At 52.8% G+C, this 70,430-nt stretch overlaps 1 protein-coding gene across 2 annotated transcripts; it reads right to left on the bottom strand.

Annotated features, from left to right (window-relative positions):
* Positions 1-42,622: 42,622 nt before the first annotated feature.
* Positions 42,623-69,198, bottom strand: PCDH1 (protocadherin 1). 2 transcript variants are annotated; one of them, XM_038006726.2, is made up of 6 exons: positions 69,001-69,198; positions 59,303-60,165; positions 53,998-56,193; positions 47,696-47,915; positions 46,681-46,719; positions 44,796-44,901 (listed from the first exon to the last, which is right to left on the bottom strand). In XM_038006726.2, the coding sequence occupies exons 1-5, from the start codon at positions 69,038-69,040 to the stop codon at positions 46,694-46,696; spliced, it is 3,345 nt and encodes a 1,114-aa protein (XP_037862654.1). In that variant the 5' UTR covers positions 69,041-69,198; the 3' UTR covers positions 44,796-44,901; positions 46,681-46,693. The 2 variants fall into 2 exon arrangements, with proteins under 2 accessions (XP_008012957.1, XP_037862654.1); XM_008014766.3 differs by lacking the exon at positions 46,681-46,719 and having other exon boundaries at positions 42,623-44,901.
* Between the last annotated feature and the right edge of the window lie 1,232 nt (positions 69,199-70,430).

Below are 70,430 nucleotides of genomic sequence, written 5' to 3'. Positions count from 1 at the left end.
GACAAACACACACTTGCTGAGCACTTGTGCTGGGCATAGAGGTGAGCTAGTCAGAGGCTGTGCCTATCTCCCAGACACTCTCTCCCTCATCGCACCCTTCTTAACAACCCTCTCCATCCCTCTCCCACCCCACCCTTCTTCATCTCACTCAATCTTAGCTCCCATCCTAATCTCTCATCTCCACCTTCTTCCTGCATCCCACGCCCGTCTCCACCTTGCACCTTCCACCAGCTCCCTCCCTCTCCCCATCCCAGCCTCTTCTCCACGCGCAGGTTTCTACCCTCCATTTTTCTCCAACTCATCCCTTCCTCCCCGTGGCCTCATTCCCATCTCCTACCTCATTCCCCTTTTCATTTCTCCATCCCCAACCTGGACTCCACTCCCACCCATCCCCATCTCACCCCAGTCTCCGCCCGATTCCCATTCTAGTCTTTCCCTGCCATTTTTCTTCTTTACCCCATCTCCATCTCTCCCTTTCCCCAGCCCCAGCCCCACAACTCCAACCCTTCTGATTAGACGGGCCCAGTGGAACCTATGGGGGAGGGGACACTGCCCCCAGAGGCCACTATGGGAAGGTGCATTCCAGGAGACAAACCCCAATTCCCCGAGAGCTGGTGCAGCCCCAGAACCTGCAGTTGACAGAGTCGGGGAGGGCGGCGACTGGGCAGCGAGCAAGCTCCTCGCTCCCTGCCCCCATCCGTCCCCCTCTCCTCCGGGCGGGCCACCACGCTGGGACCTCGGCCCACAGCCCGGCTCCTCACGCGGCTCCTGTTTTATTAACCTGCCTGTCGCTGCTCTCGCCACTGAATAGGGCCTGTCGCGGGGGCTAAGGGGGTGGGGGGCCCTGGGCTTTGCCAGAGATCACCATGGAAACGGCAGCCTCGGCCAATCAGTGGACAGGCAGCACCGAGTGCAGCAGGCAGCTCGGTCTCCGAAGCCTCGTGCAGCCGCAGGCTGACTTCTGCCTGACAGGCCTTCCACGGTGGGAAGGTGGGAGAGGATAAGAGCGGGGACAAGACCCTAGGAGAGGGGGCAGAGGCGCAGGAGTGGTGGGTAGTATGAGGCCAGGGGACACTGAGGGCTGGACTAGAAGATGGGAAGAGACTGGGGAAGGGGATTAGAGACTCTTGGGGTGGGGTTTTGGAGGAGCCTGGGGCAGGGGGCTGCATTTCTCCCCAGCTGCCGTTCTCTACCTAAGCCAAGGTTTCTCAGCCTCAGCACTATTGATATTTGGGACCAGGTGCTTCTTTGTTGTGCGGGCTGTCCTGTGCACTGTAGGATGTTTAGTTGTATCCCTGGCCTCTACCCACTAGAAGCTAGCAGCTAGCAGCATCCCCCCATCCCCAGTTGTGACAACCAATGTCCCCAGACACTGCCAAATGTCCCGTGGGGAGCAAAACCACCCCTGGGTGAGAGCTACTGGTCCAGACACTCATAGGGCAGTGGTCACTGTTTATGAAACGTGCTCTGAGCTGGCTTTTCTAGGGGAAGAAGGAAGGAGGAAGAAGATGAATAGGAGTGGGAGTGAAAGAGAAAGGAAGAGAAGGAGGAGCAGGAGGAGGGAGCCCAAGGCAGGGTTCCAGGTGGGTGGGAGAGCCTCTGGAAATAGGGATGTAGGAGAGAGATGCCCCAGGGGGGAGACGTAGGGCTGCCATTTTGTGCTGCAAGGATGAAATAAAGATTCCTAAATGCCTTTCCTCCTGGAGTTCCTTCTACCTGCTACAGCCCTTACCAACCCTGCTATAGAAATATTGTCTTTCCTTCAGGCCCATATCAGGCACCACATCCAAGAAGCCCTCCCTGATAATCTCAACACATTGAATTTTCTTAATTTTCTTTCTTTTTCTTTTTCTTTTCTTTTCTTTTTCTTTTTTCTTTCTTTCTTTTTTTTTTTTTTTTTGAGATGGAGTCTCACCCTGTCGCCAGGCTGGAGTGCAGTGGCGCAATCTCGGCTCACTGCAACCTCTGCCTCCTGGGTTCAAGTGATTCTCCCACCTCAGCCTCCCCAAGTGGCTGGGATTACAGGCACCCGCCATTATGCCTGGCTAATTTTTGTACTTTCAGTTGAGACAGGGTTTCACCATGTTGGCCAGGCTGGTCTCAAATTCCTGACCTCAGGTGATAACACCCGCCTCGACCTCCCAAAGTGCTGGGATTACAGGCGTGAGCCACCGAGTCCAGTTCTCCTTTTTTTTTCTTTTTTTTTTTTGACAGGGTCTCACTCCATCGCCCTGGCTGGAGTGCAGAGGCATGATCATGGCCTACTGCAGCCTCAACCTCTTGGGCTCAAGTGATCCTCCCACCTCAGCCTCCCAAGCAGCTGGGACCACAGGCACATGCCATCATGCCCAGCTAATTTTTAGTTTTTTTTTTTTTTTGTAGAGACGGGATCTCTCTATGTCACCCAGGCTGGTCTTGAATTCTTGGGCTCAAACGATCCTCCTGCCTTGGCATCCCAAAGTTCTAGGAGGTGTGAGCCACCATGCCCAGCCCAGATTGAATTTTTTTTTCTCCAGGACTGCTCATTGCTTTGCTTCTACCTCCATGCTAGTACTCAGCACCCTGGTTCACCTACCAACAATAGTTACCTTTACTGAGGGTTTCCTGTGTGCCAGATGCTACAGCAAAGGCTTTAAACATGCTTTCTCATTTAATCCTCTTCACAGCTCCCTGCATCTCCAGTACTATTATCATTTTGCAGATAAGGAAATTGAGACACAAATTAAGTAACTTGCCCAAGGTCACTCACCCAGTTAGAAATAGTACAGTGAGGATTCAAGCCCAGGTTTTCCTGACTTTGGTGTATGTGTTTTAAGCCTCTGTTAGTGTCCATCTCTCATATTAGATTCAAACTCACTGGCAATGCCTAGCACAGTGCTGGCGAGTAGTAGGCACTTGAGAGCTGTTTTGAATTGGCTGGTGGTCTCTGGAAAGGTCTGCCTGGGCAGCTGAGAAGGCGGGACTGAATTGGCAGCACCAGGGTGTTGAGTGCCCTCTAAAGGCCCTCAGGTTTTGCTGGGGCCTGGATGAGCTGGGCCAACCTCGTGAAAGGCAAATGCCACTGAGGCTACATCTCAGCCACAGTGCCCCACTGGGCCACCTTGGGTCTCTGGACTGACCTGTCCCTCAACCCCATGGATGCTGGGCCATGGCCCCCCCTAGTGGCCAGAGGGTCATGGTGGCGGTGGTGTGAGATGGGAGTGAGGGCAGCTGGAGATCTCACAAACAGCCCAGTGGGCTTCCTTCCCTCTGAGCCCTATTCCTAGGTTCCAAGCTTTCTGAGGATTTGGAGCCAGAGGCCTCAGGAAACTGTCATTGTGGAGCCTGGCCCCTAACCGAGGCCTAGAGGATGAAGCAAACCCCCTTTTTCCCCATTCCTCTCTGCCCACAGTAAGATCCCCTTTCCCTCCTGCCCCATTTGAAATGAAGGGGGTAGTGTTGGCAGACAACTTCCATCACAGCCCGCCTCCCCCCAGGGTTGATTTAACCCCCATCCCTGCCTTACATTCCACAGAAAAGGGTTTGAGGCTGAGGGGTGTCTGCCAGGAAGCATCACATGATGCTGCTTCCCACCCAGGTTAAGGTTTTGATCTGGAATCCAGGAGCTGGAGTCCCAGGGGGCTTACATCAGAGCTGCTTCCCCACCCCAGACACGCATACACCACCCGCCTCCCCCAGGAACCTGCAACACACGCACCTCAGCTTTGAAGGCAGGGCTCCTGACAGGCTGCCGTTCCCATGGCAACCCCATCCCCAGCTGCCCTACCCAGCGCTTCCTTCCACCCCCCTTCCTCCACCCTGAACCCACATCACCTTCATTCACAGAACAAGAACTGCTTCACATTGGCAAAGTGGACACCCCTTCCCCCAGTTCTCTCCTTTTTTTTCTTCCTCTTCTCATTCAATGGAGAACCCAAGACCAGAGAGAGTGAAATGAATGGAAAGAGTAGGACTACGGTGGATGAGGGCTAGGACAGGAATGGGAAGAAGCCATGGCTCAGTGCCTTCTGCCAACCTGTGGACCCCCCAACCCCAAGGCTCCAGCCTCTACTCTCAATCCCAGCTCTGTCTCAGTTCATGGATCTGTGCCTCTCCCAGCTCTATCTCTGTAGAGATCCAAGACCTAGCCAGGCTGTCTGATGGCCTTATGGCTCCAAGCATAGCAGGGCCAGGTCCCAGCCTCCAGGCCCATGTCTCCAGCCACCAGCCAAACTGTAGCTCAGAGGCCAGGTGCAACAACTGGGCTCTGGAACTCAGCCCAGGAGTACTGAGGCTGCTCCTGTCCCTAACTCTGGTGCCCCTCCAGCATAAGACACTACCTTGCAGAGGTCACTGGGGAGTGAAGGGACTCTGATTTACAGTAGGATTGTGGGAAGGGCTAGAGGGGATTCTCAGACCCCAGCCCTGGTTAAACAATGCAACTCCTCCTGCTGGGAGAAGGAAACTTGGCTTTTGGACCATTGGCAGGTGCTGTCGGAAAGTCAGGACAGGCATCAGTCCCATCTCTGCAGGAGGTGCTGAGCAATGGTCAGCAACTCAGTTTCACAATCAACCAGCCTGGATTTGAATTATCTGCCCTAATTTATTCACTGTATGATGCCTACCTTCTCCAAGACTTGCTTTCCATATCTGAAAAATGGAGATAGTAATTATATATAGGTATATGACCAACATTTATGAACTCTACCACCTTTCCAGAGATAGTGCTTGAGATGTTATATCTCATTTAATCCTCAAAACAGCCCAGTGAGGTAGATATTATTATTATTATTATTATATCTAGTTTATCCTACAGAGAGGAAACTGAGGCTCAGAGATGTTAAGGTGGTTAAGGTGACCCAGCTATGGGTTTTGTTTTTTTTTTAACATACGGGGTCTTGCTATGTTGCCCAGGCTGTTCTCAAACTCCTGGGCTCAATTGATCCTCCCGCCTCAGCCTCCTGAGAACCTGGGACTACAGGTGTGCAGCACCCTGCACTGGCTAGGAGCAGGGCTTTTAATTCAGGCCCTATAAGAGAATGTATGCACAGTGTCCAACAGCTGCTAACTAACCAGTAAGTGGGGATTTTCTCATTAGTGAGGTTCTAGGCCCTACATTGGCCTCATCTCTCATTTCCCTTCACTCTGGGGATACACAGCCTCCACTGGCAACCAAGACTGTGAACTTACTGGGTGAGAGTCAGGAAGGAGCCCAGGCTTGGTGAGATTGAGGATGTGGTACAGAGGGGACCTAATTTTGTGGCTGTGAGAGACCACCTCTAGCTGGCTCCAACTGTGGAAACAGAGCAAGAGGGTGAGGGCTCCAGGCCTCCGGGAGGCAGTGGCTTGTCCAAGGTTACCTGGTGAACAGACAGCTCCACTCCCCCATCAGCCTCCCAACCCAACCCTTTGGACAACACATCAAAGTCAGAAGCCTCTGAGGATTAGAATCTCTAGAGAAGGGTGGAGAGGTGTAGGGAGGAAGCAATATTTCTACTAAAGGGAGCTGTCCTGGAGCTCAAACCCACACAACCATACTTGCAATCCTCACTTCCCTTAAGGCTCACACCCAGTTCCTCCAGCTTCCATCCACCCCTTCCCTGAGCAGCCCCGCCCCTCCAAGAACCTCAGAACATTGGGGCCTAACCATCTCCCCCCACCCCCCATCTTGAGTGAATATGCCGAACAAACAGCATTGTTCTGCACACAATGGACACAAAGAACTTGGGAATTCACAGAATGGTCCTGAATTTCTGCTTCCTTCCCCTCCAAGCCCTAGAGAGATCCATTGTCTGTAAACTCCACTTAAAATATGCACCATAGCTCCAGCTGGGGAGCCACTTAAGACGTGCGGAAGCTCCTCCTCCCACCCCTACCCACTGCTTTCCCTCCTTCCTAGCCCTTTCAGAGCTAAGCAGAAAGGAGGGGGAGCAGCAGCCACCTAGAGTGCCTGATCGAGTCTGAAGCTGGGAATGACCCTACCCACCACCAAGTTCCTTAAGTCAGACGCTTATCTCCCTGGGTCAGACCCAGCACCACTCAGCACCTGGGGCTCCCATGTTCACAGCTGCGTTGGGGTTGAAGGACCTGATCAGCTGGTGGACTACTAATCACAGAACCTTGATGCTGACATGAAGACTCCCTGGGGCCCCTCCCTATATTCTCCTGTCTGCTTACAGACCCCCAAGGACAGGGAACTCACTACCTCCTAAGGCACCTGTTCTACCCCTGAAACTTCTCATTCTTGTAAGACCTTCCTTAGAAGGAACCCCACCCACTTCTCCTTAACAACCCACTGGCCGGGCGGTGGCTCAAGCCTGTAATCCCAGCACTTTGGGAGGCCAAGACGGGCCAATCATGAGGTCAGGAGATCGAGACCATCCTGGCTAACACAGTGAAACCCCGTCTCTACTAAAAAATACAAAAAGCTAGCCAGGCGAGGTGGCGGGCGCCTGTAGTCCCAGCTACTCCAGAGGCTGAGACAGGAGAATGGCATGAACCCGGGAGGCAGAGCTTGCAGTGAGCTGAGATCCGGCCACTGCACTCCAGCCTGGGTGACAGAGCGAGACTCCGTCTCAAAAAAAAAAAAAAAAAAAAAACCCACTTCTTCACCTCCCCACTCCTATGTTAACATGGTCTTCCTCTGCTATGTGAGGGAATATATTGGATATTTTGAATATACTGAATATATTGAATATATTGAACATAGAATATATTTGGAGGCTGCCAATGTATTCCCCCGAGGGAATATATTGAATATTTTGAATATACTGAATATATTGAATATATTGAACATAGAATATATTTGAAGGCTATCAATATATTCCCCTGTATACAGGGGATACAGATAAGTTATACAGATAAGATAACCAGCCCTCAGGCCAGGAATGTGACTCATGCCTGTAATCTCAGCACTTTGGGAGGCCAAGGCAGGTGGATGACTTGAGGCCAGGAGTTCAAGGACAGCCTGGCCAACATGGCGAGACTCCGTCTCTACTAAAAATACAAAAATTAGCTGGGCGTGGTGGCGGGCGCCTCTAGTCCCAACTACTCTGGAGGCTAAAACATGAGAAGTGCTTGAACCTGGGAGGCAGAGGTTCCAGTGAGCCAAGATCAGGCCACTGTACTTCAGCCTGGGAAACAGAGTGAGACTGTCTCAAAAAACAAACAAAAAAACCTCAGATAACCAGCTTTCTCAGAGGGTTGTAATTCTGGTGGGAAGTCAGATGCTAATATCAGATAAGATAATGCATAATCAGTAAGTAAGATAAGAAGTTGACTACAGGAACTTGGTAATATGAAAGCATCTAACAAAGGAAACTGATCTAGTGTGGAAGGTAGAAGGGTGGCCCACCGTAGGCTTCCTGAGAGCTAAAGAAAGTAGGATTTGGCCAGGCACAGTGGCTCATGCCAACACTTTGGGAGGCTGAGGCGGGTGGATCACCTAAGGTCATGGGTTCAAGACCACTCTGGCCAACATGGTGAAACCCCATCTCTACTAAAATACAAAAATTAGCCAGGCGTGGTGGCACATACCTGTAGTCCCGGCCACTCAAGAGGCTGAGGCAGAAGAATCACTTGAACCTGGGAGGTGGAGATTGTAGCGAATAGAGATTGTGCCACTGGACTCCAGCCTGGGTGACAGAGTGAGACTCCATCTCAAAAAAAAAAGGGGGGGCCTGGCACAGTGGCTCACACCTGTAATCCCAGCACTTTGGGAGGCCGACATGGGCGGATCACCTGAGGTCGGGAGTTTGAGACCAGCCTGACCAACATGGAGAAACCCCGTCTCCACTAAAAATGCAAAATTAGCCAAGTGTGGTGGCGCATGCCTGTAGTCCCAGCTATTCAGGAGGCTGAGGCAGGAGAATTACTTGAACCCGGGAGGCAGAGGTTGCAGTCAGCCGAGATTGTGCCATTGCACTCCAGCCTGGGCAACAAGAGAAGAGAGAGGAAAGTAAAGAGAGGAGAGGAGAGGGGAGTGGAGGGGAGGGAAGAGGAGAGGAAGGAAAGAGAGAAAAGAAAGGAGGAAGGAAAGAAGGAAGGAAGGGAGGGAGGGAGGGAGGGAGGAAGGAAAGAAAGAAAGAAAGGAAGGAAGAAAGAAAGAAAGGGAGGGAGGGAGGGAGGAAGGATTTAACTCCCAAAACGGGAGGAAACAATATGCAGGGTGATGGGATCAGATTGTGCAAAGATCCTGTGGCAGGAGGGAGCCAGTCTTATTTAAGGACCGGAAGAGGCCAGTGGGATTGGAGGCCAGTGGGTGGGGTTGTAAGACTGTAGGTCTCAGTGAGGAATTTGGCATGATTCTAACAGCAATGGAAAGATACAAATGTGTACGTGCAATAAAAGCTGATTGACATTTGCCTCAGAATGACACAGATCTCTAGAGTCACTGGCCCAAAGCAATTCTTCCGAGTTTTTGCACTTGCTGTGCCCTCTGCCTGGAAAGCTCTGTTTCCAGATTTTTTCTGAGGCTGATTTGTTCTCATCATTTAGGTCTTGACCCAAACCACCCATCCTAAAGGAGCTCCGTCTACATGCACTGTTGCTCTCTATCCCTTTATCTTGTTTCATTATTTTTACAGCACTTTCACAATCTAAAACTAAATTGTTAATTTATTTGCTTGTTTACTGTTACTCTTTCCACTCGCTAGAAAAAAAGCTCAGTATGGGCAGGAATTTTGTCCTAGCAACTACCACATTCTAGCATCAGCATTGTGCTAGCCCACAGTAGGGCCTCAGTAAATAAATGAACAGGCCAGGCGCGGTGGCTCACACCTGTAATCCCAGCACTTTGGGAGGCCGAGGCGGGTGGATCACCTGAGGTCAGAAGTTTGAGACCAGTCTGGCCAACATGGTGAAACCCCTATCTCTACTAAAAATACAAAAATTAGCTAGGCATGGTGACAGGCACCTGTAATCCCAGCTACTTAGGAAGCTGAGGCAGGAGAATTGCTTGAACCTGGGAGGTGGAGGTTGCAGTGAGCCGAGATCATGCCATTGCACTCCAGCCTGGGGGATAAGGGCAAGACTTCATCTAAAAATAATAATAATAATAAATGAAGAAATGAATGAATTACTGAATACACACTAAGATAAAATGGCCAGTATTTACCCACAAACATACACATATAAATGTATGGCTATTCATGGGCAAGTGCATGAGTACTCACGGTGACTCAGAGACCGCCCTCACCTACAAGGACCACCTCTCAAGGAGCTTCTTAGGCAATCCAGAGCCTGTACAGTTCATTGCCCTAGTCTAGCTAATCAATATCCACCTCCTCTGGCTGGATGAGGACCTGCATAAGCAGATATGTCTCAGGTCAGCCATTGGTTAATCAAAGACGAGGGTGGAATTTAAAGTGCCCTATGGAAGAGCGGTGGAAACAGATTGATCCATGTGGCCTGGACACAGTAAAACCCCTTACAGGCTCCATTTATTTCCCACCTCTCATCTCCCCTCTCCTCCTGGGGCCCCAGCCCATCTTCCACTGCTCCCCATTTTCCACTCCACTGGAAGTGGCTGAACCAGGCATTGTGTGGGACACAGGACAAAGAGATTAGAATTTAGTGGGATTTTACAGGGTTTGAGAATTTGACTAGTTGGGCAACATTTTAAACAAGCATTTATTGTCTTAGCAAGCACCTACTAAGTGCAAAGCATGGCTAGGGACTGCCAGATTCATTACATAATAGTTGGTTCAGGGGAGATTGTGAAAAATGATTTAGTCGGAAACCTTAAGGTGGAATCCCTGTGTTCCCAAGGTACATGTCAGAGTGGGACACAGTTAATTCCCAGTTGGGGAGCTCTGGGATAGCTTACTAGAGTATCATTCTCAATAACTACCACTTTAATAGAGCACTTACTGTGTAAGCACATTTTACATGTGACCTTTCTGATTTAATCCTCATTCTAAGCCTCTGCGTATGTGTGATCGCTATTATTATCCCATTTATAGATGGGGAGAGTAAGGCTCAGGGAGGATTAAGCGACTTGCCCAAATTTTCCACAGTTATTAAGTGGCAGAGTAGACTTTTTGAAGCTCAAGAGGAGACACCAGAGTCCCTGCTCTGGGACCCCACCATGATGCTGGTCATAGCTGTGCCTCAACGCAAAGGTAGGACTTAGGTGGGAAGATAGGAGAAGTCCATTCTAGGAAGAGGACACAGTTTGAGAAAAAGCTGATAGGCAGTGGTGCCAGATGTTTGTGTGTGTATTTTTTTTTTTTTTTTTTTTTTTTTGAGATGGAGTTTCGCTCTGTGGCCCAGGTTAGAGTGCAGTGGCACGATCTCAGCTCACTGCAACCTCCACCTCCCGGGTTCAAACGATTCTCCTGCCTCAGCCTCCCGAGTAGCTGGGATTACAGGCACATCCCATCATGCCCAGCTCATTTTTTGTATTTTTAATAGAGACAGGGTTTCACCATGTTGGCCAGGCTTGTCTCCAACTCTTGACCTCAAATGATCTGTCCGCCTCGGCCTCCCAAAGTGCTGGGATTACAGGTGTGAGCCACCTCGCCCAGCCTAGATGTTTTTTAAAACTCTCTGGTAGCAGGACGGGTATGGATCTCCGGTAGCCTGAGGTCCTAGGAGATTTAAAACAACAACAAAAATAACAAAAACAAACAAGCAAAAAACAACTATTGCTGACTTCTTCCTCCATCTGGTCTTTAGGATATTAGCCTCAGGATGGATTCCTTGCCCTGGGTGTGTCTTTATCTAGTTCCCAAACAGAACTTTATCCAAGTTCTGTTGAGGGTGCACTATTTTTGGTGAATTTGTCTCCTCCTTACCCTGGCTGGGATGGGGGCCACTTGGGGACACTTTCCAGGCTCAGCTGGTCCTCTGCCCATCTGCATCCCTGCCTCCTGACTCATTTCATTTCAACCAATAGAGTCTTGGCATGCAAATGTAATGAATAGGCAAATAAATGATTGGCTCATTTTTCCCTGATGTAATAATGCCACTATTCAAGTAACTCCTATGAACCCTACCCCCACCCCAATTCAGGGCATTTGATCATGTTCTGGCAAGAATCCCCAACTCCTCTGTTTTCCCTTTTCTTCCCCATTCTGAGTTAGTGAATCACTTCAAAATGCCCGACTCATCTCTCCAGGGATGGGATGTCTGGAGGACCAGGAAGCCACCCTTAGGCCTGAACCGCTGCCATCTTTCTGGGAGGTCCCTTATGCCTCTGCTGACTGTGGGTAGCATCAAATCCAGGATAACGGAGCCCATTTACTAAGATGTTTTGCGAGAATCCGTGTCCAAAGCCTGACTGAACCAAACCCCAGCACGTCGGCTGTTCCTTTCAGCCCCTAATTCAGTAATTCTATTGAGAAAAAGAGATTGTGGGTTTTTTTATTTGATGTGATTTATTCTTTATCATATAAATAATAATAATTTACACAAAGCTCATCCCCAAACAGAAGAGAATCTGTACATAAAAATAAACAAAAATTAAACTGAGCTGGGCCTGGTGCCCAGAAAACCAGCCAATTCCAAGTACAACCAGGGGGAAAAAATTCTCCAGGTCCTGGGAGCCCTGGGGCCTTGGCTGGAATTCTGGGTGGAGACTCTGGTCCGGGAAGCCATTGCCCTCTTTCCTGTAGATCCTGTGCCGGATGATGGCACCTCTGGCAGCCAACATTCATGGACAGCCAACAAGCAAGCTCATTGGGTTGGGAGGTGGGTGGGATTTGGGCTCAAGGGAAGAATCAGTTTTAAAACTCCTGGGCAGTGTTGCTTGCTGCTGGCTTCCAGGGGCTGTGAGAGATACTGTGGCTGGGGAGATGGGTGTCAGCCACCACCCAAAGGGGTAGAAGCTACCTATGGCTCCATCTTTCTCCTGCAGCTCCTTAGAGGCATGAGTTGGGCAGAGTACCCACTGATCTTCTGTTCCCTTGGAGCTCTAGCCCCCTCTCTGGAGGCTCGTTATTTCTTATAGATATTGAAAGATGACAAGCAATCTTCTTGGCCATTGATTAATTTCCCTCAGCAGGCACTCTTTGGCCGTTTGAAACTTCTCCTTCACCACCTCCATCTTATTGCAGAAAAGTCTCTAAGAAGGAGACTGCCTTCCACATTCTGGTTTTGTACCTTTATTTACAAAGGGAGGGAGTATATGTGGCTTAAACTGCTGTTTGGCTTTACTGTAAGCCCCATCCTCCCATCCCAAGGCAGGGGTTAGATCTGCATTGGTCTATAGGCACACAGTCATTTGCAATTAGAGACTTTATAAATGGTGATGTTGATCATGATAGTGAATGTGATAAGGCTAAGATGGTGATGGAGAAGATAAAAGGAAAAGGGATTTTGCTGGCAGTGCTGCACCTGCACTTGTGTCTGGGCTGATTATCTGGCTTAGCCTGAAATGAGAAATTGTGAAGGTGGTGGTGAAAGCTAAGGACAGAAGAAGAGGAAAGTGAAGGTAAATGTGTCCAGGTACAGGTGAAGTTTCCAGAGAAGAGCATTAGCACAGCACAGCAGTTAGGAGTCTAGATTCTGGGGCAGGACATTCTGGTTTCAAATTCTAGCTTGACCACATACTAGCTTAGGGAAGTATTTAATCTCTCTGAGCCTCAGCCTCCCCAGCTGCAAAATGGGAATCGTAATAGTACCTGCCTCGGAGGGTGGCTAGGAACACAGAGCAAGTGCCTGGCCCATGGTAAGTGCTGTGTGAGCACGTGCAACCTAAGGTATAGGTGGGGTTACAGTTACAGCCAGAGGAAGGGCCACAAAGCACAGCAAGCAGCACTGAGAAGATTCAGGAGATCTTGATCAGCTTCCATCACAGTCCTGTGTAACTTTCCCCATCTGGGCCTCGGGTGCCTTGTCAAAGGAGAGTTGAAGTAAATAATATTCAGCCCTCAGAAAGTCCCTTTGGGCAGCAAAGCTCTGTATGCATGACTGATAATGGTCCTGTGGGAACATCCAGACCCAGACTCTACAAGTCTATAGGTCCAGGTGTAGATTCAGCAGGCATGCTTGTGTCAGGGGTCAAACCGAGGGAGTTGCTGAGCCCGTTGAAACAGCCTCCTTTTAGGGGTAATAGAAAGATGAGAGGTGAGTTGTTGCCTGAGAGAGAAGGCTCCAGCTGTCCCTCTCTCCAAGGAAGCTGCTGGGCTCCAAAGTACAGCCTGATGGGGCCAAGCCGCCGATCCTGGTTGTACTGTGACTGTAGCCATGTTGGCATCTGCTCCCAAGTTTGGGTACATGAGGGGTTTCACTACCAGAACCAGCCTTTTCCAGTTCTGCCCCTTGTTTGCATTCTTGAGTTTTTTCCTACCCCCAAGGGTTGAAGGACAAGAGGGATAGAAAGGGCACTCATGCCCTGTGCCAAATTAAATCTTTATAGACCCCCTTCTCTAGGCCTTGTCTAAGGATGTCAGAGCCCTCTAAAGTCCCCCAAACCAACAGAAGGCTATCAGAGGCTGCAGGGCAGGAATTGGCCACAGGATGTTTTCCCTTTATTCTGCCCTAGAGGAAACCCAGCTTCAGGTTCATGGCTCCCTGAAAATCAGGGGTGAGGAAGGGAGTTTGGCCTTCAGTACCCCAGGACCTTCATCAGTCCCTCACCTCTTCTCCTGACAAGCCCCAGCCACTCTTCCACCTGAAGGAGGGAGAAGAGCCCTGCTGTGTCCTGAATTCCAATCGCAGGAACTGTCACTCACATCATGGTCTCTAGTCCCAGCCTGAATTTCATCCAAGAGCGGAGGCCTGTCTGGTCCCCATCAACCTAGGTACAGGGGATCATGGGCTAGGTGTGTGCATTTGGTTAGTGCTTAGAAGCTATAATACAAATATTAGCAATCCACTTGAACTCTCACTCTGTCAGGCTTTACACTAGATGTTCCACATGCATCACTTTACTGAATCCTTATTTCAGAGTAGGAAACAGGCTCAGAGAAGTTAGGTCACTTATTCAAGGTCACACAGTTAGAAAGCTTCAGAGTCTAGATTTGTGCATCTCTCTAATTCCAAAGGCTGTGCTCTTATTCACCGAGCTTTGCAACATGTACCTGGATGAACATGAGGTCTCCCGCCTGACACTCAGTTTACTAACAAAGTGTGCTGAGGACAGTGTAGTGGGCCAAGGGGGGCCACCCTCAGGCCTCAGATCCACCTGCCCACCCATGATCTCCTGTCAAGACTGTCCAGGGAGCCTCCCAGAAAAGCTGGAGCAGAGCCCAGAGCCATCCCGATGCCTTAAGGAGGCAGCCAAGTCTTTGCTGAATCTGCAAACCCTCATCTACAGGCCCCCCATGAGCTCATTTTAAGAACCCCCCTCTCCCCAACCCCTGCTCCCTCCATCAAAGTGGCCCTCCAACCCCTCTTTCTGTTTTCTCTCCTACCTGCAAAGCATTCCCTGCAGCACCCCCAGGTTCCCTTCGTGCTGAAACCCAGACCTGTAGGGTTAGACTGGTCCAGCCTGCAAATCTCCCAGTTGGGCTTCTTTTGGGGGTCACAGCTTCAGAAGCATCTCTGCATCTTGCCTGTACTTCGATAAATCATATGAAAACCTGAATCTCTTCCCTTCCCTCTGAAACCCCCTCCTCCCTGCAACTTCTCTCTGCTTACCAGCTGCACAATGCAGTCAGAGGGAAGGGGGTGGACTGGCAGAAACCAGCTTGTTTCTGAGGCTGGAAAACAGAACTGTAGGAAATTAACAGGCTGAGAAATGTCTGCTCGGCTCCGTGTTTGTTTTGCACCCTCAGTCTTTCTCTCTGCAGCTCTCTCCTCCTGCCCCTGCCCCTCTCCCACTCTCCGCCGCTCAGCATGGGCACCTGGGGCTTGGCGGCTGTGTCTGGGCCTTGCAGGAAGGTGCATCTTGGTGTGTGTGCAGGAGTGTGCGTGTGTGTGTTTCTCTGTGTGTGTTTAGGGATGGCAGACCTGCCCCTCCTTCAGAGGCAGCTTAGCCAGAAACGCCAGCGGCAGAGACAATTGTGCGGGTGGGGATGCTGAGCGCAGAGCCGGCAGAGCCCGCGGGCAGGCAGAGAAGCACCACACAAGAAATTGATTCCATTAAAAAGTAATCTTAAATTTAATAAAAGTTATGATTTGATTATAGCCACAGAACCTACAGGCAAGAGGGAAGGGGGGTGGATTCTAGTGATGGATAAACAGAAAGAAAAAGAAAGAGAGAGGGGGAGGGGAGGAGAGAGAGACACGCTTAGGTTTGGATGGATGAGAGGATGGAAAGACCTGGGGGTGGGGAACGAGACCATTTTCTCTCCCTCAGATGGAAGAAAAAAGCCTGTGGCTGGATTCCAAAGAGGAAGCAAGAGTGAGGAGTGAATGAGGAGATGCAAGGAGCTCTAGGGAGATGGAGCTGTTGGAGGGGGCTGGGGACATAGATGCATGGCCTGGGAGAGGCGGATGTGCAGGAGGGATGGTCTGGAGCCTTGGGAAGGCAGGTAAGGAACACAAAGCACCTTCAGCTGTCAGACAGGCAGTCCTGGGTTTCCACTCCAGGTCAACCTCTTCCCAGCAGTGTAACTTGACCTCTCAGACCTTCGTCTTTTTCATTTGCCAAATGGAGCCATGGAGATAGTGCCTACCTCACAAGTGGTTGTGAGAATGAATGAAATTGTGCAGGTGCATCTCCTGGGTGCTCAGTAAAAGACAGGTCCCTTCCTGACCTTCCCCGATGGAGGTCATTGCCCCAATACTGCCCCCTCCTGTTTATTTGCAAGCACCGGCCAATCCTACTCCTTTCTTTTATTCTTTTTGCAATGGAGGGGACTGAGTGGCCTTCATCTCCAGTCTCAATCTGGAGGCTGGTTCTCCTGGGTAGTCGCATACTTTGTCCTTTGCCCACCTCTCTAGAGCATGAAGAGGGCATGGGCAAGGCACTCTAGAGCCCACTTCCACTATGAGCTAACGGGACACATTCCCTTGCCTAATCTGCCACCCCCTGTACCCTGCTTTTTCTCTCCCCCTCAGCCTAGAATCATGTGTAAACACAGAGCTGAAACTCTCCTGACCCCTGAGAAGTGTGCCTTGGGTGAGACTGCCCAGGTCCAGCCCCTTGGCCACCATAATCAGGTCCTGTTGGGTAGAACATTTGGCTTTCAGGCAAGTCTCCTGTTGTTCCTTCCAGCGAGCCTGGGCCCTGTCTCTAGGCCGGCTGGGAGGGACCTGGGACCTGCAGGGTCAGCACTAGAACTGGTGAGTGGGGCCTGGGCAGGAAGCCAGGACATCACTGTGAGACGCTATGTGAGGCGACAGCCAGAAGATCTCAGCTACCCCAGAGTCCAGGGACTGAGAACCAGGAAAAATCGTCACAGCAATAGGAGTCTCTTGGGGAAGAAAGAAATCATTCTGAAGATAACACGGCCAGTTCTGCTCAGTCATCTCCTCCTACCTGGGCTGCTTTTAGCAAAGTACCTCCACCTGAATTCACTCTTGCCTCGTGGCATGTTCAAGGCACCTGCTGGTTGGAGACACTGAGGAAGACAGGACAGGCGGTATTAGCATCTTCATTTTACTGATGATGAAACCGAGGTCAGAAAGGGCAAGCTACTGACCCCAGGCCACACAGCATGTAATATATGGAGATGGAACTGAAAGCAAGCATTTAGACTCTGGATAGAGGCGCCACAGCCTACCCTACCGAGTGTCACTCATCATGGCTACGTGTACTGGGGGCCTTGTCACCACTGCTGTCACCATGCTGCTCAGCTCCACCTTTTTTTGCCAATATCACCACCTCGGACTCCATCACAGCGGCTGCCAGCCTCACACACACATCCTTTTCCAGGAATGGCGCCCAGTCTGGGATTCTCATGTCCCATACAGTTTCCAAAAGAAAGAAACTATAGCCCTGAAGGTGGGGCAGTGGCCTAGAGACAGTGGAGCACAGTGACCTGCAGCTAAGAGGCTTTTGGCATTGCTGAGGGTCTGACTGGATACAATCTGGCCACTACCTCCAAAGGATTTCCAGACCTCTCCCCCTGAACCAAGACAGGGAGATGGATAGGCCATCCTGGGTGGGGACCTCCGGCGGGGCACCCTGCCACTTCCCTCACACTCATGCTGTGTGCCAAGACAGAAATCCCACCCTGCTGCCCAGCCTCAGTCTGTCCGATGTCTGTTTTCTGGTTCTATTCTCTGTGAAGAGACAAGTCTAGCCACTCCCTGTGTAAAAGCCAGCCACCCTCCTCTTCTTGAGGATTCTCTTCCTCCTCCTCTGCAGAGACTGAGGCATGGAGGGCAGTGTCTGCGGTGAAGGGATCATTTAGGAAGAGGTCCTCCAGTGAGGTCTGATCTCCGTCGGTACCCTACGCTGTTTCCTCAAAAGCAGATCCTTACAACTTTACTTGAAATGGTCCTTAACTCTAAGAGTTGCCTTTAGAGGTGGGCTTTAGAAGGGGCTACCGTGGAGTCTTGACTTCTGTGTGACATTCATTAATAAATCACCTTCCCCAGCCACTCCCCAGAGTTTATCTTCCATGATGGATGCAGAAAATGGTTCAGTCAGGGAAAGGAAACCAACATGGGCCAAGAGCCTACTGCACACCAGGCCCATGCTAGAGGCTTGACCTACAAGATGCCATATGATCCTTGCAACAGCTTTGTGAGGCACCTGTTACAATCTCCACTGGGCAGTTAAGGAAACAGAAAATCAGAGAGGTTAAGTGACTTAACCAAGGTCACACAGGAAAGAGGTGGCAGAACTGGGATTTGAACCCAAATACATCTGAATGGAAAGGCTATGCTCTTTCTACCCAGGGTGTCTTTCATCACTGGTTCAGCCCTAGGGATGGAGGGCTCCTTCACAGAAAAAAGTTCTCCACTCCAACTTGGCAGTATTTTTCAAAATGAAAAATTCATACATATTTTGAGCCAGCAATCTCTCTTCTAGGAATAAATCCTCAAGAAACACTCATACATGTGCACAAAGTGTATTAGATGTTCTTGTTTGCAAAGCAAAATATCAGAAACAAACCAAATGTCCATCAGTAAGGGATTGGATAAATAAACTGAATGACTATGTAGCTGTAAGAAAGGAGGAGCGCCGGGTGCGGTGGCTCATGCCTGTAATCCCAACAGTTTGGGAGGCTGAGGCAGGTGGATCGCCTGAGGTCAGCAGTTTGAGACCATCCTGGCCAACATGGAGAAACTCCATCTCTACTAAAAACACAAAATTAGCAGGGCATGGTGGTACATGCCTGTAATCCCAGCTACTCAGGAGGCTGAGCCAGGAGGATTGCTGGAGCCCAGGAGTTCAAGAACAGCCTGGGCAACATAGGGAGACCTCGTCTCTACAATTAACAAAGAAATTGGCCGGGTGTGGTGCCTCATACCTATAATCCCAGCACTCTGGGAGGCCAAGGTGGGTGGATCACTTGAGGCCAATAGTTCGAGACCAGCCTGGCCAACACAGCAAAACCCTGTCTCAACTAAAAGTACAAAAAGTAGCCAGAGGTGGCCGGGCGTGGTGACTCACACCTGTAATCCCAGCACTTTGGGAGGCCAAGGCAGGCAGATCACTTGAGGTCAGGAGTTCCAAACCAGCCTGGCCAACATGGTGAAACCCTATCTCTACTAAAAATACAAAAATTAGTAGGGCGTGGTGGCGTGCACCTGTAATCCCAGCTACTTGGAAGGTTGAGGCAGAATAATTGCTTGAACCCGGGAGGCGGAGGTTGCAGTAAGCTGAGATGGTGCCACTGCATCCAGCCTGGGCGAGAAAGTCAGACTCCATCTCAAAAAATAAATAAATAGTAAAAAATAAAAAAGAAAGAAATTAGCAAGCCATGGTGGCAGGCAACTGTAGTCCCAGCGACTCTGGAGGCTGAAGTGGAAGAATTGCTTGAATCCAGGAGTTTGAGGCTTCAGTGAACCATGATCGCACTACTGCACTCCAGCCTGGGTGACAGTGCGAGACCCTGTCTATAGATAGATAGATAGATAGACAAAGATTGGTCTTGGAGCAAGTATTACACGATGAGTTGTTAGTAGAGACACTGGTTGCAACTGATTGCTGACTGTTCAGATAAACTCCAATGACCTTGTCTTCCTCCCCACCCCAAGTAGACCCACGCCCTGTGCAGACTGGAAGCTCAGATGGACTACTGTCATTACACAGACAGACAACCTATGTAGCAGCAAAAAAACTTTCATCGGAAACCTCAGACTGGCCCATCTGGAAAATCATCTTTGGCTGTGTGTTCTTTCCAATAAGCTCTGCTATCCCTGCTTCACTGTTGAATGTCAGTTCAGTGATCCTAAATGACCACCCCACCCCCACGCACACCTGCTTTCCCATCAGACTCAGTAGTTGTGTCATCCCTGTAGTTGTGTCTCTCTCTGGGTTTTCTTTCTCTCCCTCCATTTCTCTCTCTCTCTCTCTCTCTTTTTTTTTTTTTTTTTTTTGAGACAGAGTCTCACTCTGTTGCCCAGGTTGGAATGCAGTGGCACGATTATCAGCTTACTGCAACCTCCACCTCCTGGTTTCAAGCAATTCTCCTGCCTTGTCCTCCTGAGTAGCTGGTACTACAGGCATGTGCCACCACGCTCGGCCAATTTTTTTTTTTTTTTTTTTTTTTTTTTTGAGACGGAGTCTCACTCTGTCACCCAGGCTGGAGTGCAGTGGCGCAATCTCGGCTTTTTTACGTCATTCTCCTGCCTCAGCCTCCCGAGTAGCTGGGACTACAGGCGCCCGCCACCTCGCCAGGCTAGTTTTTTGTACGTTTTAGTAGAGACGGGGTTTCACCATGTTAGCCAGGATGGTCTCGATCTCCTGACCTCGTGATCCGCCCGTCTCGGCCTCCCAAAGTGCTGGGATTACAGGCTTGAGCCACCGCGCCCGGCTTTTTTTTGTATTTTTAAAGTAGAGACGGGGCTTCACTATATTGGCCAGCCTGGTCTTGAACTCCTGACCTCAGGTGACCCACCCACCTCGGCCTCCCAAAGTGCTGGAATTACAGGTATGAGCCACCGCGTCTGGCCTCTCTCCCTCTGTTTCTCTAAGTGGACTTAGAGTCTCTTAGATGCAAATGACAGAAATACAACTCAAACTGGCTTAAGCTTTTTTGGTCACATAACTGAAAAGCACAGGAATAGACTTCAGGCATAGCTGAATCCAGGCGCTCAGATATTGTCACCTGGCATCTGCCTCACTCCAGCTTTTGGGTCTGTCTCCATTGTGTTAGCTTTACTCTCTGATAGCCACTTTCCAAGCAGTTTAAGAAGCTCTAGGCCGGGTGTGGTGGCTCATGCCTGTAATCCCAGCACTTTGGGAGGCTGAGGCGGGTGGATCACGAGGTCAGGAGATCGAGACCATCCTGGCTAATATGGTGAGACCCCAGTCTCTACTAAAAACACACAAAATTAGCCGGGCGTGGTGGCGGGCACCTGTAGTTCCAGCTACTCGGGAGGCTGAGGCAGGAGAATCGCTTGAACCCAGGAGGCAGAGGTTGCAGTGAGCCGAGATGGCGCCACTGCACTACAGCCTGGGTGACAGAGCAAGACTCTGCCTCAAAAAAAAAAAAAAAAAGGAAGCTCCAGCCTTATACTGACCAGTATGGCAAACCCAACAGAAAGAACCCACTCATCTTTCAGTAGTTCAGCAAAAGATCCGCTGCTAATGTTATTGGATCAACTTTTTTTTTCTTTCTTTTCTTTTTTTTTTTTTTTTTTTTTTGAGAAGGAGTCTCACTCTGTCGCCGAGGCTGGAGTGCAGTGGCCCAGTCTTGGCTCACCACAACCTCCAACTCCTGGGTTCAAGCAATTCTCCTGCCTCAGCCTCCCTAGTAGCTGGGATTACAGGAGCCCGCCACCACACCCAGCTAATTTTTCTATTTTTAGTAGAGACGGGGCTTCACTATGTTGGTTAGGCTGGTCTTGAACTCCTGACCTCATGATCCGCCCGCCTCAGCCTCCCAAAGTGCTGGAATTACAGGGGTGGGCCACAGCACCCAGCCAGATTAACTTTTAATGAGTCACCATGTCCTGGAGATGGAAGGCACAGATTGACCAGGTCCAGTTACATGCCCACCCTGGGATCCTGGGGTAAGATCAGGTTAGGTCACAGAGACAGGGAAGGAAGATGGGAGACTTGACTGACGTGACACTGACAATGGGGAGGTCTTCACCTTCTAGATCTCAGTTAGGTCTTGTGAAAAATTGGGTGTGGTATCCAGATCTGATTCTCTGCTGCTGGGACACTTGCAGCCTAGTTTCTTTTCATAGCCTTAGGCAGATGATCTGAATTAAAGCAGCTTCCAGATCTTTCTGTCACCACCACTCTCACTACTCAGTATTCCCCTATTTCAACTCCCAGTGGAGACTCTGTGGTACAGAGGGGTGAGGGAGGGAGAAAAGAGAAAGTAAGAGATGGGATGGATGGGAAAGAAAGAGAAGGGAAGAACAACAGAGACAAAAGCTCTGGAGCAAACCTCCAAGGCTGCACAGATCCTGGGCCACCTCAGCTCCCACCTCCATCCCACCCACTGGCCCACATCCTCCACCTGTGAGTGGTGCATTGTGGCTTCGCTGTTCCAGACCCCTGGCTGGGCTGGGCTCCAAGCTCTGCTGCTTTGTCAGGGTATCATTATCTCCATTCTTCAGCTCTTGTCACCTGGAGGTTCTTTCTTCTTCTCTGGCCCATACCCCAACACACAGGTGCCTCCTGCCTGGCTTTCAGCTCCTCCTAACTGCCACCTTCTTTCAGGGCCCTTTCCACTGCCACATAGTCAGTGGCTCTGCCCCTAAGGGTGCCATCGCAGCCCAGGCCCATTTTTCCCTCCTCTTCTCTTCCTCACTGAGTTCTCTACCCTTTGTCTAGAGGGAGCCAAAGCCTCTGCTCTAAGGGGTTTCCTTTTTCTCCCTGGGAAGAAAAAGGTGAAAAAGGTACCCAGGGTGCTGGGCAGATCCAGATAACTGATGACTCCATGAGAATCAAGCACTCACCCGTGTCTGGTCTGCAATGCATCCACATTCTTCTCCACAGCTCCAGAGTGGAAGCTCCTTTTCTAGTTATCCCGCACTCAGGGCTTCTGAAACTCACCACTCTCCCTGAGTCCCTTGTCGATATCTAGTTTTGCAAATTCCACCTGGGTTTCAGGAGATCGCAAAAGCTTTGAGATCTGCCTGCAACTCGCTGTGAAAACCTTGGACAAGTCCCTTCCCTGCAGACTCCTGGGTTGTGCTACGATGAAGAGGTTGAAACTAGATCAAGGAGGTAAATCCTAGCACATGTGCCACCATTTCTCATCCAATGCCCATGGCAGACATTGCTAATCAACTATGGCACTCTCTTTTCAGGATGCATTCCAGGCAGCTGCTACTCATCATTCAACATTAGCTCATGACATGAAACATCGTTGCCACTCCTGGACTAGCTGATCTCCGAAGGCCCTTATCTCAGTGACAGCAAGGATTCTGTGGCCTGGTTGAATCAATATTACTTCTCCCTAGTTCCCACTTTTCCCTCCAGCTCATTCTTTTGATCATCCCCATCCCTCCCTCTCTCTCATCTTGCCTTGTTTCCAAGTCTCTGCCACTGAGTCCATGTAAACCCTAGATGATGTCTGGGTCTCCAAGGTTCTGTTTACTGTCACTCAACTTCAGGCTCTTTGAAGGTTACATTTTCCAGGCAGTCACACTTACACATGTTGGGCGGTTCTGTGGCATTGGCTCAGAGGAGGGAGACAGTGATCAAGACACCAGAGACAGTCAGAGGAGGAGCAGGAGGAATAAGACCAAAGAAATATTAAGAAAGAGATAACAGGATAGACAGACAGTGGGGCTAGAGTTAAATTTATGTATCAAGGCCATCCTGGTAAGAACAGGGAGCAGGAATTTTAATGGAATTTATCCTGGACCCCCAAGGTCACAGTGGGAGAGAGGATCAGGGAGGACCTAAAAGCAAAGGACAAAAGGAGCATATAAATTAGTAGCTCAACTGACAAACATGAAAGAGGTGAAGGGATTCTTTGGTGGGGGAAACTATCAGGAGTTGCCATAATGAGATGGACTTAACCATGCTTCACGAGTGTAAAAGCATCCACTAGTTATTGATCAGAAGAGTCTGGTAAAGTCAGGTGGGTGCTGGCTAGCAGCCAATTAGAGACTTAAAGCAAAGCCCAACCCAGGTTGCAGGATATGTCTTATCTCGTCAGAACTGCCTGGAGCAGTTTTAGAGTTTCAGGAAATGCTACCAACTTTATCAGAGGGGCATGTGCACTAGTAGGGTATGCACAAGGGCCAACCAACCAAGAGCAGAATGACCACAAGAAAGCCCATGTGGCCATGCATGGTGGCTCACACCTGTAATCCCAGCACCTTTGGAGGCTGAGGCAGGAGGACTGCTTGAGTCCAGGAGTTCAAGATCAGCCTGGGCAACATAGCAAAACTCTGTCTTGCTACAAAAATTTTAAAAATTAGCTGGGTGTGGTGGTGCATGCCTGTGGTCCCAACTATTTGGGAGCCTGAGGCAGGAAGATCTCTTGAGCCTGGGAGAGGGTCAAGGTTACAGTGAGTCATGGTGGTGCCACTGCACTCCAGCCCGAGCAACAGAACAAGACCCTGTCTCAAAAAAAAAAAAAAAAAAGAAAGGAAGAAAAGGAAGAAAGAAAGGAAAAAAAGAAAGAAAGAAAAAAGAAAGAGAGAAGAAAGAAAAAGAAAAATAAGAAGGAGGAGGGAAGGAGGAAGAGAGGGAGGAAGGGAGGAAGGAAGGAAGAAGGAAGGAAGGAAGGAAGGAAGGAAGGAAGGAAGGAAGGAAGGAAGGAAGGAAGGAAGGAAGGGTAAAGAGAAAGCCCTATGTGCTATAGGTCTGGGTTCAAATCCTGGCTCATCTACTTACTGAGACTTTGGTCTCAGTTTTCTCCTCTGTGAAGTGAAGACAAGCAGCACCTAACTCATAAGGTTGTTGAGTATTAAATAAATGTAGGTTGGGCACGGTGGCTCACACCTGTAATCCCAGCACTTCGGGAGGCTGAGGTGGGTGAATCACCTGAGGTCAGGAGTTCAAGACTGGTCTGGCCAACATGGCGAAACCCCATCTCTACTAAAAATACAAAAATTATCAAAAAAAAAATAAAAATTAGCTAGGCGTGGTGGTGCACGCCTGTAATCCCAGCTCCTTGGGAGGCTGAGGCAGGAGAATCAATTGAACCTGGGAGGCAGAGGTTGCAGTGAGCCAAGATTATGCCATTGCACTCCAGCCTGGGCAACAGAGTGAGACTCCGTCTCAAAAAAAAAAAAAAAAAAAAAAAAATGCATGTAAAGGCCTTGGCACAGTGTCAGGCTTGTGGCTGATAATAAATGGTAGCCAGTAATGTTAGCATTATTATTATCATGGGCAACATGTCTAAGAGGTCCCTTGAGTGATCCCTACTACACTCAACATATATACACATACTTTATGGTGGGATCCTCCAGGCACACCACCTAATTGCATGTGATAAATTTTGTCTAAACCAAAAAAGGCTGTAATCCAAAATGTCTGCTCTTGAGCAGGGATTGCTCATGTATAGGAAGAGCTGGACAGCTCCCGTGGGCCTAAGAGGAGGAGCTGATTCTTCCCCAGGATGCAAAAGCCAGATGTGGGGGAACAGCAGAAGTGCTGGGCTGACAAAGGCTCAGAAGAGACCCAAAGATGCTGACAAGAGGGGCAGGTTCTGGTCAGTTCTTTGTCTCCTTGACAATGCTGTGGGTGGGGCCCTGTCCAGGCTGCCTGCCCTGCCCAGCACCCCTTCCCTCCTCCCCAAGAAGGAAATGGAAGAAAACGGGATTTCTGCTGTCTAGAAGGCTGCATGGCTGGGGTTGGCAAGGGCCAGTCAGGCCTGTAGGCCGGCAGTCAGGATGCCAGCCAGCTGGGGATGAGGAGCTAGGGATGAGGCTGACGGGGCAACTTCCCAGAGACCCTGCAGCTGGCCGCTGCTGCCTTCCTGAGGCTGTGCAGTGGGGTATGGAAGGAGCCAGGGGTCGTCTGACCCCATGTGTCATGCCCGCTGACTCTTCCATGTGGCACAGAAAGAAACCTCAGCTTCCCAGTAGGCTTCTATCCCCAGGACATGAGTGGTGCCCACCTGACCCTGAGACAACAGTTGCTTTTCAGATGTCCCTCTACAGGGTTCCACATTGTCACGCCCTGGCACAGGCACAGAGGTTAAGGGGAAAAGGCTGTGGAGTCAAGCAGACCTGAGTTCAAGTCTCAGCTTTGCCATTTACTGGTGTGACCTAGGGCCAGCTCTGTGAGTGATCCGGGCCTCAGTTTCCTTACCCAGAAGTTAGGGATGATAAAAGTAAGTTCCTGACAGGACCAAGTGAGAATGATGCATGTGTAGTATTTAGCCCAGGTCTGGCGCATAGTAAGTGCTTGAAAAATGTTAGCCATAATTCTTCTAATTAATTATTACTATAGTTCGTGAGGTCCCCCCAAATGTACTACGAGCAGTTACACAAATTCCAGCCAGGAAGTCCATATGGCCCAGTATGGGAATGATTGTCTCCAAAGTTCAGTGTGATTTGATCCTAGTTCTTCTGTCATTCTGAGGATGTGGCCCAGGTCGGGGCTGGAGTCCCTTCAGACCACTGGAGAGCCTCCCTTTCTGTGGAAATACATGGGGAATCTTAGATGATACAGCTCCTGGACTCCCTTTGCCCTCAGGCCTGGCCAGGGTGTGGAAGGAGGCAATGGGGATGGGGAATATATGCCTCTGAACAGCTGTGCCTGAAGTGGTACGTTCCACTTCAGGAAGTTCCACCTCCCTGGGAACAGGACGCCCTCCAAGGGGATAGGGCCCAAAGCTGCCTGGATTTCTAAGGATTTTGGTACAGACTCTAGACAGTGAGGGCTGGTGGCTGGGGGAAGCAGCCCCCACTTCTCTGAGCCATTGCTGAGAAAGTAGGAGGGAGCAATGGCTTATGATGACAGACAGGAGGCCACGAGGAGACCCCAGGCTCTTTTGCTAGTGACCTTAGTTCAAGAGCCCTACCTGGCAGTATTCTCCTCCCTCTGCCGCATTTCTCCTCAGGAACTGTGTTCCTGTGTTTACCTGGGCGGGGTGAGCTGGGTCTGGGTATTTCTCTGTATGTGGGCCCTTCCTTGTCCCCCACCCAGCGGATGCCTGGGCTGGATTGTATATTTCCGGAGTTGCCTACTTGAATCACAGGCTTTTATTTTTAGAAGATTACAAATGCGGGGGCTGGAAGAGAGAACTGAGGGCCTGGAACTGGGGTGGGGGAAGAAGTTCAGGGTCTGAATATGGTGCATTTGGGACAGGAGTGGGGTAGGCACTAATGAGGAATAAGTGAGATGGTGGGAAAAAACAAGGTGAGGAAGTTGGGAGGGATCCCACTCTCCCAGTGCCCCAGTGCCCTGTGCGGGATCAGACTTTCCTCGGGCTGGGGAGGGCCTCTGGAGGGGGACGGGTCAAGGGCCACCTCTCCGGCATGTAGCTGGGTCCCCAGAGAGGCTGAGGAGCCTGGGAAAGAGATGAGAAAATCGCTCCCCTTCCCCCTCCCCCAGGCCTTAGGGATTCCGAGAGAAGCTTCCTGTGCAGACAACTTCTCCATCCCCTGGGCTAGGACGTCTTAACCCTTCTAGTGCTGGTATCAGAGAAACAGAGAGCAACACAGATGTGCACATACATTCTTGCAGAATGGCCCAAATGCTACGTTCCACACAGGTGTAGGCCTTCCTCTTGTTCTGCTGTGTTCAATGTGCACCTCCCAGCTCCTGACCCCAAAGCCCCAGATTACCCAAAGCAGCAAGAATTCAGCTGATTCTCCTACCAGGGCACAGAGTGAGGAAAATGGAGAGCCTTCACCTGGGCATGGGTGGCACACATCTGTTCCTTCACTATTGGGTAGTGAGAAGACATCAGACAGAACTTAGAGCTTGTAGAGTTAGGAAGTCCCCATCCTGCCATTAATAGGGAGCTCCAGGCTGACAGGAAAGGAGCCTTAAAGTCAGGAGAACTGGTTTGCATTTCTGTCTCTGTGTGTGACCTTGAGAAGTTACTTAACTTTCTTGACTTTAGGTGCAGCTTCTGAAAAACACGAGGAAATCAAACCAGAGATGGTCTGGTGCCATAAGAGGCAAAGAAAGGATATCTTTCTTTGGCCTTTCATTCCCTGGAATCCCCTGACCAAGGCAGCCCCAAGTCCCCAAACACTGAATTTCAGGGCTTTCCTCTCCATCTGCTCCATAAAGGCAAGAAGCCATTTGCTTTCTCTACCCCTGAATGGCCATGCCCAGCATGGTGTCTTGCACACAGTTGGCTTCCAATAAGCTTGTGATAAGCAGCTAAACAGATACATGACCCACCTTGACTTTGGGATGGGAATTTTTTTTTTTTTTTTCCATTGTCTTCTCAAGAGTACTAGACTAGAATTTAGAAAGACCCGGCCCAAGGCTGGGCACAGTGGCTCACGCCTGTAATCCCAGCATTTTGGGAGGCCGAGGCGGGCAGATCCCGAGGTCAAGAGATTGAAACCATTCTGGCCAACATGATGAAACCCCATCTCTACAAAAATATAAAAATTAGCTGGGTGTGGTGATGCACGCCTATAGTCCCAGCTACTCGGGAGGCTGAGGCAGGAGAATCGCTTGAACCCAGGAGGCAGAGGTTGCAGTGAGCTGAGATTGCAGCACTGCACTCTGGCCTAGCAACAGAACAAGACTCCATCTCACAAAAAAAGAAAGAAAGGAAAGAAACAAAGAAAGGAAGAAAGAAAGAAAAGAAAGAAGGAAGGGAGAGAGAGAGAGAAAGAGAAAGAGAGAAAGAAAGAAAAAGAAAGAAAGAAAGAAAGAACCGGCCGGGCGCGGTGGCTCAAGCCTGTAATCCCAGCACTTTGGGAGGCCGAGACGGGCGGATCACAAGGTCAGAAGATCGAGACCATCCTGGCTAACACGGTGAAACCCCGTCTCTACTAAAACTACAAAAAAACTAGCCGGGCGAGGTGGCGGGCGCCTGTAGTCCCAGCTACTCGGGAGGCTGAGGCAGGAGAATGGCATGAACCCGGGAGGCGGAGCTTGCAGTGAGCTGAGATCCGGTCACTGCACTCCAGCCTGGGCGACAGAGCGAGACTCCGTCTCAAAAAAAAAAAAAAAAAAAAAGAAAGAAAGAAAGAAAGAGAAAGAAAGAGAGAGAGAAAGAAAGAAAGACCCAGCCTTGGATTCACGCTCTGCCTGTTACTTACCACTTGTGAGGCTTGGGACAAGTCACATTGCCTCTACAAGCCTCAATTTCATTTATCTGTAAAATGGACGTTAGAAAGAAAGCATCTACCTTATAGGCCTGTCATCAGCATAAATCCAAAAAGCCTTTGAAAACTCTAAGGTGATATACAAAAGCAAGTAGGACTGTTATCGGTAATACTGGTAGTCCTAGACCTAATTTCAGGGGTGGTCTGCAGTGTGGCACTTTTGAGCCTGAGGCAGCAGCGTGACAGATATATGAGCTTGAACAAGTTTCTAAACTGCTCTAAGCCTCAGTTGTCTCATCTACAAAATGGGGATTCTAATAGTACCTTATAGTACACATAAATGGTTTGCAGCATGCCTGACTCAGCCAACTCCATAAATAGTGGCTATTGTTATCCTCACCTCCCCCATTAACTCCTCCAGCAGCTTTGCCCCCACCTTCCCGCCTTGAGGTGGTTGTTGCACCCATACCATTCTTGCACGATGACAGATATTCCCAGCTTTCTACTTTGACCTCATTTGGATGAAAATGTATCTCCCAGAAGCTGCCTGCCTCCCAGCCCTGGAAGGAGACAGAGCAGGAGTGAGGGTTGCTCAGGGGAGGCCAGAGGCTGAGCGGCTGTGAACTGTGTGTGTGATGTGGTACGAGGATCAGAGGCTGACCCAGCACCCCTAACCAGCCACCCCAGATCGAGGCTGCTCAGCCTGCCAGGCGGGGCACCTTGATGCTGGGAGCTGCTTATCAGGTTAGAGCGGAGCCACTGTCTCTGGCTGTCTCTGCACATTACCCAACCCATCCGTCCTGCTCTTCTGCGCCCTGCCTGCCCCCACCTCTGCCTGCGCTAACTAGTTAATTGGATCTTGGCTAACCTGGTTATGGGCCAAGTCAGCCAGCTCTTCTGCCTCTAGAAGCAGGGTCGGGGAGGGGCAAAGCGGCTGGGCATGTGTGCACGAGCATGTGTGTCTGTGTGCTGGAGCCTGTCTTTGGGCTCTGGTTCGGAGCCTCCCAGGATCCCCCAGAACCCGTGGAGACTGGATCTTGGTCCTGAAGGTCAGCCCAGAGTACCCTGTCCCACTGTGACAGGTGGAAAGCACTGAGTCACATGACCTGATTCCAAAGCGCAACCATACCACTAACATAGTCTATATGACTGGGGTGGGAAGCTGAGCCTCAGCTTCCTCCTCTGTAAAATGGGGCTTACAAAATGTACCACCCAGGGTAGTACATTTTATCAAGAGAAACAGAACATTCACTTCAGTGCCTGGCACTTAGTAGGCCCTCTGGGAATTCCAACCAATCATCATCATCTTTAGTCGCGTTGGGTTCCTGCCCTCCTCCCCAATCCTGGGGGGTTTGTAGGAAACATCTCAGGGTGGGGGTAGAAGCTTTCATTCACTGTTCTTTGCAGGTGTTTCCTCTGAGGCTCAACTCCAATCTCCTCAATTGTTCCTTATGCAAATGTTATGCTAATGATCACATCAGCGCTACCCGGAGCCCAGCGCCGGGAAGGTGACGCAGGGCTGACTCCCCAGCTTTCACTTTGGCCAAGTCCCTCGCCTTCCTCCCCAAAAGAGGAGCAAATCCTGGTCCTCTGACAACACCAGTCCTCAGGGCAGAGAGAGAGAGACCTCGATGGTGAGAGAAACAAAGAAAGGCCCCAGTCTTGGAAGGAGACGTGCAGCCTCGTCATCACCATAATCATCAACATCAAAAAGGCCTTTGGAAACTTCAGATTCTTCCCCGCCTGTGCGGACTACTCTACAATTATAGAGGCCCAGCCCCCTGCCCTGAGGAGCTGGAGCTGGAGCTGGGGCTGGAGGTGGGGAGGAACTGTAGAGAGAGAGGGAGAAGGACAGCTATAATTTTTTTTTTTTCCTGAGACGAGGTCTCGCTCTGTCACCCAAGCTGGAGTGCAGTGGTGCGATCTTGATTCACTGCAACCTCTGCTCCTGGGTTCAAGTGATTCTCCTGCCTCAGCCTCCCGAGTAGCAGGGACTATAGGTGCCCACCACCATGCCCAGCTAATTTTTGTATTGTTAGTAGAGATGGGGTTTTGCCACGTTTGCCAGGCTGGTCTCGAACTCCTGACCTCAGGTGATCCACCTGCCTTGGCCTTCCAAAGTGCTGGTATTACAGGCATGAGCCACCACGCCTGGTCAAGAGCTAGAGTTTCTAACTGGCAAGTGATTTTCCTTAAGGGCAGGGGCCATGCCCAGCATCGCCCCTCCACAGCACTCAAGCTCCAGGAGGACGGAGGTCCCCCAATAAAGTGTGGAGATCAAAACTGAGGAAGTGATCCAGCAGTTCTTGTCCCACCATGCTTTCACTTTCTTACCAGCTATGTGACTTCATCTCTTTGTCTTGTTTCCCCCACTGTAAGATGGGTATAATAATTCCCACTTTTTAAGGTGACTATGAGAATTAAATAAGTAAAACCTTGTAGGCCTCCAGGAAAGTCGATCATAACTGGGGAATAGAGTGATAGCAAAGGAAAAGCAAATGCCCATCCCTGTTCTATGGCCCACATTAGCTGGGTGGTCAGATATAACCCGTCCCACTTTGCACCTGGCAACTTGATGTGGGATCAGTTTTCTGAACCAAGGTAAATAACAAAATCAAATGGTGTGTGCTGTCCCAGCTAGGTGGGTTTGAGATTGGGGTCTCCACTGAACATTTAACCTGCCCTCTGGGTTAATGTTGGACAAGATTTATAGTTGGACTTTAGTCTTCTGACGCTATCCTCTAAACGGTATAAAAATAGACATGGAGTTGTGGGAGGGTGCCCAAAGACGACACTGTGGGCACAAGTACAGCAGCAGGGCAGGGGTGCTGATGAGGCCAATGTGGAACCAGACTCTTCCCTACGAGGAACCTCCTGCTGACACTGCCAGGTTCCTCTCTCTGTGTGTCGTGTGTGTGTGTGTGTGTGTGTGTGTGTGTGTGTATTGTGGTTTTTTTTTTTTTTTTCTGAAATGCCCAGGCCTGTAGGAAGCTCTCTCCTGATCCCTCCAGTCTCTGTAGAGAGGAGCTCCAGCACTGGAAGCCTACTCCAGGGCAGACTCAGCCCTCCAGGCATAGTAGGTGCTCAATAAATACAAATTGGATGGACTAGGGAGATAGCCTTGAGGACACTGCCAAATAAATAACAAATTGTGCAAGCAGCAGGCTGCTGTAATTAGACAAAGGAGGACAGTCAGTTATTAATATCAGACACGTGGCAGGGTTAACAGCCATTGAGGGTGGGTATAATGAAGAGAGTTACTTTCTGCACCCTCAGGGACTTCCCTTGTGATGGCCTTCTAAAGAGGGCTGAACAGCACCAAATGTCCTCGCTGCCTCTGGATCCTGCTGCTCTCCGCGTGCCTTGGTGCCCCACAACTAGGGCCCTGGTCCCTCCCATGTCCCCCTCCCATATCCCCCTCCCTCCTACAACCCCTCAGCCCCTTATCTGCCCTGCCATTATGATGCCTGTCAGTATGAAGCCCAGATGAGAGTTCTTTATATCCAAGCTTTATCTCTCCTGTGGGATTCTAAACTCCCCAAGGGCAGGATTTATCCTGTGCCCATTACTGAACCCCCAGTTGTGGGAGCAGGGCCCTTGTCCTATAAGGGCTGTTTAATAAATGCTTGTTAAAATGGAGAATTCCAGTGGAGAGGACAGGGAGCGTGAGGGAGAGAGTGGGAAAAAGAAGAGAAAAGAAGGGAGAGAGAGAGGAGGGGAGGGAGAAGGATCAAAGAGAAGAAACAAAGAAAGGAAAGAAGGGAGGGAGGAAAGGGGTAAGGAAGAAAGAGAGGAAGGGAAAATAGAAAGGCAGCCATGTGTATTTCTGGGATCCGGAACAGAAGCCTCGCTGTCCTCGGTGCTTAGAGTCTATTTGGAAAGATAAGATGGCAGGTAAAGAGCCCTGTCCGTGCCCTGCTGCCCTGCATCTGCTGGGGCTGGCTGGTGTGTCCCTGGCCCGTACCTGCTCTCTGCCCTTCAACCCAGGCTCCCCTTGGCAACTCGCCTCTGAGGAGGTACTCCTGGGCGCCTTCCAGGGGGTGGGGGCTGGGCAGGAACCCAAGCCAAGCCAGGGAGCATGGCCAGGAAAGAGTCAGCAAAGCAGATGCCGCCCCTCTCCTGCTGTCTTGATTAGAGAAATTGAGATGTTAATAATATTCTGAGATGCAAGGTGCTAATTAAAGTTAATTACTGTTTCCTTGTGAAGTAACCTCTCCTCGTGTTTACCAGGAACAAGGCTGCCAGTCGCTCCCCTGGCTCGTGCCAATCACAATGCCCGCTGCTTGGTGTACCCCTGCACTCTCACAGGTGCCCTCAGCTGCCCCAGACCAGCCTGGCTCAGTCCAGGCAGGCACCAGGATCTGAAGTTCCCAAGCCCTGCCTCTTGGCATGGCACCAGATCAGTCCTGCCAGGAAGCATGGGGACACATGGGCATGAGTGATCCCTGGGGCCTGGGGACAGGACTAGTGGCCTCAGCAGCTGGCACCCCTGTCTTGTGCCTCCTCCCCTCCTACAGAGTCTTGGCCTCTTTCCAGCTCCTTCACCTGAAACAAGTTACTTAACCTCTTAGAATCTCAGTTTTCTCATCTGTAAATGGGGCTAATAGTTTCTACCTTGTACTATTGTGGGAATCAAATGAGACACTGCCTGTAAAATGTTTACCACAACCACATAGCTGGAACTTAATAAACTCTCAATTAAAGATAACTGTGATTAGTGTTGTCTTTGTTAATAATCATCCTTCCCAAATCCCTCTCCTGTGTGGTCTGACTGCAGGACTGCGACTGGGTCACCTGGGTATATACATGTCCTCTGCGGATACGGGGACACCACCCAGCTACACTGCACACATAATCCCACACGAACCCACACATTTGCGAAGCACACCCCCTACCCACCTTATGGAGGGCTTCCCCCTTGCTGGCACCCTGACACATCCTCTTCCCAAGGCCCCCTCCCTCGTTTCAGCCTCACCCAGAGAAGTAGAGAGAAGAGGGGCAGCTGAGGAGTAGAGAGAACCCAGGAGTAGAGTTCTGCAAAACCGTGTGTGTGTGTGTGTGTGTGTGTGTGTGTGTGTGTGTGTGTGTATGTGTATCTCCACTCTTGTGTTCCAAGCTTTATAGGGCTTTGGGGGAGAGGCCACCCCCTTGGGCCAGGTTACCATGACAACCACCACAGGTGCACACCTCCAATCTCCTCTGCTCCCTCACCCCCATCCCTGCACACATAGCCACTCTGGCCAATTCCCGGGGAGACACTGCTTCTCAGGTGAATCTCCCCACCCCGCAGCCTCCAGGCTATCTCCCCTGTCCCTTGCCTGCCTTCCCAGGAAGCCCCTGGGCTGGGGAGAGGGCCAAGGAACAATGTGGGGCCCTGTGAAAAGATTACCTCTCAAATCCAGTTTCCTCTAGGGGCTTAGTGCTAATGAGTTAATATTGTCATCACCTTTGATTTGGGAAGACGAGGCTTCCGAAGGGGCCTCCCTGGGTAGAGCATGGGTAATCAAAGGGTCAGGAGCCCCTGTGGCTTTGTGCACCCTTCCCAGCCAGAGGAGGATCCCTGGCTCTTTCTATAAGAGCAGCCTGGCCAGCCCAGCCTGGGGCATTTCCTGTTTATGGGCTTAGAAGGGCAAGGGGAGAAGATCTGGGGATGAGTGAGTTGTAGGGACATTGGTAGTGCCAGCAGGCCCTGGGAAATCCTTATGACTCGGCTGCTCTTGGTGGGTCCCTGCACTCTACTCACTGTGGCCCCGACCTGAATTTCAGGTTTCCCCTTGCCCTTGCCAAGGACACACCCTGTCCTTGGCTCCCTATTCCAGGTTTGCCTTCCTCCTACCCAAAGCCCCTGCCTTTGGGGCCTCTGGGGACCTGAATCCCTTCCCCTAAAGTCCATGCCTCCTGGTTCTAGCTCCATCTACTTCCACCCCAGGTCCCTCCTCTTCCCCAGTGTTCCTCCCAGCCCATCCCACCCGCTCTCTTCACCTTCTAACCCTCTTTCAGTCTTTTCACCACAGTTCTCACCTACAGCCCTACTCATCTGGGGCCTGCTCTCCTTCTCCCTCCCTTTTCTTGCTCTGGCTACAGAATCTCCAAGCAGAATTCCTTCCATTCACTCATTCATGTATTCATGCAACAAATATTTTTGGTGGTGGTAAATAAGTTAAACAAGGTTCTTGCCTCCTGCAAACTTTTATTCTAGTGGGAAGAGGCAGAAATTGAATGTTCAAAAAGATTAAATAATCATAGATTGGAATATGGTCAAGGAAAGGGACAAGGGGGGCCTTTGACCAAGATTGAAAGAGACACCTTCTATTCCCTTAGATATGTTGTCAGGAAAGGGTCATAGACAGCAGCCCTACAGGGACCACCCTGAGGCAGAGGTTTGGCAGAGGCAGTCCCCCAGCTCATCTGCAAGCAAGGGGCATGGAAGCCACTAGACTCGGAAGCTGTCCCCCTCATTCCCACCTGTTCTGCTGGACACCTTCCTCCTTAGTCAACCATGACAGATATAAACTCAGGAGACCTCGGCCTCCTCCCTACCACCCCAACCTCTGCCCCTGCTCCCAACCCATCAGCTTTTTCCAGCTACAGTGGTCTCCTGATAAGGGTGAGGGAAGGAGGGTTAAGGGTAGCAGTCCTTGGGAGTCGTGTCTTTTTTTATCCCTGGGGGGTGGGCGGAACACTGAACACAGTGGCAAAAAAAGACATGACTGTGTAAACAAACAGCCTAAAAGCCATAGGAACTACTACAGCGATAGGAAATGAAATATACATGTGCTGGGAAGGTTTTGGAGGGATCTTGGCCAGGAAAGGGTTCGCGAGAGCAGCTTTCCTGAGTGTAGCATTTTGAGGGTTGGGGGGTAAGGAGGGCATTGGGCATATGGAACCGCTCCAAGCCATGTGGAGTCACGCGCATATGCACAAACACAGCTCAGGGACTTTGCCCTTCCCAGTGCTGCAGCCCCATGAAATATTTAGGCTTCTGGACGCTGCTCATCCCTTATTGTCCCTCTCAGCAAGTACGTTTCCCCTACATCATGTATGGCTGTCCCCTTTCTTCCCCTCTGAGGCCTGCAGAGAAGGGAAAAATAGACCCTAAGCTGGAGGAGAGGTGTGTCCTTCCAGACCTTGTAGGCAGAGGTCAGGATCCCAGTCTCATCCCCTGCATGGGGACACTGTAGTGAGTAGCCCTCGGAGCCGGGCAAGGGCGATGGGTCCGGGAACTGAGAGGCAATTTGGGCCCCCCAAGAATGGAGAAGCAGCAGCAGGAGGAGGGGATTGGAAGATGCAGATGTCCTGGCTCCAGAAGGACCCCAGAGAAAGGACAGGAGTCTGGAGTGATGATAAAAGCTGCCATTTATTGAGCCCTTACAATATACCATGCTAAGCAACTTACGTGCATTCTCACCTTAAATCCACACTGCATTTTTGGAATGTATTATCCTCATCTCATAGTTAGAAAAAGTGATGCACAGAGAGATTAAGTAACTTGTCTGAGAGAGTCAGCCCGTCCAGCTCAAGACCAAACTCACACATACACACCCCCTGACCTGTGTGGGTGGGTGGCCAGGGGAGTCATGCCAGGCCAGCATCCACCCTACTCTCTCTTTCTCCCCAAAGACAGGGCTTCTCTCAGTATAATCCCCTCCCCCTGCTCCTCTCCACTCCCCAGTGGATCGGCCCAGATCAGCAATCTTATATCCTTTATTTGTTCCATAGACAAATATTGGTGGCCAGAGGTCAGGAGACTCCCAGGAAGCGGAGACAGGAAGGTGAGGAGCTAGACAGGGTGAGCAGGAGAGAGAGTGAGAGTGAGAGCTAGAGCTAGAGACAGAGATACATGGAGACAGATGAGAAGGGGCAGAGTAAAAAGCAAGTGGGCGTGAGGGGGTGCTAGTGGCAGCTGGGGAGCTGTTAGAGTGACCCATCAGCCTGTATTGTCACAGCCCACCCCATCCATTGGGTGGCAATAGAATGGATGGCAGGTGGTGGAAGGAACTCCCACCCCCACCTTCACCCAGCTTTGTCTCCACCCACCCTCCCCCTTCACACCCCTGCTTCTCCTTCCCCTCCTCCACTGTCTTCTCCAGAACAATTCTAATTAGACTAAGTGACTAAGAGGTGGTTTTGGACTGAACAGTCAATTAGGCCGGGAAGAAGAGAAAGTAGCTTCCCCAAATCTCCCACCCCTACCCACCCACCCCCATCTGCCTTTTTCACCTAGACCAAGTATTCTTATCCCAAGACTCCAGACCGTCAAGAAAGTTCCTTTTATTCTGCCCGCTCCTCTGCCCACTGTGCCCTATTACCTGTGTCCAGACAGCCCCTAATCTACTGCTTAGTCCCCACCCTGAGCTCCTCCATCCTCAGGGCCCGAATCCACTCACGTCTTCCTGGCGAGGGGTGTAAAGGAAAGGGTAGGCCTCTCCTTGGGAGGTTATCTTTCTAAGTCTCTTTATTTCTCTTTCTCCCCTTCTCCCTCTCCCTCTCTCTCTCCTCTTCCTCTGGCACTTATTTCTAACATCCATGGACCAGGCCTACTGGTTGCCATGGAGATGCACGGTGCAGCTGGATGGTGAGTGTGTGTGAGAGGAGCTGTGTGCGCTCTGCAGCAGGGGCGGGCGGCTGTATGTGAAATGTATCCATGTTCCAGGAAACATTCTTTGAGGGGGAACCAGACAGGGATCCAGGCCGCCTCCCTGAAGCAAGACCCAGGCCAAGGGGAAACTCCAAAAGGCCTAAGCCCCTAAAGCCCTTGCTCATCTTCATCTGGGAAACATCCTCCCCTTGGCCCCTGCAAGTCGGATACTAAATTCTGTTTCATCCAGGATCTGGACTGACAGATTCTGGAGGGGCCCTAACCTGCCCCTCCTGCCCAAGAGGACTAGGAACTCCAGAACCCACTGGGAAAAAGCGTGCTGAGACCTGTCCTGAAACTGGGAGGGGGGTTGGGGGCAGCTATAGAACAGCTGGAAGATTAAGCTGGACAGATGGGCTGACTGATGAAGCCCGCATCGCCCCAATATTACTCCAGGGGATGAGGTTGGAGGGGAAGTGGGTTGGCCCAGCAGGATGGAAACTCTCCTCCATTTCTTTTTTCTTTTTTAGAGACATAGTTTCACTCTTGCTGCCCAGGCGGGAGTGCAATGGTGCGATCTCGGCTCACTGCAACCTCCGCCTCCTGGGTTCAAGCGATTCTCCTGCCTCAGCCTCCCGAGTAGCTGGGATTACAGGCATGCATCACCATGCTCGGCTGATTTTTTTGTTTTTGTTTTTGAGACAGAGTCTCGCTCTGTCGCCCAGGCTGGAGTGCAGTAGCAAGACCTCGGCTCACTGCAAGCTCCGCCTCCCGAGTTCACACCATTCTCCTGCCTCAGCCTCCCCAGTAGCTGGGACCACAGGTGCCCGCCACCACGCCCGGCTAATTTTTTTGTATTTTTAGTACAGACGGGGTTTCACCATGTTAGCCAGGATGGTCTTAATCTCCTGACCTTGTGATCCGCCTGCCTTGGCTTCCCAAACTGCTGGGATTACAGGTGTGAGCCACCGCGCCTGGCTGTATTTTTGTTTTTCTTTTTTTTAGTAGAGACGAGGTTTTTCTATGTTGATCAGGCTCGTCTCAAACTCCTGACCTCAGGTGATCTGCCGGCCTCAGCTTCCCAAAGTGCTGAGATTACAGGTGTGAGCCACCACACCCGGCCAACTCCCCTCCATTTCTACTCACTTTGCCCAGAAGGTTAGAAGAAAAGAGACCCAGGTAACTGCCCTCAGGAAGCTTAGCATCTTAGAGTACTGTGGCAATGCTCTTTTCTCCCACCTCAGGGCCTTTGAAGGCAATTTCCCTGCAGTTTGCCAAGCTCTAAACCTTCAGGGTTTTTTTCTTTTTTTTTGAGACAGGGTCTCACCTTGTCGCCCAGGCTGGAGTACACTGGCCAACCTTCAGGTTTCCTCATGGAAGCTTCCCTGGCTAGGCTGGGTAAAGCAGTCCCTTCCCCTCCCCCACCTCCAGTTATCCTCCTTCATGTCCCACTGTTTGTTTCCTTCACAGCACTTTAACACAATCTATAATTATCTCATTTATTTGTTTATTGTCTGTCTTTTCCTCTAGAATGCAAGTTCCCAGAGAGAGTAGGCATCATGCTTGTCTTATTCAGCACCATAATGCTAGCACCTGACACAGTGCCTGCCACTTAGTAGGTGCTAGATGTGTGATAAAAAAGTGGACAAATTATCTTATTGAAGCCCCACAATAACCTTTGGTGATGGTAAGCACTATTATTCCCACCTTACAGAGGAAGAAACTGAGGCTCAGCCACCTACCCAAGGTCATGCCACTAGAAAGAAGTATAGTCAAATTTCTAACACAGGTCTCTCTGACTCTAAGTGTGACAGAAAATGGGGACCATTCTTTTGTTTTCCGAGAAGGAGTCTTGCTCTGTTGCCCAGGCTGGAGTGCAGTGGTGCAATCTCGGCTCACTGCAACTTCTGCCTCCCGGGTTCAAACGATTCTCCTGCCTCAGCCTCCCAAGTAGCTGGGATTACAGGTGCGCACCACCATGCCCAGCTAATTTTGATATTTTTAGTAGAGATGGGGTTTCCCCGTGTTGGCCAGGCTAGTTTTGAACTCCTCACCTCGTGATCTGCCCAGCTTGGCCTCCCAAAGTGCTGCGATTACAAGTGTGAGCCACCCTGACCAGCCAGGGACCATTCTTAACCAGTCTAAACTGCACGTGGTTCCTCTTCCTGTCTGTCTGCCTGTGTATCTCCACTCCCAACCCAGGCAAACCCAGAGGAACCTGGGGCAGCGAAGGGAGGAACACAGAATCTGGAAGAATGTAAATCTGACCTTTTCTTTTATAGGCTTAAAATCTGTAAGTGGCTCCTCCCCAACCCCTCAATCCAAGCACTTTAAATTGACCAGCAGGTCGTTAGTTCTGGCTCCTGCATTCTTCTTCAGCTTCTCCTGTCCTGAGCCACCTCACCTCCTCCTCCACCTCCAGTCCCTGGCACACACTCCTCCTCAGCTTGCAAGGCTAACCCCTTCCTCAGTAGCCTATCCCTCATTTGCCCTTTGAAACTCAGCTCTGGCACCACCCCTTCCAGGAAGCCTCTAGACTTTGGAGAGGACAGCGCCTTTGGGTCTCCTGCCAGAATTTCCGGCTCAAGGCAGGGCCAAACACAAGATGTGGTCATTGTTTACCTGTCTGCTTTTCCCACAGAGACTGTGTGTCATTCTTGGGGTCCAGTACCCTGTGCGGGTCTGGCACATGGGAGGGGCTCAGGAAATGTTTGTAGAATGAGTAAATCAAGCAGTGACAGGATTCTGGTACCCAGTCGGCCACCACATCTCCTCCAACTTCCTTAACTTCAGACACCTTTTCCTGGGCTAGGCCTTAACAGAAGGAACTCCTCACCTTCCACTGTAGGGTCAAGTCAGGGGTGGAGACAATGCGGGGCCCTCCCCCGCTGATTCAGCGCCTCTTCTAATGAGGTGAGGCCTCAGGTTTAGGAAAGGGTTGCCACAGCCACTGGTAGGGGGAGGGTCTGTGATTCTGTAACTGAAGGTTAGGTAGGGAGCTTCGGTTGCAGACTGAGCTAGGAAGTTGAGTTAACCCCGTAGATTCAAATACTGCCCGAGAGATCTCTGCCTTTCCGCCCCACATCCCGGTCACCGCGCGGCCAGGCTCTCGGCGCGTCAGATCCCGGCCCTGCCTTCTTCATCTCCTGCCCCGCTCCGCCCCCAACTGCAGATACAACTCGGGTCTCTCCGAAAGCAGCAAGGAGCCTCGGGGTGGGCTCTAGGCCCCGCGATGCTCCGCGTCTGGGAACGGATGAAGGGGGTGCCAGCAACCCCCGCCGTCCCCGCGGTCGATCCGGGTTTACACGAGGCTCATCCGGGATTAGTGCCTGCGGTCGGCTAATCCCAGCGGCTGGACCGACCTCGGGGTCCGGAGCGAGGCCCACACAGTACCGGCCCAGGGAGCGAGGACGCTGGCCGAGCAAAAGCGCGCGACGCGGGGCGGGTTGGGGGAGAGGGACGGAGGAGGGAGCAGCGCCCTGGGAGGCGGGGCCAGGAACCGGCTGATCCGGTCTCTGTTTTCCAACCTCTCCGGAGCCGGTGTTTACCCGGGAGCCGGACGGAGGAGGCCGGGGCCGGTCGAGCCCGGAAGGGGGGAGGGGAGCGCAGTCGGAGACCAAGGCTGAGACCTTTTCTGTTCCTTTCCCCTAAATCGACTTCCAACCCTCGTTCCTGAGCGTGGGAGAACGCGACAGACAGAGAGATGTCTCCCGCCCCTTATCCCATCCAGTTCCGCAATTCACACTCGTTGCCAAAGAGTGGGGAGCGGTAATGGATACACCCGGGAACGACTGCACGTCCTGGGGGCGCCCGGGGAAGAAGGCAGCGCAGCACAAAACCTCCCCGGCGGTCACCTCCCACCCCGTCCTGCACCTGAGTTCTTGGGGGAGGGGGTGCCCACAGCAGATCGGGCCCAGAGGATCCGGCAGGGGTCTCTTTGAGGTGTATGGACTAGGGGTCTGTCCTCAGAACGCGTCAGCTCGACCCCATCCCCGATTAATACCAGTGCGGGTCTCAGTCTCTTGTCCCTCGCGTCCCCCAGCCCTTTCCAAGGTCTCCAGATTTAGCTCCCACTCTCCACGGGACGCAGGCCCGAGGACCCGGAAGAAGCGGAGTGGGCTCCGGTTTTCACACTTTTATTGTAAAGCTCGGGAATAATTACACGGGTCTTTTATTGACAGCTCAGCAAACAAACCGGAAACGAACCGAACCGGAGGGGTAGGGGCGGTGCCTGCGCATGCTCGCAGCGGGGGTGGGGGTGGGGGTGGGGGTGGGGGTGGGGGTGGGGGGGGTCAGAGAAAGAGAAAGACGGAAAGAGACAGAAATCATTACAAATCAACGGGATTGTGCTCGCAGCGCCAGGGATGGGGTGGAGCGGGGCGGGGGCCCTTCCCGGGAGGAGCGAGGCGGTGGGAAGTGGCACGAACCAAGAGAAACACGACCCCAATGTGGGCACCCGACGCGCCCAAAACCCCCCACCCCGACCCCCACCCCCCTACACACGAGAGAGACACGGCCCCCCTCCCCACTAGATAACCCGAGGAGAGGAGACACAGTCTCCCCTCCCCATGGGCAGACACACCCGCCCGAAACCCCACGGGCGAGACACAGTCCCCCCTCCCAGAGAAGTCCCCAGTGGAGACGCCCCTTAAGAGACTTTCTCATGGCCAACACAAGCCCTCCCAACACCCGGAGACAGCCCCGACCCAGGGAAGAAATGGCTCCAGAGGCCCTACCCTCGGGAGAGAGAGGTATCCCAGGGCTCCTAGGAGAAAGGACAACTCAGATGCCCAGCCTCATCCTAAAGTGCTGCAGGGCAGAGAAACCCCCATAGAAGAGATGGGGGCAGGGCCAGAAACATCCCTTCCCAGACATGCTTCAGAGATAGCCCCCTTGCCTGGGAAGAGAGATGGCCCCAGACTGACTTGCCTTAAGTACCCCCAGGAACCCTGGGAGGAAAACAGGCTCCCCAGAGAGCCTAGGTAATGGGGGGAGACATGCTCCTGTGGTCCTCAGCGGGAACACATGTCCCCCGGAGGCTCCCAAGGGGAGAGATAGGGCCTAGAGAGCCCCCAGAGGTGAGGGATGCCCAGAGAACTTCTCTCCACCCTGGGATGTGAGACATGCTTCAGGGACCCTAGGAGAGAAATATGTCCCCATATACCCTACCCCTACCGAGAGACATGCCCTGAAGTAGGGGGATGGGGACCAACTAGGTCCCCTCTAGGAAGACACAGACTGGGTCAGGCTGGGTTTGAGGGGGGCTCTCCTCTGGCCAAATGTCGCCTATTGGTACATAAAACTGTACGCGACACAGGCATTGGGGAGGGGCTTCACAGACCTAGGACCCACAGGGATAGTCCCCAGTGCTGTCGCCATCCCCTGCCCACCTTTGGTTTCATCTCTCCAGTGCCCAGTTAGTGACAGACCCAGTGCCCTGGCCCGAACCAGGGGGCTGGGGACTCTGTCTTTGCCTGTGGGAAGGGCTTCTCAGCCCCCCCCAGCCATCTGGGCCACCCTCTTTCTTCTGGCTTCTCCATTGTGCAAAATGCTCCTCTGCTCTTCCGCTCAGTGCTCTGGGGTCTCTAAGACCAGGGCAAGGTACCCAGGCCACTAGGAGCTTCCAGTGGGAGTCCACTGACCCCAGGAAGGCCGCCTGTCTGGACCACCTTCTCCACCAAGCAAATGGGCCTCATACAATCTTCTTGCCCGAATCCTGACCTCCAGGAACCAGGACAATCCTGGAGGTTGCTGTTCCACCAGCTGGGCACCCAATACTACCAACTCCAAGACTATTGCACCTGCCCCATTTGTGCAGGGGAAAGGGGCTGTCTCTTTAACAAGCCCCCAGCCCACTTCCTGGGCTTCCCCAAGGGAAAGGAGCCTTTGGCCAACCCCTAGACCTGGTTGCTGTCACCCCATCCCATTCTACCCCTTCCCCTCCATAGAAGGGCTGTGTATGCCAGGGCTACCAGCCTAACAATGCTCTTCTTCCTAGCATTGTCACCCCAAACCAAGTTAGGGGTAAGGGGCAGATAAATAGGGTGATTCTTCAGCCCCCTGGCTTTTCCTGGGTGGGGGTGGGGTCTCTGGGGTACAGGAGTCAAGACCCCAGCAGCACAGCTCCCAAAGGCACCAGATGACCCCGCAGCCTGTACCCATCCCTCCCAATCTTGGACCACCTCCCCAAGCTTAGACTAAGTCAAGCAAGGGCCATACCCTGAGTCTCCAGCCTCCCAGCCTGGGCCCCTAGGGAGCTGGAGAGGTATGGGCCAAGGCAGTGGGGGTTTCTGGAAGGAAGAGGGGCTGAGGCTTTGAGATGGCCACAGCAGGAGATGGGGGCTCTGCAGGACGCCCCTTACACCCTGGCCCCCTGAGGTGAAGAAGAGAACTCCACCTCATCATGGCTGACTGGGCTTCTCTGCCCCCCCAACCTCCCTACCCCCTCCCCTATGGGACCCCTGACCCTGGCAAAGGGAAGCCCAACTGGAAGAAGGGGGCCTGGAGCCCAGGGTGCCCTGAGGCAGCCCTCCCACCCCCTGAGATCAAGGCAATGGTGGTTTTACAGGCTGACGGGTCAGTCATGGCAGGGGCTGGGGGTTGGGAGGGCAGGGAGGGGGGCAGAATGCAGGCCCCCTATATCAGGAGCAGCACCCAGCCACCCCCTGAGCAAACCTTCCTGCTCCCAACTCACCCAACCAGGCCAGAGGCACAGTCATCCCACCCCTGTCCAGCTGCCCCCCACAGCCTCAGGGCCCCTCTGTGATGCTCATCTGGATGTGGGAGGCCAGCCTGAGCGGGGATGCCCCCCCAGGGCACAGCGCAACAGTTCCAAAAAAATAGAGATTTGTATTTTTAAAAAAAATTAAATAAAAGCCCAGCTCTGCTGATAGGCAAATGTTCCCCCCGTCCCCACCCCCACCCACCCGTTGTTTCCCTGGCCTGCACCCCCATCCCACCATGGCCCCAGGGGTATTTACAACATGGAACAATAGAGGCCTGGGTTGGGGGCACTGCGGCAGGGAGGAGGGGGCACAGGGCAGGTTCCCCCCCCCAGAGGGGTCCCCCAAGACAACACAACATCAACAAGAAAAGTTGCAAATCAGGCAGAAATGGGGACGTCATTCCAAGGTCCTTATATACAGACACTGCATGACCAGCAAGGAAGGGGGGCCCAGATGGGACTAGGCGTGGGCATGTGGCAGGCAGGTGGGCCAGCCCAGGAGCAGCACGGGAAGACGAGGCCTCCGCTCCACTCCCACCCCCGTCCCTACCCCACCTTTGGTAACAAAAGCCCTTCAGGGAGCCCCTGGCGGTCAAGAGTTTCCTCTGGGAGCTCCCAGGGAAAGGGGCTCCCCAGTTCAGCCCTGCTTCAGGGCTAAAATTGGGCGTGCTATCCCCGCCCTGGTCGGCCATGAGGGTAACAATGAGTTAGAGGTGTGCTGCCCACCCTTGACTCCACCATCTGCCCAAATCGAGGGGGTGCTCCCTGGAAGTCAAGGAAAGGAGCCCAGTCATTGTAGAGGAGCCCTCTTGGGCATCAGCTGGGGAAGCCCCATAAAGGGGAAGGGGCCCCTGGGGGCTGGGAGATGGAAAGGAGGGGAGAGGACCTGGACCCTGCATGGGGGAAGGGCCAGCGTGGTCATGAGGCCAGTGGTACGCCCACTTGGGGCCCTGGCCAGGAAGTCCACGCTGAAGGGGTCAAGAGTGAGGCCCTGGAATGGGCCCATTTGGGAGCTGGCCGGCGGCTGGGGGAGGGGGGCCGGCCGGCCAGAAGGGGGCTCACAGGTAGATCTCGCGCTTGGCCGTCTGGGCAGATGCCGGTGTGGCTGCGGGTGGGAAGTCCGAGGTCTGGGTCAGGGGGATTTCCTCCAAGGTGGCCGAGTCCTTGCAGGAATCATGGCTACTGTGGGAGAAGGCACTGTAGGAGGGCAGGAGGCGCACGGGGGCCGTTTTGGTGTTCCGGTCTTCCGGGGGGCTGGGGCTGCCGGCACCCGCAGGCTCCTGCCCTCCTCGGTCCTGGTAAGGCACGAAGGTGGAGAGTTTGAGGGCGCTGCTCTTGGTCCGGCGGCTGGGAGATGACTGGCCAGGCATCCAGCATGTGTCAGAGTGGCCAAACTCACTGCACTCCCGGGTACATGTGCCTGTCATGGCGACATCAGGCAAAGGGCGAAGGTCTGTAGGAGCAAGCGGGGAAGAACAATTGTCAGACATACAGCCTCTGCAAAGCTCTGCTTCATGGCCTCCCACTGGTATCTACACCCCGCCTCAGGACAGGAGCATGTGCCCTTTCCTGACCACTGAACTCACAGGCACACACACCCTCGAATGGACACATGCCCTCCCACCATCGACCTACTGGCCTACTGTACACACGCACATGCACACACACACGCACACACACCAATCTATCTTTTTTCTTTTTCTTTGTTTTGAGATGGAGTCTTGCTCTCATCACCCAGGCTGGAGTGCAATGGCGCGATCTCAGCTTACTGCAACCTCCACCTCCTGGGTTCAAGCAATTCTTCTGCCTCAGCCTCCCGTGTAGCTGGGATTACAGGCGCCCACCACCATATCTGGTTAATTTTTGGATTTTTAGTAGAGATGGGATTTCACCAGGTTGACCAGGCTGGTCTTGAACTCCTGACCTCAGGTGATCCACCTGCCTTGACCTCCCAAAGTGTTGGGATTACAAGCATGAGCCACCACACCCGGCCTTATCCTTTCTTTCCTTCAAGACAGGGTCTCACTACTGTCACCCAGGCTAGAGTGCAGTGGTGTAATCTTGGCTCACTGCAGCCTCAATTTCCCAGGCTCAGGCGATCCTCCCACCTCACACTCCCGAGGAGCTGGGACTATAGGCATGCACTACCATGCCTGGATAATTTTTTGTATTTTTTGTAGAGATGGGGTTTAGTCATGTTGCCCAGGCTGGTCTTGAACTCCTGAATTTAAGCAGTCCGCCTGCCTCAGCCTCCCAGAGTGCTAGAATTATAGGCGTGAGCCACAGAGCCCTAAATAGACACATTCCTTCCAGCGTCACCTATCCCACAGTGCTCTTCTTACACACCCACCAAATCTGCCCTCAGACAGGTGCACAAACACACTGCCTCATCGATCTCCAGACAGGCTTAAACGTGCAAATCTATCCTCAGGTGGGGTTGAGGAAACCCCCATCCTCACTGAATTGATGGACACGATCAATCTCTCTCTCTCTTTCCCTCTCTCACACACACAGATAGGCATGGATGCACTAATCTACTATACTGGGCACCTCTATCCTCAGATGAAATTGGGCACATCACTTCCTTCAGAACCCCCTCAAGCCTCACATGCTCCCGGTGGTCCTGAACCTACCCTCCTCCAGCGAGGCCTTGCTTTAAACCCAGGGGGAAGGGACAAGCTTCTATGTGGGGTATTCACATAGAAGCACACACTCACATCCATAAGCACGCTCATGCAGCCCCTCCCCACCTCACTTTGGCCCCTAAACCAGCCACCACCCCTGGCCTTGCCCCGGCTCCCTGCCCAGAACACCCACGGGAACAGGAGTTGGCTGCCTGACATTAGCAGTAGCCGGTGTAGTTGCTGGGCAGCGGGGATCTCCATGGGAACGGCTGGGCCATGAGCACTTCCTGTCACAGCTGTCCCTGTCCTGCCCTTGCTCAGGCAGTGACACCAGGCAGTGACCCCCCCACCCCCCAGGGACATGGCTGAGCAACACTGCCTGGGACAGGGGCTCCCCTGGCACCACCCACTCTGGCTTGGCCTCCTGCCAGTGCCAGGTGAGGAGGGGACAGCTCTGTTGTTAACCCTCAAAGTGCCAAGGCTCTACAGCTCAGAGCAGAGTTGAAGGACCCAACATGGCTCAGAGCAGAGCATGGGCACTGGGTGGGCGAGGCTGGGTGCTGGGCAGAGTCCCACAGACCCCAGACCCCAGAGCAGCTCCCACATACCTGGCACTCTGCCTCAGGGCCTGCTCCGGCCAGCCGGCTCTGCGCGGGCACAAAAAGGACGAGACGGGCATGAGATCACGCATGGAGGGGCGGGGTGGGGGTGGAGGACACTCTGAGACCGAGGGCCTGGGAGGTTAGACAAGGGCCCTGTACCTGAGGCAGGGGAGGGAAACCTCCCATCTTTTGTGGGTAGGGGAGGCTTTGAGTTGAGGGAGCGGGTGAGACCTGAGGACAGCTCCAAGTGAGAGAATCTTTCCATCTTGGCTTAGCTTGTTCACTCTCCCCCTCCACAGGCTGCCATGAACGCCTTCACACATGCACACGCACTGCACACACACTTTCTGACAGCACACCTCACCATCCATTCCCATGCTGACCTCTGCTCCAGCTCACATCTCCATTTTGCCATCACCCTCCAAATCCCTCCCAGACAGGCCTTTCTCCTCACCAGACCTCCTGCTGCTCTTCCTCAAAGAGGTGCCAAACCTTCTCCCACTCCTCTCCCCAGCAGATTGTCACTCTGTTCTCTGATCCCCCCCTCCCTGTAGCATCCAGGGCCCAGTCTCTATTCTCAAGGCCTTCTCACCGTTAAGAGGACCGCCACCCACCTTCTCAAGGTTTCCTCACCATTATGTGAGCTTTCTGGTCAACATACTCAGGGTCCCTGTTCCCAAGTGGCCGTGTAAACATGGTGCTGAATGCAATAGCTTTGGAGTCAGAGAAACCTGGGTTTGAATCCCTCCCAGGTCTGTCACTTTCTAGATGTATGACTCTGGGCAAGTGACTTAACCTCTCTAAACCTCAGTTTCCTCCATTGTAAAGTGGGTGCCATAAAGTTCTCAGATCACAGAGTGGTTCTGGGGATTAAATTCGTGTATACCTGAAAGCCCTCAGCACGGTGATGATGACTGAGCACACAAGAACTCAATACACAGAGGATTTGTTTAAGGCCTTGTCACCATTCCCAGGCTTCCACTCATTCCTGGGGTGCCCTGACCATGGTGCTGTGCCTCACCATTCTCGGGGTGCTCCATCTCTCCTATGCTGCCGTCAGGGGTGGTGCGCTCATAGTGATCCTCAGGCAGGGCCAGGGGACCGAGTCGAGGCCCTGAGGATGACTTGCTGGACGGTGTCTCAGACTCCTCCAGGCCACTGTCATAGTAACTGTGCTGGGATGGGTCCTGCAGCTCCTGGGCCTGGCTGGTGGCCGAGAAGGTGACGCGGCGGTGAGGTAACTGCAGGGAGAGAGATTGTCACTACTGCCCAACCAGCTTGCCCACAGGGCCCACCACCATACCAGGCCCTAGTACAAGCCAAGCACCATCCTACTCAGGCCTCAACAGCAACCAACAGAGACAGAGACCCAGGCCCTAGCATAGCACATTCCTCTTGAAAGCACAGGCCTCCGTGAAAGACTGCTCCTGAGTTCTAGGACCGCTCCTCGTACAGCCAAGTCCACATACTGGAAGTCCCAATACAGCGCAGGCCCCAGTGTTATTATAGCCCCTATGCCACCCCAGTAACCCTCATCCAGTGCAACCACTTGTTATAGCACAACCCTTCTAGTTCTAACCCAGCTTCCCAATATTGGCAAAGCCTCCCTTTAATCCCAGAATGGCCTGTAATACAGTGTAGAGCCCAATACCAGAGTAGCATAATACCACCCGACTCCCCTAATTCCAGGTCAGCCTCTAAACACCAGCATAGCCTGCAATTTCTAGAACAGCTTCCTAAAAGCAGCAGACTCCTAACTCCCAAACAGCTCACCAATACCAGAACAGTTAGTTCCCTCATTTCCAAACAGCACCCTCCAAACTCCAGCTCCTCACCTGTCTCACTGCTCTTGCCACTGCCTCCTTCCAAATGAGGGGACAACCTTTCATTTCTTATCCTCTGTTCCTCATCCCTGGTTTGTGATGTTGCAGCAGTCTGAAGACTCCCTGCTGTGGCCCCTCCCACTCAGCCCCCCATCCCCACCTCACTCCCCTCCAGAGAGGCCTGGGAGTGGAAAAAAGAGGGAGGAGCCTGATAACAAACCAGGGCACCTGGGGGAAGGAGACAAAGCAGAACAATGGAAACTACCCAATCCTCCCATCAGGAAATAGAATATTCACTGGAGAGGGTAGGGCTCTGCCAGGAGCCTGGACATGGGGGGAGGGCATGGCACCCATTAGGGATTAGGAAAGCTGGTCTCAAAGGGAGACTCCTTCCAGGAAATAGGAAGTAGCTTCTGGGAGGGCTGCTGGCATGAGGAGCCAGACTTGGAGGCTTGGACTGGGGACTGGGGACTGGGGACTGGGGACTAGGGGTCAGGGGAGTGGAACTGTTACAGGCTGCTCCCAGCCAGCAGCCCTGTATGCCTGCCACAGGTTAACGATCAGCCCTGGAACCTGGCAACCTCAACTTGGCACTTGGCACAAGCAGCCAGCCACCCAAATACCCACTTGGGACTGCCACAGATTTTCCTGCCAACCAGAAATTAGGAGTTGTGGAGGGCGCAGACCCAGGGCCTCTGGAGGCCAGGGGTGAAAACAGCCAAGCCCAGGGCTCTGCTGATGAGTCTCCACGCTCCTTCCCATCCTCCAAGACTTTGGCAGTGCTTTGTCTTACTCTATAACTCTGGATAGGAGGTTATGAAGATGGCCAGGGGAGGTGGCCCTGGCTTTGTAGACTTACCCTCCTAACAGCCCCATTCAAGGCAGCTAGGGTGGAAGAGGCTGTCAGGACAGGAGTTTTGGAGCTGTGGGGAAGGTAGCCCAGAACTGCCTCCCCACTATCCCCATTCCTGAAGATGGCTCCCACCTCATCTTCAGGAATAAGCGACCGTTCTTGGAATCCTTGTACTGAAGGGTCTGGGTAATGACTGATAAGGTCCCCAAAACTGATATGGACATTTGGGGCTGGGAGGCCATAAAGGAGTGTAGTCCACCTGGTGTAGAGGTGAACAGAGTCCAGGAGAGGTCTGGGAGGCATGGGGCAATATGGTTGTTGGTGCTTCTCTTTCCAGTTTTCTTTCAAGATACTGGCCAGCAGTCTCACCTCCCTGCAGAACCCATATCTGGTAATTGAAGGCTTCAGTCCTGCCTACTAAGCAAGTTGCTTGGTCTCTTTTCCCATGATTCTTTTCTGTAAAATGGAGGGTTGAGTTATACCCAACACTTAATGTTCCCTCTAATTTTATGACTATCAAATTATAAAAGCCCAGATCAAAAAATCTCTCTCAAACTCAAACTAGTCCTGAAGCTCTAGACACTTACTGATTATTTCCAATTGGCTCTGGCTACTGGCCCTTAAGATTCAACATGTCTGAAACCAAATTCTTCTTCAATTAGCTTCTGTATGATCAATGATCTCATCACTATCCTATCACCCAGACTCAGAAGGCTGATGTCTACCTGGGAATCCTGGTAGCTCTCCCCTCATTCCCCATCCCTACCCCATATCCAATTATCCCTTGAATCCTGTGGGTCCTTTATCCCTAACCTTGGCCAAATCTGTCCATCCATCACCCCCATTGCCACCATCATAGTCCAAATTAAGAGGTTCAGTCCTGTACCTTCATCTCTATGCCCTTTAAGCCCACCATATATTCCAGTGAACCTTCTAAAATTCAGTTCATCTAAAACACTCATGAGCTTTCAGGGACTATTTCCTTCTGAAGAACTTTTGGTAAGGCACCTATGTCCTCTACAACCTACAGTTCTTCCAGTCTCTTCTTTCAGCTTTCTCTTATGCCTTCCATTCTTGCCAGAATATTCCTTTTTCTGCCCTTTCCCTCCCTCCAACTTGGTTCACTCCTGCCACAGGAGTTTGCTCATACGGTGACCCTGTGAGGAGACCCTGTGATTAGGACCCTGCCTCAATCCTGCTCATCATTGACAGGCTGACTTTCTCCTTCCAGAAGCCCATCTCCATGTCTTGTGTAAGTTTTCCCACACTGTGCTGGTCAAAGGAAGGGAGGGGCAATATGGTAAAATAAATTCAGAAAACTCAAGAGGTAAACAAAATTGGGGCTGGGCACAGCAGCTCACACCTGTCATCCCAGCATTTTGAGAGGCTGAGGTGGGCAGATCGCTTGAGCCCAGGAGTTGAGACCAGCCTGGGCAACATGGCAAAACCCTGTCTCTGCAGAAAATACAAAAATTAGCCAGATGTGGTGGTGCACGCCTATAGTCCCAGCTACACAGGAGGATCGCTTGAGTCCAGGAGGCAGAGGTTGTAGTGAGCCAAGATTGCACCACTGCACTCCAGCCTGGATGACAGAGCAAGACCCTGCCTCAAAAAAAAAAAAAAAAGAAAAAAAATGTCTAGCAGTTTCCCCCTTTTTTGGAGGACTCTGCAGAGCCTTTAATAGGCTAATGTGATTGTGAATTTCTTACTACCAAAACTAACTTCCCCACAGAACCCCTTTTTTATAGCATAATAGATAATAGGAGACCCGCCTGCTTTGTGTTTGAATCTGGCTGTATCACTAGTTTTCACTTCTGCAAAATGAATATTAAAATGACCCATATCATAAAGTTATGAACACTGATTGAACTAATTCGCACAAAGTGCTTAGCATGGTACCTCACACCTAGTAAGGACTTAAAAAAATGGAAGTGGCCGGGCGCGGTGGCTCAAGCCTGTAATCCCAGCACTTTGGGAGGCCGAGACGGGCGGATCACTAGGTCAGGAGATCGAGACCATCCTGGCTAACACGGTGAAACCCCGTCTCTACTAAAAAATACAAAAAACTAGCCGGGCGAGGTGGCGGGCGCCTGTAGTCCCAGCTACTCCGGAGGCTGAGGCAGGAGAATGGCGTGAACCCGGGAGGCGGAGCTTGCGGTGAGCAGATATCCGGCCACTGCACTCCAGCCTGGGTGACAGAGCCAGACTCCGTCTCAAAAAAAAAAAAAAAAAAAAAAAAAAAAAATGGAAGTGAGGGCTGGGCGCAGTGGTTCACACCTGTAATCCCTGCACTTTGGGAGGCCATGGTGGGTGGATCGCCTGAGGTCAGGAGTTCAAGACCAGCCTGACCAACATGGAGAAGCCCTGTCTCTATTAAAAATATAAAATTAGCTGGGTGTGGTGGCACATGCCTGTAATCCCAGCTACTTGGGAGGCTGAGGCAGGAGAATTTCTTGAACCCGAGAGGCAGAGGTTGCAGTGAGCCGAGATTGTGCCATTGCACTCCAGCCTGCGCAACAAGAGTGAAACTCCATCTCAAAAAAAAAAAAAAAAAAGAAAAGGAAGTGAGTAGTAGTATAAGTAGTTTCATGGAATAAGTTAGGAAAAGCTTTAGTAGGGCACTTCTCATTCGACTCTTAAGGCTCTCAATTGCCTCATCGTTCACTTGTCTGTCTTGTATAAGTATGGCCATTTTTTTTATCAGGGTCTAGTACCATGCTGAGTACTCAGTGGAAACTTGGCCTATGTGTGTTGATGCTGACAACAGGTGGTGTGGTTTGGTTCTATCTGAATGTTGGGAGAAGACATTCAATGTGGCTCCATGGATGGGTTAGGTTGGATTAGAGCTGAGTAAGAGACAATCCCTCAGACCATGGGAAAGAAAAAGAGATGAAGATGCTAAAGGAATAGGAGATTGACGGAAGGAATGCCAGCAAGGACAGAAAAGGAAGAGAAAGAATGGGAGGTCAGGAGTTGTTGGAGGTCACGACGTGGTTAGATCTCACTTCCCGAGTCCCCACTCCTCCAAGGACCCCAGGAGTTTTTACTTTGGGGCCCCTCCCAGGACAATGGGGGAGTTTGTGGATGGAATCAGAGGAGAGAGCTGGCGCCTTGGTCCTCTTGGGAGTGTCTCAAGCCTCTTTAGTCACCATGGAGATAGGTTGCCTCTGGCCTCAGAGACTCCCCTAGGGCCTGAGGCCCCTCAGCCATGATTTAGCCTTCCTCCAACTCAGGCACAACCAGAGACAGGGCAGACCCAGGAGAGTAAGAAGTGAGAGACGGAGAGAGAGAGAGTGAGAGCAAGCAACCCAGGGTGGCCAAAGCAAGGAGTGGAAAGAGGGGAGGGAGGTAGCATCACAGGCAGAAGGCAGAATTAGGAAGCCTCTGCTCATGAGCAGGGAACCCCCTAAGAGCAGGGGTGCAGGGCAGGTCAATGAAAAGAACTTAGGAATTCCCTTGCCTCCCCCTGGGCCCCGCTCCCTGCAGCCCAGGCTGGTGATCATGGTGGGGAGACACAGGGGAGAACCAGCTAATTGCTGGGTGTTGAGTGTTGTTGGGATGAAGAGGCTGGGGAAGGGACTTGAGGGAAGGACTTGCCCTGGGGGAAGGTGGCTGGTGTAATCAAGAGGTTCTCTGCCTTCACCCAAGGCAGGAAGGCTGAATGTTACCCCCTGCCAGGTGCTCCAGTCTGAGGTCTGTCAGAGGCAACTGTTTGAGCAGGTTGGAAGAATCAAGCCTCAGATGGGGCAGGACTTGGGTACAGCTCCACCCACCCTTTCTGGGTCATTCTTAGGAAGAAAGCCCTACAGACATGGGGCAAGGGGATACACTGCCAGACACCTCCATTTGAAGGCTGATCAGAAGGCCACTTTCCCAGAGGTGGATAGGGACATGGGGGTGGATGGCAAGATGGTAGGCTAAGATAGTGTGGGGTACAGTGGGCAGGTCTAGGATATGGCAAGAGGCAAAGAGAAGGGAAGGGGAAATTGAGGTAGGACCTGAGGACAAAGGGCTGCTTCCAGTCTCTCTCGCTTCTTCTCTCAGTTCCAGAAAATAAGAAACCAAAACTCCAAAAATAGAGAACTTTATTGTCAGGGTCAAGGGCACGTGGGACCCAGCCCCAGAAGCCTAGTGGTGAGGAAGAGGTTAATGCACAATACACACAGAAGGCACAATGGTGAGGTCCCCTCCCCTGGCAGACTCCCCACTCAGTTATCCACGGGACCCCAGGTCTCCCTGTTTCCCTCCTAGAGAAGCACCTAGGGCTGGTCTCACATAGAGACCTAGGTTTGGAGTAGACTTCTTCCCCATTTCCCTCCCCACTTCTGCTCACCTGCCCACCACCCCCAACACACAAGGCCCAGCAGCTGGTTCAGGGCAAATCACAGGCCTCTCCCCAGTGGGGAGAGGGCAGGGAGGAGACCACAGAGCACACCCTCCCTTAATCTTCACTCAGCCTAATCCCTGTGCCTGGGTGAGGCAGCAGGGTTATTACCAAGGCCCCACCTCCCACTGCTGGCTCAGGCTGGCCCCCACATGGGCAGGCACAGTAAACCTGCTCCATCACTCCCACACCTCAGTCCAGATGGCTCCGTGGTAGGGGTGGGGTAGGGGCTGGGGTGTGCTGAGCTGAAAGGGCTGGCCTACCTGCTTGCTGGGGTATTTGGGGGGGTTGGTGCGGTAGCTGTAGTCGGAGTACTGCTCAGAGCCCGTGGACGTGGTGTCCCCGGTGCCCACGAATGTGTTTGCAGGTGGCAAGTCCTGTACCACCTGGTGCTTCTTGGAGGCCGAGGGTGACTGGGGCTGCAGCTGGATGGAAGGCAGTGGGGAGTTAGAGCGGTAGTGGCGGCCCAGGTCAGGGCTGCCTGGTGGGTAGTTGAGGGGCAGGTGGATGCGGGGACTGTCCCCAGGGGCATCGCTCATCAGGTTGAACTTGAGGGACTTCTGCAGCCCGGCCTCATCCTCGTCCTCCACTGGCTTCACGGGCTTTGGGGACTTGCTCTTCTTGCCCTTGCTTTTGTTTCCCTTGGAGGCCTTGCCACTGGGCTTGGGGGCATACAGGTCCTTGGTCTCCTTCTTACCAGCCTGGTAACCACTTTTAGCCTCCCGCTGCCGGCAGTAGCGCACAAGAACCGCCAGGGCGATGAGCAAGGCCACGGCCACCACACCGGCCACCACACCAAAGAGAATGTTGCCACGCTGCTTGGAGCGCTCGTATTCTGGATCCCCAGCAATGTCAATATCCAGCGGTGTGTCCAGGCTGTGGCCCAGGAGGGTCTCCAGCAGCGTGCGGTTGGCCAGAGTCTCATTGACATAAAGGTGGACCAAGGCTGTGCCATAGCGTGGGGGCTTGCCGCGGTCACTGACCTTCACCACCAGGCGGTGTAGCCCATGGTGGCGCCGCTCAATCTCCTTCTCCAGGGTGATGGCACCCGAATGTGACCCAATCTGGAAGAGTCCGTAAGGGTTGCCACCTGCGATGCTGTAGATCAGCTCAGCATTGACACCAGAGTCAAAGTCCTCAGCTGCCACCTGGCTGACCGTCTCACCAAGACGTGTCTGGGGGGTCAGCAGCCGGTGAGAGGTGTTAGAAGGGGCAGTGATATAGGGTGCGTTGTCATTCTCATCCAGCACATTGATGGTGACGCCAACATAAGCTGAGCGAGGTGGGACGCCACCATCCACCGCCTTCAGCTGGAAGGTGTAGGTGCTTTGTTGCTCTCGATCGAAGCTCAGGCTGGAGAGGATAGTGCCTGTGCCATTCTGGATAACAAAGTCACCATTGTCCTGCTCCACTGAGAGCTGCACCCGGGCATTCTCCCCCTTGTCTCCATCAATGACAGTCACCATGCCCACTGGACTCAGCGCTGGCATGTTCTCCATCACTGAGAAGTTATAGCCACTCAGCATAAATTTGGGGTCATTGTCATTGCAGTCCAGCACATTGACAAGGACAGTGGCTGTGCCCTGGAGGCTAGGGCTGCCCCGGTCAGCTGCCACCACCTTCAACTCATAGCTCTCCCTCTGTTCCCGATCCAGGGATGTCTTCACCTGGATCTCTCCAGTCTCGGGAGAGATGGTGAAGAGGCCCTTAGCAGCCGGCTCAGGCTCCAGAGAGTAAACCAGCTCAGCATTAGAGCCAGAGTCAGCATCACTGGCGGTGACCTCAGCAATCACTTCACCAGGCTTGTTGTTTTCTGGGAAGGCGACTTCAGTAACACTCTGAGTGAAGACAGGTGCGTTGTCATTGACGTCCACCACCTGCACCTTGAGGGAGTTGGTGCTGGAGAGTGGGGGGTTGCCAGAGTCCACAGCCACAATCTCAATGGTGTAGTCTCTGACCTTCTCGTAGTCCAGCGGGGTGGTAGTCTGCAGGAAATACTTCTTCTTGCTGTCACTGCCTGTCTCACTGGCCTGGCGCAGCTGGAAGGGCACATCACCTGCCACCACACAGGTGACAGCTGCATTCTCTCCCTCATCTCGGTCAGATACCTGCACCAGGGCCACAGCTGTCTCCTCTGCCACATCCTCTGAGATGTTAGCCATCCCATCTTGATGAGTCACTAGCCCTATGCCCCGGATCTCAATGGTGGGGGCGTTGTCATTCATGTCCTTCACGGTCACAACCACTTGGGCACGGGCACTCTTGGGGTTGGTGCCTCGGTCCTTAGCAAGCACTGAGAAGCGCAAGGTACTTAAGTCCTCACGATCCACCGGGCCCTGAACAGTGATAAGTCCAGTGTTCCTGTCCAGTCGAAGAAGACGCCTCACAACTTCGGGTGCCTGGTGGAATGTGTATTCAATCTCTGCATTGGCACCTTGGTCTGAGTCATTGGCCTTCACCTATGGAACAGGAGAGAAAAACAAGGAGAACAGAGACAGTTTAGATCAGGGAGAGCAAATAAAGGGGCATATGTGCTGCCAATGTCCTTTCCAACAAGCATGGCAGACACAGCCAATCCAACATCGCTCCCTTTCCAGAAGCCATGTGTGTACTGCCTTTTCCCAATTCGGACACTCTGGCAGGCATTACTAACCTATTTTCCTGAAGAGCCCAGATGCAGCCTGCAAATCCTCAACAGTGCTACAGGCGACTATTGGAGATGGGACAGGGCAGAATTAAACTTCACTTGTCACTGCTGTGTGGGTCCACAAAAATACCAGGAGAGGATGAGGATCCAATAGAACTAGGGACGCCATTTCACCAATGAACCCTGCCTGAACCCTCCTGAAGAGATGGAGAGGTGTGAGTAGTAGAGGTGGTGTGTGTGCCCGTGTGAATGTGCACTACAGGCACGCCTGCACACATGTATGTGTATGATTGTGTCAGAATGTGTGATTATGTGTGATATTTTTGTATGAGAAGGTATGTGTTTGTATGTGTATGACTGTGTCAGAATGTGTGATTATGTGTGATTTTTGTGAGAGAAGGTATTTGTGTTTGTGCATATGTGTGTTTGCACACATGAGTAAAGACTCACATGCCCACCTGAAGGCCCCAGGTTGGGGTATTTCTTTTGAAAGAAATCAGGTAGCGTTGTGGGTCAGAGAAGCCCTCCAGGCCGGGCCCCAGCCACCGCTCTGTCAAACCGGGGAAACCTGTTTCAGCAGCAACTTCTCCTCCTGGCTGGCACTGGCTGGCGAGGCACCAATGCGAGGAATCCGGCCTGAGCCTGCAGCCAGGAGGGAGGGGCTGATGCAGGCCACAGAGCCTGCTGGCAGTGGGCTGGGCTCCCAGCATCAAACAATGAACTGTCTGTCCCTTTGCAGTCAGCGGGCACGCCCTCCCACGCCAACTCCGACGCGCACTCGACCCAACTCTATACAAACATGGTTGGTAATGGGGCAAGAGGACCCAGGTGGGAATGGCCATGGGGTACTACTGGGCAGGGAGAAACATGAGGGCTGGAGTTAGGTCACAGCCAGACAGAATGTGATGGCTGTGGGGAGTGAGGGGAGAATAAGCGTAACTTGGTAGAGTCTCTAGGGTAACAAAACAGAAGAGTCCTGGGTTCAAATCCCAGTTATACCACTTCCCAAGTAACTGTGTGACCTTGGGCCAATTATTTAACCTCCCTAAGCCTCAGTCTAGGAACATGTGAAATGGGGATATTAATGTAACCTGTTTCACAGAACTGTGGCGAGTATCAAATGGGATAATACAGGTAAAAATGCCTGACACAGGGAAAGTGCTCCCTAAATAGCATTTATTTCTTTTTGCTTGTCCAACCTCTACCCTCCTACCCTCCTGCCTCTGAAAAATCAGTGCTAATGCAGTAGTGGGCACTGCACCGAGTGAGCCCTCCAGCCACTGCCAGTCCTCTCCTCCTTGGGAATGGGAACTCCAGCTATTCCTGTCTGGGCTTTTGCTACAGTGAAGACTCCTGGGCAACGGTTCCCCAGGTACCCTGGTCTCTGCTCACATCTCTGGGTGCCAAACCTTAACAGTTTCTCCTCCCCTTACCCCAGTTTACCTGTCACTAACTTTATGATGAGGATCCCCAGTCTCCCTTGCCTCTAGATTGGTCTTCCAGCTTATCTGCCTCTTGTCTTACCTCCCTTTGTCTCTGTCTGTGACTCTTGGCTTCTGTCTCCTTTCTATCCTTGCTCAGTTCTGATTCTGCCCCATTCCCACAGCCCGTTTTCTTCCATCCTCTTTTTTCAGCCCTGCTGACCTCCCTGCTTACTCTCTGCCCTACTCTCCCGCTTCACCTCACTGGGAGGTGGTAAAGCTGTTACACACCTAGGCTCTGAAGCCAGACTCTTGGCTGCGGCAAAGGTGGACTCTGAACTCATTAGCTGTAGGATATCAGGCAAGTTTTCTAATCTGTATGGGCTCATTTTCTCATCTGCAAAATGGGGATAATGCTTACCTTGTACTCTAAGGATTAAATGATATAATACACATCATGTGTTTAGAACGGTGCCTGGCACCTAGGCTATTATTATTTGCCATCTCCGACTGGTCTGTCTCCCTTTTGTTTTTCAGTCCTTTTCCAGGTCCCAGTCTACCAGGCTCTTAAAAAAAAAAAAAAGGCTGAAACTCCCACCCATCTCCCACTTCGACTTGAGGACCTAGGACTAAGGGTTTTCCAGGATGGGTAACGGTGTCCAGGGCAGGCCGCGCCTCCTCAGCTCCCTCACATCAAAGAGAGAGGCATCTTCAGCCCATGGGGAAGGAGAAAGGAGCTGGGGCTGGCAGGAGGCCAGAGCTGAGATGACAGCAGGAGATACACCCACCTGTCTGCAGGGACGCTTTCTTTGCTCCCTCCCAGGCCCCAGCCCCATCAAGCTGCCCAGCGCCTGGGGCAGTTCCCATGGAGGGGTGCTGAGAACTTCAGCAGAGGAAACTGACCCCCCACTGAACCCCACTGTGCCAAGCACCCCACACCTATGGGCACCCCATGCCTAAGGGAGGAGGCAGGTATATAGACACCCCAGTATGTGTTTTTAGAACACCTGGCTAAAATGATCTCATTTGACTTTGTCAAGAAGAGGCAAAATGAGGCTATTTCCTTCAGTTTCAGGAAAACCTCATCTGGCTAAAGGGAAACTGTCCCTGGTTGGGAAAACACTCTCATCTCAGGAGAGATTCTACCTGGATAAACGGTGATTCCTCTGTTCCAACTCAGCTCACCTGGCTGGCAGAGGTCTACTTGACTAGGGTGGGAGTTTCACTTCTCAGAGGTTTCCCCAGCTTGAGTCCGCTTAGGAGTGGGGGGAAACTGTTCATATGCTGCGTCACTGTCACTTAAGTAGCCTAATAGAGGAAAGTAATATCACTGCTGGGGTGGGGTGGGAAAGGCTCCCCTGGCTGAGTTTGGGGAGAAGGGGTCTCACTACAGTATTCTGGCAGCTTTTCCCCTAAGTGAAGGGAACGCTCACCTGCTTGGGTGGGCTCCCATTTCTAATGGTGGATCACCCTGACAGTTATATGGAGGGGGCCTCTCACCTGGATGACCGAGTGGCCTATGGGGCTATTCTCAGATAGTTCGGCCTCATAGGAGGGCCGCTCAAACTTGGGGGCGTTGTCATTGGTGTCGAGCACGGTGACACGCAGCAGGGCACTGCTGGCGCGTGGGGGGCTGCCGCCATCCTGCACTTTAATGGTGAGGTCGTAGGAGTCCCAGCGCTCACGGTCCAGGTTGCCCATCACAATGAGTTGTGGTTGCTTCTCCTCCTGGTCCTCTGCCACCTGCAGCCCAAATAGCTCCTGGGCCTCAGGCCCAGCCTGCAGCTCATAGGATGCCACACCGTTGGGACCAGCATCACGGTCTGAAGCCAGCGGGATGGGGAAGAGTGAGCCGATGTTGGTGTTCTCAGGGATGGCCAGAGTGATGACTGGTGAGGCAAAGTTGGGTGTGTTGTCATTGATGTCTTGTACTTCTATCTGGCCCTCTAGCAGCCGGGGGCTGCCATTCTGCACGAGGTCTGTGATAGACACCTCAAACTCCAGGATGCAGGGATCACCAGGGAGCTGGTTCTGGCATTCACGGAGCCCCTCACGGTCGATGGAGGTCTCGGTGGTGAAAATGTCACCTGTCTTGCCATCCACGCGAAGGTACGGGGCACCCACCTCTAGCTTGTACAGGTGCCCCACATCTGGAAAACCATAGTCAGCTGCGAGGCTCCCAATGAGGGTGTTGGGTGGCTGTTCCTCCGGCACCTTGTACACTACCCGAGTGGCGTGGCCTGGGGATGGAGCCAGCAGGAGCAGCAGTGCTAGCAGCATGGAGGGCAGCAGTAGCCGTTGCCCCCCAGGGCCTGGGCTGTGCCTCAGCGGCCCCATCCTGGCAGGCCCCAGAATCAGGAGGGCTGCAAGGGGAAGAGGCAAAACAGAGGCCATGAGCTGGGAAGAGAAGCCTGGCCCTGAGCTGCCCAGAGCTGGCCCCATACTCACCCTCTCCCATTGACACACGATTCTCCACAAGAGCAGTCAGTCCCAGCACAGAACCCCAATCCCAGAAACTCAGATCCCTGAATCTCATCCACAGCTGGGTGTAGCAGCAGTGTCTGCCCCAGCTGGAGGAGCCAGTAAGAGGCCTGGCATGCTTAGAGCAGCTCCCGCCCATGGAACACCCTCACCCACCTGACGCTCCCTGGGCCTGAGCCCAGCTGCCCGCCCTCTTTCCTTCTTTCCCTCCCTGCTCTCTGCTCTGTGCTTCACCCAACACCTCCTTCTCACGAGCATCCTGCCTTAGTCACCGATGGTAATTACCCTGATACTGAGATAGGGAGAGAGAGCCAGTGGAAGGGTGAGGCCTCGAGCATCCCCAATTGGAGCACCCCTCTCCACATGCATGGTAGGAAAGAGACACAACTACCTCCTTACACACCCCAGACACTGGGACCATGACTTCTCACACTGGGTCCCATTAAGGTTGGCTGGAGGGAGAGGGGATGATGTCTCATTTCTCTTTATTATGAGATGCCAAGTCAGTGCATAGTATGAGGTATGATATCTCAAATCCTCTTTTTCTGACAATCACCCACGGTGCCCAGTGTTCGCCATCCCCATAAAAGGCCAGCTTGAATTGGGCGAGGCTTGTGAAAATGGTTAGGGTTGAGGAGTAGGTGTTAGCCTTCCTGACTTTCCCCCAACACATATGCCCCAGAGTGTGCACACAGGTCCCAGAGCGTGCACACATGCCCCAGAGCGTGCACACATAGGCCCCAGAGCGTGCACACATGCCCCAGAGCGTGCACACAAGCACATGAACAGTTGCTAGGGCTCCTCTCCTCCCCCTCCTGCTACCATGGGCAGGTGCGTACAAGGGAACACAGGTCAAGATTGGGGTCAGAACTGTGGTCAGGGCTGACTAGCCCTGGAATTGGCATTGGGAACTGCCCTGGCCTGTCCTTAGCAACAGGGAGCCCAGCAGGTCTAACTGGGACAGAGTTGCCAATGATTATGACACCACCAGCCTTTCCCTGACCACTCCCCCACCCCACACGCTCTGGTCTCTGGATGAACATCTGGCTCCTATTTGACATCTATCCCCATATATCCAGCCCCTACTTCACACCTGCCTTTCCCAACCTCTGCCCTAGCCAACCACAAGCTGCACCCCCATCACCACAATAACCCCCTTCTTCTGCCCATCTCCCCTGGCTTTGAGGTCATGCATTTGCAGATCCCAGTCAGACCCAGCTACTGTCTCTGTCTTGAATGCCCCCTCCTCTCCAAGGAGACCATGGCCAGTCCCTCCTCTATTCAAATCCAAAATCTTTGGATCTGCAGTTTCTTTAGAGGATTCTGGTTCAGTCTCCTTTCCCCACTTCCTCACTTTTACCTGGAATACCTTCCCCACACCTGGAATACTCTCCCCACACCTGGAATACCCACCCCACATAATCCCACTGAGGGCAGGCTCTGGCCCTCCAGGAAGCCTTCACAGTCCTCTCCTGCCCACGGTGACCTCTCCTTCCTCCAACTCACAGCCACTTATTGTCTGCTCCAATCCCAAGGCAATGAATCATGGGGCTGACTGGGACACCGCCCGCCTGTGTTGTTCAGCTTCAGTACTGTGCACCTATTCCTGAGTTATCTGCCTCTCCAGGCAGACACAAAGCACCATGAAGGGACAAGTACTCTGTACACTCACTCATCCCCTACCCCCCAAGAACGCACCTTTGCACATCTGGGTACACTGTAGGGACTCAGTCATGCATTCAACAAATGTTTATCAGACATTTACAATATGCCAGGCTCTGTCCTGGGCACTGGGATGCAGAAGTGAACAAGACTGGTCCAATCTGCCATGACAGTGGTTCTAACTCAATGACTATTTGTTCATTTTGTTTGGTTGCTTCTGTATACCATTTGGCAAATGTAAGGCAGCAGGGTGGGGAAGAGCGAGGGCTGTGGCATCAGACGGTCTGAGGCAAACCCAGCTGCTCACTTCCTGGCTGCATGACCTGAAGCAAAGATTTAGTGCCTCAGTTTCCTTATCTGTAAAATGGGGATAATACTACCTATTTCCTGGGGTGTTTGAGACACTGTGGGTAAATGTGGTACTCAACAAAGGACTCCTTCAAAGCATTTAGCACAATTGTAGTTGTGTACCTGTTTGGAAAATGTGTTAATTGCCTGTCTTTGCTACAAGACGGTGAGCAGAAAGCAGGAGAGTTTCTATTTTGTTTGCTCCTACCTCCTCAGGGCTTAGCCCTGGACCTGGCATACAGTGGGCACTCGGCAGCTCTTGAATGACTGTTGTTATTTTGGCTCTCTGGGCTTAGCCTTTCCTGGTGTGTGACCACTGCTCTTTTACTTGCTCACTTACCCGATTCCCCTACTCCACTAAGAACTTCCTGGGGCAAAATGTAAGTCTTCTCTGTTTAGGGCACATAGCAGACTCTCAGCAAATGTTCACTGAATGCACAGAGTCCTTAGATAAATCAAACACTTCCCCTCCTCTGTGTGGCCTTCCCCAAGCACAGGCCCCTCCCTAAAGTGTGTGCGGCTGGCCGGCCAGCCGTTATCAGATTGATGTGAATGTTTGTTCCCGTTGCAATCTTAATCTCTTTAAAGGAAGCAGGAATTTATCTGATACTCCATTTGGATCCACCCCACCTCCAGTCACCTCCCCTCCACCTGCATGGACCTGACACAAGGCTCATCTGACTACTTCAACCCCAATCCAAACACATCCCCAAAGGACCATCACCAGAGAACCTCATTTTCTTATGGGACTGAGTCCTGCTGCCACCCTCCTCTGCATATACAAGGTGGTATCATTGTGCACCCCAATTCTCTACGTAAGTCTTGGCAGGTGAGGCGTTATGTGGGAAGCCCACAGGAATTACCCTAAACCTGACCAAGAGAATAAATAAGGCAGTCACTGTTTGCCTCTGTTCTCTCCAGATCAAGGATATTTAAGATAGTTAATCTTTTGTGGTCACATCCTCCCTCAAGAATTTTATAAAACCATGGTGCAGATTTTTCCAGGAAAAATGACCGTTCACAAACTTTAGCTGCTAATTAATTCAGGGGGCCATGATCCGGCAGTCAGAGCGAATGATGTGTGGCCACTCCAAGAGCTACGAATGAAGCCCCTACCTCAGGCCTCCTCCATCTCACAGTCACAACCTGAGGCCCTATAACCTTTCAAACCTCCTAGGCAGAACAGGCACACATGCTTGTGAGACTACCTCCGCCCCCCATATGCTCTTTCTCACCCTTAGGAGTTGCCTTCCCTCCAGCCAGCAAAAGAACCAGTTAAGGACTGTGGTATCTAACCTCTGAATTGGAAAGAGAAGGAGAACCACAGGATAATATCCAACTCAAGGAAGGTATAGGATGGCGGGGCTGGGGAAAGGTCCCAGAAAGTAGGAGGAATGAGGGGAAAACAGGGCTGGGGGAGAGCTGCTCACAGTGGGGAAAGGAGTTGAAGAGGCTCAGGCCCTTCAAGCATCTGGAGAGTTCCTTCAAAATGAGGATTATCTGGCCCCACCCTTAGGAATCTTTATTCAGGAGGTGGACCTAGAGAAACCCCCAAGCAATTGTGATGCAATGGTTGGATCATCTGGGTACAACTTTAAGATAATTCCAGGGAGTTAAGAAAGGGCCTGAGGTCCTGCAAACTTTCCGTTGCCAGGCTGGAATGCAGTGGTGCGATCTGGCCTCATTGCAACCTCTGCCTCCCGGGTTCAAGCAATTCCCCTGCCTCAGCCTCCCAAGTAGCTGGTACTACAGGTGCGTGCCACCACGCCCGGCTAATTTTTTTTTTTTTTTTTGTATTTTAGTAGAGACGGTGTTTCACCATGTTGGCCAGGATGGTCTCGATCTCCTGACCTTATGATCTGCCCCTGCCTCGGCCTCTCAAAGTGCTAGGATTACAGGCGTGAGCCACCACGCCAGGCCAGGTACTGCAAACTCTTTTTTTTATTTGGTGGGGGGATGGAGTCTCGCACTGGAGTGCAGTAGCTCAGTCTCGGCTCACTGCAAGCTTCGCCTTCCGGGTTCATGCCATTCTCCTGCCTCAGTCTCCCAAGTAGCTGGAACCACAGGCGCTCGCCATCACGCCCGGCTAATTTTTTGTATTATTTAGTAGAGGTGGGGTTTCACCATGTTAGCCAGGATGGTCTCTATCTCCTGACCTTGTGATCCGCCTGCCTGGGCCTCCCAAAGTGCTGGGATTACAGGCGTGAGCCACCGCCGCACCCGGCCCCTGCAAACTCTTATCATCACCTTTGCCATCATCATCACTCATTATCATCTCAGCAAACACTAAGATTCTACTCAGTACTAAGCATTTTACACACATGATCTCTTTCCTCCCAACCCTCTGAAATGGGTACTATTTATTATTACACTCCTTCCCATACTACAGATGATCAAATGCGGGCTGAGAAAGAATAAACTGTCTCAAGTCACAGAAGTAGTATGTGGAAGAGCCAGGACTTGAGAAATAAGAATGCCTCTTCACATCCCAGAGTCTGGGGGAAAGGAACAGAAATGTCTGAGGCTAGAATCTGATGCTTGTTATGTCACACCCACCTCCCCACCATTCCTGGACTGCCAACCTTGCCCAGTAAGTAGGGAATAAGAAAGAGTGGGCCTAAGGGTCAAGGAATGGATGAGCCCAGGCTTCCTAGGCTGCTGCTGTTCACACAGGGGCCTGTAGAGATGCAGGGAGAGAGCCAGGGTGGCCTGGAAGGGCAGGAGCAGCAATAAGGAGGCCTTCCCTCACCCCTGCCCCCATCATCTCTGAACTTTGTCCCCAGCAGTTGGGCACTGGGAGTCATTAGTCCCACATGGCAGCCTTTGATACATGCAGCGCCTTATCTGCCCTTCCCCAGGCCCTGACTGCCTTCCTGGGCAACGGTGCCCCACCTCCCCGCAGTGACATGGGCTCCCAGGACCCTGAGAAGCCTCAGGGGGAACAGGCACAGGGACCCATGTCCCTCAGATAGAGGAGCAGAAGTGTCATCAGGGGTGTAGGAGTAAGGGATAAGGAGGGGACGGAGTCCCAGAAAAGCCGAAGGAAATACTATCTGTGTCAACATCTGGGAAGGGATGAGAACAGAGGTGAGGGTTCACCCGGAAACTTCATTCCCAGCCCACCCTGGGGACTAAGGTCCATTTTGCTGAGTGCTGTGGCCAGAGAGAAAAAACACACACAGAGGCAGCCACCACTGTCCCAGTAGCCAGGTCAGCTCTGACTCCCCACCCTCACTCCAGCACTGTTACACAACGGTCAATGCCGCGGGTGCAAAACACCAAGGGACAAAGGGACTGTCTGGGGGAAGAGGGGAAGCAAATGGGGCTGTGTGGGGTGGAGCTGAACAGAAGCCTCCTTCTGAAAGCAAGTGTGCAGACCTCAGCTCCTCTCCCCTCTCTCCCACAACCCTCTATTAGCCTCTGCAGGGCTTCTGGGCACCTGCATGCTCGAGTCAGATTGTTGGGGTTAGAACCCTCGCTCCACCACTTCCTAGCTGTGTGACATTAACCAAGTGAATTTACTTTTCTGAACCTGTTTCCATACTGTGAAATGGAAATAATGAATCCTGCCTCTTGAAATTATTTGGGAGAATTAAATGAGATCTCATGCCTATAAGGTCTGTTACATTAAGGTCTATTTACATCACATGTAAAGGACAAATCATTTTTTTCTAAGTCTTCCAATTGCTGAATAGACCATTTTATTTCCAGCATCAGGCACACAGTGGGTGCCCCTTTGTTGGATGAATAAACAAGCCAATCCCTCGCTGCTTGGTAAGTCCTATGAAGGCAATGATGGTACGCATCTTACTACCGCATCCTCACCACCCACCATGGGCCCTGGCAGATAAAAGGTGCTCAATATATTGTTGAACAGAATCTCTGCACCAACTATGCTTGCTCATGGAAGGGGCAGCCCTCACCTTCTCCTTCTTTCCCCCACACTCCTCCCTGAACCTTGATTCCCACTTAGCTCCTCCCCCACCCTCGTAGGCCCCCTCCTGGCCCTTCAACCCCCTTCTTCCCAGCAGTAAGGTTACTATCGCTTGCCCAGCTCCTCTGCAGAAGTAGCCACAGCAGCAGCCTCTCTGCTAAGAATATGCCAGACCAGCAAGACACCCCCTTCCAGCTCAAGTCCCTTTTGGAATTGGGAATTGGAGGTGGGTAGGAAAAGGGGTAAAAACTAAATGCGGCCAGAACTGAATCCAGACTTGCCTCCCTATCACACTGCCTCAGGCCACCTCTGGGGGCCCGTCTCCCTCTCCCCTCGATTCCACCCCATGCCCTAGTCTAGTTGTAATTACAGGTTCCAATACCCCCCAGACCTTCACGTCAATAAAGTAACACCACTACCCCCGCGCCCCCGCTTCCCAAACACAGCTAGACCTCCGGGTTGTCATAAAAACTTTCTGGGTGGCCCCCTTTCCTGGCAGCTCCCGAGGGTTGACCCAGAACAGGTGCTAGAAGGCTCGCGGCGTCCTCCTGCACGAAGTCCTGGACTCTGCCAACCCGAGCAGCCCCAGTCCGCACCGGCTTGGTGAGCGGGCGCTCCCAGCACACACCCAGCGCGCGGAGCGACTCCTCCCAGAGGACGCCGACTGTGTGTGTGTGTGTGTGTGTGTGTGTGTGTTGCGGGGATTGGGGGGTGGCGGAGGACGGCGGCAGTTTCTTGGGCTCTGGTGGCCCCACCCCCACCCTGGCAGGAACTGGCCTCCAGGAACCCAAGGCAAGACTAGGGCGCGGCGTGTTGAGAACGCGCCTCGGCTAGTGGGGGGAGCCCTTGAGCCCCCCGCACCCAGGCCACCGCGGGGAATCCCTCCTCCCCGGCATCTCCGGCCTCGGCCTAGGGTCCCCCGCAAGCCGGCGCCGGCGCGAGCAGCGCAGCAGGCGCCGGGAGGGGGCAGGGAGGGAGCCGGCGCTGGAATCACAAAGCCGCGAACCCGGCTAGGCGGGGACATTCTCATAAAACCGACCCTCTCGTGGCGAGCGGAGGGGGGATTTTACCCTAAGCTCAATCCTCCAAGGCCTCAGTGCCGCCCTCAGTCTTTCCTGGCAGAAGAAATAGTAGCCGACCACTGTTGGGGAAACTGAGGCCATAAGTCTGACTTACAGAGGGTAGCTGGTGGGGAAGGGGTGCGAGACCACCTCGCCTACAAATTTTGCTCCTGTGCCTGCCGCGATCTTCTTTCTGGCTCCAGGGCCTGCCCGCGCACACACTGGCCTACAGCGGGGACTAGGCGGAGGGAGCGCCCAGGTGTGAGACGAACCAAGGTGTGCGGGATCCACCAAGGTGTGTGGAACCCAAGTGTGCTGGAGACCCAGATGGCTCAGAAAACTCAGCTAAATGTCCGGAAGAGGGTCGCAATCACTGTCCCAGGCTAGCACCCTCTGCAAATGAACCTGGGGCCCCGGAGCCCTGGGGAGGCGGGATGGCTGGGCCAGCCAGGTCCAGTTTGTTCCCGGAACACCGGCCGGTTCGGCCCGGGAGTGGGGGTTGGGGAGGCGCCGGCTGGGAACCAGGCTTCCCGCTGTGCCGATATTTACAATAACAATGTCGCGATTAAGGTGGCGGGGCGCTTGGGGCTCGCCAAGCGACCCCGGCGGCTTCTGCCTGAATCTGGACTCCGAGGGAGAGGAACAGAGTGTGTGTGTTTGTGTGTATGAGCTGCAGGGTGTAATGTAATGTGACACTGTTGGTTTAAGGTGTGTGTGACACCCAGTGTTAAGATGGGTGAAGCAGTGGATTCTGTGTTTGTGTCTGTGAGGCGCTGCTGTTGGTGCCACTTCCTGTGTTAGGGTGTGTGCCGTCAAGCTTGTGCTGAAATACTGGGTTGTGTGTTTGTGTGGGTGCAGTAGAGGGGTGCAAGGAGACCTGTGCTGTGTACCTATATTCTGGCCAAGAAGTGGGTGAGATGATATATGTTAGGGTGTGTTCCTTAAAGGAATGTGGGGGGTGGCTAGGTTTTGGAGGGTTCGTGTAGTCAACTGTGGCTGTGACACTCGTACATGAGGGCACGAGACTGTGTTTGTGTGTCCACGTCGCGGGGTGTCACACCCGGTTGTGTTGTTGCTCTGTAAAGCCACGGGTTGCGTGTCCGTGCTGCTGATCGTGCAGACACTGAAGCGGATTCTGAGCTGGTGACGGTGCCCCAGTGGGCGCTGGTGTGCGGGAGGTATGTCTGTGTGCACATATGTACGGATGTATGTATGTGTGTATATATGTCCACGGTCTGGCCCTCTGGGTGCCCGCGGGAAGCTGGAAGCGGCTGAGTGAGCCGAGCTAGTTGCCCAACAAGTGTGTATGTATGTGTTGTGGACAAGGGTCCCTGCCTGCTCCGTCCTCCGAGAGCCCCCCATCAAACTGGGGGCCGCGCGCTTCCCCAAACCCATCCTCCACGCCGCGCGCTCCTGGAGTCTCCCTATCCCCGTCTCTCTGAGAGCGCCCAGGTTCGGGACGCGGGGACTGGGGTTCTGCTCAGCACCCCCTCCCCTCCCTCGGCTTCTCGCCGCGGACCTGGGAGACTGGAATCCCTCGGCCGCATCCCCGACTCTGGGCTCCCAGCCGCCCCCACCTCAGCACCCTCGCGCCGAGCTCGGGCTAGGCCCCCGCGGCCTCGCTCCGCCGAGCGCCCCTCCCTCAGCTCCCGCCGGCCATGACCGCTTCGGGCCCCAAGCCGCTGCAGCCTCCACCGCCACCGGATCCTTACCCGCCTCTGGGCAGCGCCGGTCGCCCGCCCCGCTGTCCATGAGCCGCCGCCGGCCCCGGCCCGGGCTGCGGCTCCGCACGGCTGGGGCTGGCGCTGCGGTTCGGGCTCCGGCTCCGGCTGGCTCTGGGCGCAGCAGCCCGGCGGCTTTGCGTCCGCGCCGCGCTCCCGCTCCCCGAGTGTGTGAGGCGGCGGCGGCGGCGGCGGCGGCGGCGGCGGCGGAGCCAGCAGAGAGCGGAGCGCACAGCCCGGCCCGCCCCCTCCCTCTCTCCTCCCTCCCGGCCCGCCCGCCTCCCCGCCCCACCTTCGGCCGGGAGGTGGAGCTCGGGACCGCTCCGGTCCGGCTGGGAGGGGACCCCGCGCACCGCTCCCTAAAGCCTGGACCCCTCCCTTTGCTATCGCTTCACTACCCGAGGCCCAGTACACAGGCCGTCCCCTCCTCAGCGCTTCACCTTACACTTATCCCACCCAAGCCTCCATCTAGGACCGCTCCTGAATTCCCCTCCTTACCCTACTCAAACACCTGTCCCCAGCTCTGTCTGCCCCCTGGGAAGTCGAGGCAAGGGAAGTGTCTCCCACAGCGCCTTCTTCCCTGGGCACCTGCTCCTCCATATCCACCCTCTTCCCGCCCAGATCCCCGATCACCCTGTGTGGCCCTCCCTTCCCACTGCGCTCGGGGAAAGTCCACCCCTCCCCCTCCGGCCGAAGCCGCAGAGCGGTCAGCCTAGGTGGCCGCAGCAAGCCATGGGGGTTGGGCTATGGAGGGGACCGTGGGAGGAGGAGGCTAATGGGACCCGGGGGCTCTAGAGTGAGGATGGGGAAGATACACAATCTGAAGACGAAGTGCTGCGCCTGAGCTCAGGCTATTCGAGGGTCCCCTGATCACCTGCCGTCTGGGCGGCGTAGTGCTGCGGCCACACGTATTTGCCAGTGACTTACATTATACAGTCACCGGGTCTCTGCCCCCCGAGGCCGCGCAGTGTCACGGCCTGTGTCACATGCCCTCGCGGTGCCACACGCTCCCTATCACACTCACACTCACCAAATCACACACGGTGTCACACGCAGTGTCTCACACACTCCAATACTAGGTTTCTCCCATTCAGCTCTGGCTCGCTGGCGCCATCTAGAGGTCTTCGGGCAGCTTGGGAACTCCCTCTCTTGCGCTCGTGGTTTGGTAAACCAGGCTGCCAAGTGTCCCAGTTCAACAGGACCTCCTGCCTTCTTTGCCTGCATGCCCAGGCAGAGTGTTCGAGATCAAAAGAATGAGGAAAGCTATCCCTAGCCAGGCCTAGTGCTGGGTGAGGAAAGGCTCTCGTTATGAGATGATCAGTTGCTGGGCCCCTTTTTGCCATAGCCTCTGACTCCCCATCTCTGTCCTTCCCCATTTCCCTGTTCCTACCACTCTTCTGTGCCTTTCTTCTTTCTTCTAC

The sequence above is a fragment of the Chlorocebus sabaeus genome, chromosome 23 (genome assembly GCF_047675955.1).
Source record: "Chlorocebus sabaeus isolate Y175 chromosome 23, mChlSab1.0.hap1, whole genome shotgun sequence".
In the NCBI taxonomy this organism is placed as follows: domain Eukaryota; kingdom Metazoa; phylum Chordata; class Mammalia; order Primates; family Cercopithecidae; genus Chlorocebus; species Chlorocebus sabaeus.
The sequence above is the reverse complement of the archived record's forward strand: the minus strand, read 5'-3'. Positions and strand labels throughout refer to the sequence as shown.

Excerpts from the sequence above, each read along its gene's own strand:
- PCDH1 (XM_008014766.3), bottom strand. The coding sequence starts at position 69,040 with ATGGACAGCGGGGCGGGCGACCGGCGCTGCCCAGAGGCGG. Across the intron at positions 47,916-53,997 it reads CCAAATACCCCAGCAAGCAG|TTACCTCACCGCCGCGTCAC; the intron begins GTAGGCCAGCCC and ends CTCTCCCTGCAG. Across the intron at positions 44,902-47,695 it reads GATGGAGCACCCCGAGAATG|ACCTTCGCCCTTTGCCTGAT; the intron begins GTGAGGCACAGC and ends TTGCTCCTACAG.